Source organism: Haemaphysalis longicornis, unplaced genomic scaffold (genome assembly GCF_048455015.1).
Source record: "Haemaphysalis longicornis isolate Haplotype H1 unplaced genomic scaffold, Haemaphysalis longicornis Haplotype H1 scaffold_6, whole genome shotgun sequence".
NCBI lineage: Eukaryota > Metazoa > Arthropoda > Arachnida > Ixodida > Ixodidae > Haemaphysalis > Haemaphysalis longicornis.
In genome coordinates, this window is record NW_027526407.1 from 140,222,801 (window position 1) to 140,294,889 (window position 72,089).

General features: G+C 45.9%; 1 protein-coding gene across 1 annotated transcript; it reads right to left on the reverse strand.

The window, feature by feature from the left end:
• Positions 1-4,370: 4,370 nt before the first annotated feature.
• On the reverse strand, positions 4,371-23,522 carry LOC144143270 (uncharacterized). Its single transcript, XM_077675046.1, has 5 exons — positions 23,308-23,522; positions 18,517-18,883; positions 9,196-9,352; positions 7,782-7,868; positions 4,371-4,649 (listed from the first exon to the last, which is right to left on the reverse strand). Exons 1-5 carry the CDS (start codon positions 23,520-23,522, stop codon positions 4,480-4,482), a joined length of 996 nt encoding a protein of 331 aa, XP_077531172.1. The 3' UTR covers positions 4,371-4,479.
• Positions 23,523-72,089: the final 48,567 nt, after the last annotated feature.

A 72,089-nucleotide genomic window follows, 5' to 3' on the forward strand; every position in this document is an offset into this window, starting at 1 on the left:
TCTTCACTTCGCATTGCAAGCCCTGCCCACGTCCATTTCTTCTTCTTAATTTCAATTAATATGTCCTTAACACGCATTTGTTTCCTGACCCATTCCGCTCTCTTCTTGCCCCTAATATTACACCTCTCACGATTCGTTCCATTATTCGCTGAGTAGTCCACAATTTAATTTGAACCCTCTTTGTGAGCCTCCACGTATTTAGACAAATTGAAAGCCGTCGCCACGCGCGTAACACGGACAACGTGTCTTATTGCAAAAACATTACTTTCACGGCGTCCGCAAAATGTAGTTTCCCATGCGCTACAGCGTCCACCCACAGGTTTCACTTTGAACTAAGTAAGAAACCAAGCGAACATAAACATACTTCACGAGCAAACGACGCTGTAATGCGTCCCACGCAGTGCGCGTAATACTCATTCAAAAAACTTATTCTCTTCGTGAACGTCCCCTGGGGCTAACTAAATGAAGCAGAAAAAAGAGGGTTACATCCTTTATAAACTGGAAACAATCATGCTGATGCATGTGTCCCAACGTTAATAAATAAATAACTAGACTCTTCCTGTAACAAATTTTACGACAAAGTCCTCTCGTACCGCCCTGGGATTCTCGGCTTCTCGAGCTCGAGTGTCTAAATAGACATGGTTCCACGTTGTCCTCGTGACGCCATGCTGCACTTAACACGAGCTGGTTACTTGCATCAGTACAAAACGGTCAGCTTTGCTTGCGCGCACTTGAATTGTTTCGAATTAATCGGCGATTCCAATGATGGTTGCGCTCTTTAAGAGATCGCCCGACTGATGTACGGCGTAGTCTACTTGAAGGAGGCATTCGCAATTCATTCCTATAGAACACGCCACGTGCGAAACTTTCCTTGCTCTATGCGCAAGACGAGATCGTTTTTTAATATTCTTAAACGGATTCTTACTCCGCAGAAAAACTGGCGTTCCAAGACATACCGAATCGAAAAAAATTGCGGACGGATGGCCGACAAAGCGGCAAAAGGCCAAAGACCAGCAACCAGCCTAACGACTGCACGGAGTGAGGCCGAGTTTCTCGTAAAAGCTCCAGTTAACAAACGAGTTTAAAAAACGATCGCATAAATTTCCCTCTTCGTGGTATGCAAAAAAGGATCTTTGGGATATACAATTAGCGTAAATGTCAAGTACCCCAACATTTAGACGAGTGCTGCTGAATAAAAGTGGAATAAGCGAAGGCGTTGTGGCTTCCACCCCAAACAGTGTCTTACAGGCTTTTACTGAAGCCCACATAAACGATTTTATGTTAAATTGCCACAGTATGAAGTAGCGACACCTGAAGTGGTGCTTGTAATAATGTCCTTTTTCAATTGCGATGCAAAACGTGTCTTCATGCTGCAGCACAGCAAGCAACATTTAGAAAGCGACGCAAAGGAAAAAAAAAAAGATAATTGAGGGCTAGTGAGCTTATTGCGACTTTCGGCAGAATACTTGCACCGGAGACATGGGTAGATGCCTGTATGAATCATTTGAGCGCACTAATTTCGGAAATAACTTTTTGGGTAGCAGACAAGTATGTTACCTCAAATATGTCTCTCGGGCTGACCATACGAACGCGGGCATATGCCGAGTCATTGTGACTGAAAGAAGAAGATGGCGCAGAGGCACAGAAGGCTCATAACAATCAGTGCACGCGCTTAGCAATTGGACGCTCATGGTTACAAGATTTCATGGGAACAGAATATTTTCGCGCATAGACTCCGAGCGTGAACAGCGCACAAAAAAGTGGGCATTCTAGGCAAGGCTGACATTTTATTCCTTTCACACCGGAGTACTAGCAGGACCTAGGCAATCTTTTAAAAAAAACTTTGCACACTTGAGCACTGAAAGATACACATCCTTCTGTCCGCATCCATAATACCGTCTTCCGCTTAACTCTTAAAAGTGCTTACTCCACTTAGGCCCGCTGGTATGTATTTGGCTAAAAAGAATTCCGAGTTAGCGGAGTTCTTAACAACCCTATGTGATATCGATAAAAACTTCGAGCGATTAGCCCACATGCCGAACCAAATTTCATTTGACTTTTCCAGATAAAGGGCAGCCATAGATACTCGACAAAACTTCATAATTAACCTGAGCTCTTAAAATAAATGGGAGAAGCTTGCATGATGTCGGGCAAGGCTTGAAGCATACAGAAAGTGCAGGACTTCTTTCTACGCGAGCACGTGAGAACAAAACATATGTGGTTGGCCACACTAGGTTCAAGGCTACAGGGGCTCCCCGCCAAGATCTTTCAAACCGTAGTGTAACTGAAGTGCCCTTTATACTTAGATGTCATCTTGGTGCATAGCTCTGCTGATCTGCAAAACATACTAATCAAACGACGTCGTTGTTTACTTATACTTGGCTACACCATGTGGAAATTGAGCTATGTCAGCTCACGCTGCAGGCCTGGCCTCACGTTTGCGTTCAAGACGACACACCAGCAAATTTGGTATTAGGTCTTCGTAGGACCCACATGTTTCGTGAAGTTTGTTTAAAACTTCTTGGTTCGTTGAACTACCCATACTATTTTCACGTATACCTTGTGTCGGTATATATTACTACTTTTCGTCTCCACCCAACAGCATGCTCTTTGTTTGCGGCGACTTTAAACAGTGGATCGTGAACAACAAATAACATGAGGGCGACAAAAACCTATGTTGACGCCGATATGAAGTATATGGGGGCAGAATCTTCTTGTTTAATGAGGCTGTGGGGAGAAGCTACTTCTGGCGCACCATTTACCAGGTAATCCCCAAGCCACGACGTGGACAGCTACATATTCTCCTCCGGTTTTTAAAGGGAATGAACAAAGTGTTTTTTTGGGGTTGGGCATGAAGTTCTTGGCGTCTTTTAACGTGGTATGCATTGGAGGGCCGACCACTTTAAAATGTATTACTTTAAAGTCATCCCCATCAGCGTGCATCTCGGGGTCTCGGTGACGACGAGGGCGGAGGATACTATGCTCTAACCTGGCAGTAGTGGCAGAAGATTCTAGTGCGCCGGAGCAGTAGGGGAGGGTCGGGGGTGGTGCCTAGTTTTTCTACCTTGTTCGAACGCCCGGGACGAGGTGTCGCAGGCAACGACATAAGGGACATTCTCCCATCTACTTGAAGAGTGGCCGGGGTTACTATAAGTTTGAGGTAGGAAATATTCTGGTCATTCTCGAGATGGTTGAGAGCGGAGTGAGATGCGACCTATCTGAAAGTTGAGGCATGCTCGCTGTGAGGCTTTATGAATGGTCACGCAGCTCGTAAAGAGTATAGTGGTTGCGAGGGAAACGACGTTCCCTTCGTCAGTGGCTATGAGAACGCCGGACACGTTTTGACTGTGTTGTATACAGCCAGTACATATGCAAATTGATGTTAATGGGGTGACGTCCGTGTAGCGCGTGCCCCTTTGTAATGGTATATTGACTTCAGTACCATACCCAGGCTTGTCGCCTTTAGTTGTGGCTGCTGCACTTATGTTTGGGGATAGGCGAGCCAGGTATGCGATTAGAAATATCCCAAGGAATGTGCATGAGACATTCTTGTGCGGTTGGTGCGTAAGGTCTAGTTTAGTTAGTTGGGACAGAACGAAATGTTCGGGTAACAGAGAGATGGGTAATTGTGTTACTTTGTGGTGCTTGGATAACATTGTGGACGCTCCTAAGCAGTCTAAGCTGTAGAATGCAGACTGTAGGAGCAAAACATGGAAAGCAAAGCGCATTTCTATGGTTTCTAGATGCCTGCATCTAGTCTGGAGCGTGGTTCAGTCTTTAGGGAAACATAGGAAGCCGTGCGTGATTCGTCTGGGGGTGAGTCGGGTGTGAGTACCAGTCGGAACGTGTTTTAGTCTTTGAGGCCGTGATCTTGAATGCAAACTCTTCAAATGAAAAGCATGAGCTGTGTGACAAAAGCGTTTAGATTGGTGCGAAAGGTGCACACCAATCCCTCTAAATAGGACCCCAATGAATTATTCGATGTAAAATTACACAGTCAAACCTACCAGCAACGCTACATCAACTGCTCTGTTTTTTTAATACACACCGTTTATTCTCATAGTGGAAACTGTTGTTTCGGGTGATTTAGCCATAAGGAACCTGCTTCTTTTTTGAAAAAATCGTTTATCTTTTACCACAGAAAACTCGTTGTGGTTGCGGTATTTGAGTTGCAGGCATTTGTTCTAATTGTCAAGTCTGATTGCTTCAAGGAAATGTGTCTCACCCCTTCATCCCTTTTGCGAATTTGTGAGTATGTGGAAGTGAAAAGGTTCCGATACAACCGATTGTGGAATGCCGAGGTGTGGGACTTGTGGGCTGTAATATATCCAGTCCTAAAAATACCAAAAAAGACTTTGTCACAACATGAAGAAATTTTTCGAATTACTTTTATTTCGTAGTGCCAATGGCAAAATCTAGGCAGAGGAACCTTCCAGTCCTCGATGCAGATGACTCTTAAATAGTCTTTTTTGGGCCGTTTTATTTTAATGGCTTGCTGGCATGTATCACGACCCTCTGTGAGTCCGCAATTAATTTTCCATCGTTCCTCTTTCTTATGTCTTCAATAAATTCACAGGTGAATTTCTTCAATTCTTCTTTTTCATGGTCTGGAAGTAGTCTGTAGACTGGGTTTGAACTTACGCAGTAACCTGAACATTTGGAACCCACAGAGATTGTATTTATTAGTAAAATTCTGCTGTTCATTTTTAAGTGTCCATGCACTGTTGACACATAAAGTCACTTGTTTTGGTAAAACAAAGGATTGGGCAAGTTGGTATACGCCGGACAAGAGTGAACAGTGCAAAAACAACCAAACTCAAGAAAGAGAATACAGAGACACCGTTTTGTATACGACGCAAGAACTGAAGACAAAGAACTGTCGATGTCCAAAGCGGTTTAAACAAGCCATCTACTTTTAACAGCTTAATCTTGCCGGGTTAAGGTGCATTCTTTTATTTTTTTATTTATTTCAAAAAAACTCTAAAGGCCCTCTGGGGAGGGTATTACATAGGGTAGCGGGGTTACAAAGGTGTCAAATAAACTAGAACATGAACAAAATAAACACAAGAACTAAAAAATGGTAGAAATAATTAACATTGCTAGAGGGAAAACAAATACAAAAATTAGGTAGAATAATAAGAACAGCTATTGGTACAGTAACTAGAACAAACTACACCGATTATAACCACATGGTATATTACAACATGTCATTTGACAACGCAAGAACTGAATGAAATGAGGCAGTCAAATGATACATATTATACATTGATATTTTTGCTCAAAGCATTAGTAAATTTCGTGGTATTAGGTTCAGTAACAATGTTTGATGGTAGATTATTCCAGTCTATTGTGGTACGAGGAGCAAATGATTCGGCAAAAGCAACGGTAGGACATGTGATGCGTTTGATTTTGCATGAATGATCTCGACGCGAAAAAATGGCGGTGGGTTCACACATAAATTCGTTATGAAGGCATGCATGGTAGTACAGTTTATGAAATAAAGTTAAGCGAGATATGTCGCGACGATGCGATAAGGTTTCAAGTTCAGCACGATTTTTTAATTCGGTTACGCTGGTATAGGGTGAGTAATCAGAAAAGATGAAGCGGACAGCACGGTTTTGTAAAGCTTCTAAGTCATTATTAGACATAACTGATGAGGGTCCCAAATGGCTGCCGCGTACTCTAGTTTAGGGCGTATTAGTGTAATATATTCTAACTTTCGCAAACGCGCGGGTGCATGTCTGAGGTTACGTTTAAGGAAACCAAGCGAACGGTTAGCAGACGCGATGATATGGTTAATGTGGTTATTCCATTTCAAGTTACTGGTTAGATGTACACCAAGGTATTTATAGGTGGAAGTTCTGTCCACGAGGCTGTCGTTTAATATATAGGATGCTGAATTTTGGGAGGCGTGATTAGTAAAGGACTCTAGTTTTGTTTTAGCAAGGTTTGGAGGCATTAGCCAGGTTGAGCACCATGTGTTTATAGCATTAAGGTCAGATTGTAGAATATCGTGGTCATGGTTAGATTGAATTTTACGGTATAATACGCAGTCATCCGCAAAACACCTTATGTTGGATTAAACGCAGTCTGGTAGATAAGAACGGAGAATAATGCTGCATTTACAGCAAACAGTTCCACAAATCCCGAAGAATCTTTAAATCCGCGAGTATGAGCTTTTGCACTTGACAATGTTGAAATCTTCGTTGCGCGGTCTGATTTAGTAGGTTTTCGCGTATTTGTGGATACTTTACTTTAGAGCTTATATGTATATCTAGGCAGTGAACAAAGGGCTTTTATTGATATCAGTTGGGCTCAGAGTTTTCACAATGATTTGCTGTAAAACAATCCTGAATATCTCCTTTTAGCCAATATAAGCTGCCCGTAAAATGGTAGATATTTGCTTTATTTTCTAAGCCATTTGCTGCATAATGCCATACCAAATAAACTTAAAAAATGTTGCGGGTAAACAAACCTAAATGCTAGCGTATTTGTGGAAACCACAGAAGCATTAGCAGAAATAAGCTCGCCATAGTCAATCAGGCTCCGATTCTCATCTTGCTCCCCTTATTTCTAGCTATCTGAATAATTTTTTTTCAGTATCAACAAGACGTACTGCGTTGAGTTTTCAACCAAATATTCGCTCTAATTCAGTCCAAACGACATAATCCTCTAAGGGGCTGTATTTGAGGTTATAATTTTAAAGGTCTCATGGCGTGAAGCAAATGAATAAGTGAAAGTCATTGCTTATAACAGGTATCCTTTAACTTCCTAAGCAGTACACATTATTGACATGGCAAACTATAGTTATTCGACCAGATTTAGGGGAAATCCCCAAGGTGGAGTAAGTCTCTGCGAATGAAAGTTTGACATACACCCAAATACAGCCATACGGCTACAAAGGAAAGCTATACTGCTTTCTCAGAAACTTCGCAGTTGACGAAAAATTCGTCCTGGTCCAGGATGACTCTTCGTTATCCTGGACAAGCATCTTTTTCGTCAACTGCGAAGTTTCTGAGAAAGCTGTATAGCTTTCCTTTGTAGCTGTACGGCTGCATTTAGGTGGATGTCAAACTTTCATTCGCAGAAATTTCTTACTCCACCTTGGGGACTTCCCCTAAGTCTGGTCAATTAACACCTGTCCTTTACTTCGAGTTGTTGATCAATTCGCTCTTGCGCTACAAACGACTAACCTCCTGGTTAGCTCAGTTGGCAGAGCGACTGGTCCGGTTAAGCGGTGGTCCCGGGTTCGAATCCTGGACCAGGACGAATTTTTCGTCAACTGCGAAGTTTCTGAGAGAGCTGTATAGCTTTCCTTTGTAGCCGTATGGCTGCATTTAGGTGGATGTCAAACTTTCATTCGTGGCAAATTATAGTCCACGATAATTATATCGAGCTCTCACAAAAGATCAGAGCGCAACACTAGTAGGCAACATAGACTTTTTTAAACGCCCCTTCTGATCTGAATACTGGAACTGCCATAGGTGCAATATGGTAACGAAATAACTCCGAAATATTCAAGTTTACCTGGTTCAAGCGATTAGTGGTGGGTTTGGGCACTTTTCTTTGTTAGAAGTACTCATGGGGAACTTTACTAGCAAGAGACGGACGGAAAATCAGACCTCCTGCAACAACAACCCTTAAGCAATTGCCCAAGAAAAATATGGCGGCATTTTTTAGATGAATTTGATCTCTCTCGCGCCGGCGCTTCGGAACCCTTTAAAAGAGTTCTGGCATTTTCTTGCTTTCAATACTTCTGATTTATTTACCAAAGAGCTCACCGTTTGCCGAACTCCGTCTTGGCGAAGTTACTTCAACTGACGCGATGTTTGGGTAAGAAAATAAACTTTCCATTCCCGGGAGGTGAACTGTTGATAATTAAGAATAATTAAGAAGGGTAATACAAAGACCTTGCAAACATTCTGAGCCCTAAATGTTTGCTATTAGGTTTCATTTTTGAAGTTTTCGTTAAAATGTACCTTATACTAATGTTATTCAGTTCAGTTGCGGCACATGAAAAGGCCCTTGCTTTGTTCTTTATACTAATCACGGCATGCCTTTTGTTGAATTATCTGGTTCACAATTCCTTTCTGCCTAAATTTAAGATACTTCTACACATACGCATGCAAGTCCAGCAAATCTTATTTTACTATATATACCTCCGTTGCTGTCAGACTAGGCCAGTTCAGTGAAGATTGCAGGCAACGTTTTACTGTTCTGCTCAATACATGCAAGTCAGTTCAGCACAGCTCTCATTCCCATATTGAATATTTTGAAATTTTGAAATAAAGAAATTCCCTTCCAATTTTGCACTCATCCTTATATATATCTTATATCTATTTTGCAACGAAGCAAATATTGGCGTAGGGCCAGAAGAGTGCCCGAAAGAAAGCGTTGCGCAGGTACTATCGTGATAGAAGGAAATACGAACACCGGGTTGCGTCGCTTTCAATGCGTGTCACCCACCATTGCGGCAAGCCGTCTATGCGCAGTACAAGATACGACATTTCGCGTCCCCACCTTGCTAGGGAAAGATTATCGTTCGGGGTGTGAACATTTTGGTTTGTATTTCCGCTGCGCTCGGCCCCAGCTCACTCGAGCGTTATGTATCGTCGTCGCTGCGATTTGTGATAACTTCGCAACGCAGCCATATCACTTTATTATTTTATTCGTTGCGAGCGCCCAACAAACGATGGAAAGAAGATGATCCTTCCACACCGAAGTTTATGACCGAATATATTAAGTTGTTCCTACTGCACAAACTCGGACCATCAGTGGGATGGGAGACACGTAGCGAATGCCGCGCACTCCACAGTTCAAACTTCAGTGTATCACTATAGCACTTTAGGTTACCCACAATTTATAACTTATAACTGAAATTATGGGTAATATTCTACCGGCTATATGCAGTAATCGTTATACATGTGCTGGAAGGCCTTTCGACTACTGAATTTTTTAAGTGGGTTATTGTAGGCAATGCACATAGTTGCCACAAAAGCGTTGTTATGTATTTTGTGGTTTGTAGTAAAGCATTTCTTTTCAGACAAATAATAAAATCCTGAAAATTGGTTACCAATCATCCTTCAAAATCTCACAGAACAACGCGTTGCTTATGACTTCTTGAAGGCCATTCTAACGTAAAAATAAGCGCACAGGCAAATAATAGAAATCTTGCTGTTCGCGCATTACACCTACCTGCAATTTCCTCTCCACATGTTGTCAGATCGACAAAAGAAGGAAACACTTCCGTGGTCAGGGGGACTAATTTAGCTGTGCTCACAAGACTGTTGGCATATGAGCGAAGCGTCGTCACGTCCATTCCATGTGTAACAGGCACAAGTTTCTTTAGGTGCTGCGGATTAAAAAGCATCTATGTAGAAACGGTACTGCTGTGCCTCCCACTTTTAAATTTGTCAGCACAAAACCATGCAAATAAAAGTGCAGTACTATTTGTGAACTTTGGCAATGTGTGAGCCTCTCCTCCATCTACCTCGTCAACTGTGGGTCCAGCGTGATGCGTACGCCACGTTTTGTTTTGCAACGTCCGCAAGGTGGTGTTCTTTTCCCCTCTCTTTTTCATAGTACCAACCGTCCTCAGCGCTTTAAGCGCGTCTGTGGGCACGTCTCTTGCTTCACAAGCGGCACTGGGGACTGTCGCTTTTTACGCTTCCCGCCAGTATCGGTATTTCGTCAACGTCATTCCAAAACCTTGCTCGCCTGCCTTCTGCGCTGGCTGCAGGATAGATTTTACGTCTGCAAGTGTTGACTGGGTCACAACATTTATTTTATTGTACCAGATCTAGGCGTGGAATCGCTCGCCGAATTGTTGCCTCCACTCTGATGTGAACAGAGTACCATAGGTTGGCTCTACCCTTTTCAAGGCAAATATCTTCACGCGCTGTCTCCGTTCTGTCGTTATCTGCTCTTTTACAGAACCCGTTTTTTCCAGATCGAATAGAAACTGACTACAGAAATATGCCAACTTTGCTGGAACACCAAATTTGTTGCCCATTTGAAGCCGTGACATACTGGCTTTGCTTCATTGAAAGTCAGACAATATTGATGCAAACAGTTACCAGGGCAGTTCAAGAAATACTATATTTGTAGGTGGGCAGTGTATCCCTGTTGCGTATATTGATATATATCCATTTTGCAAAGTGTATATCCCTTTCCCAGCAAACGTGCATGTGCGGAATAAAGTAAAACATGATACCACGAAACGCATTATATCTGAGCAGTGACGGAGCAGCCAAAGTCAATATGTCTTTGCCCAACCTGAATTCGGAATATCGCTCTGTTATTCTCCAAGTCAATCAGGACGTGGCGGCATCTTCCAAGCATCAACTCCTTGGGCGAGGTTTGTGCAGTCCGGAGCACAAGGCTGTTGCTAATGCAATAAATTCGGGTTGCAAATTACTTAATTCGGTACGGTGAATGCCCCGGCTTAGCATTGATTGTCCTATTTTTTTGTAAACATGCACTTCAACTACCTAAACAAGCACCCAATTTTGTTTGTCAAAATACTGTTTGGCTCGTTTAATTGTTTTTTCCTGTCAACAATCTGTAAATATAATTTTTTTAATACAAAAAATGTTTTTCAGACGGTCCACAAGGGTCCATATTCCCTTTACTTGCCCCATTTTTTTAAAACCTATATTGGGGAGGAGAATATAAAGTGGCGCCCCTAGCGGCTCCAACGACAAACTGAATAGAGGGGAAACAAAGCAGGCGATACAGGCTTTTTCACATGGCTGAAGACATACCCTTTATTTCTGGAGAACAATATTTAGCCATTTATTCAATTCTATGGAGCACTTTTGAGTATATGTTAAACATAAAGAATTACTCCAACTGTACACATTTCCCGAGAAGATTTTCCTCGCTGTTTTACAGCGTTTTGTCCGAACTAAAACCCCACTTACCTAACATTCACTCGTCCCTCTACGAGAGCTGCCGCACTGAGTTATACCATGGCGACGAGAATCCGTACAGATGTTGCACGAGAAAAGTTACTAAAAGAAGAAACAAAGGAGCGAAGTCTCCGACGTTGTTTAGTTCTCGGCGTTAGAATGAAATTCCAGTTTGGTAAGAAACTGCATTCGCGTCGGTGTACTGGTCCCCCGACAGGTGCAAAGTTTTGTCTCCACCACTGAACATAGGCCCACCCAGTAGACGCTGAAGGCGGCAGAGTTACAGTAGCTTCAGAGTCTCTCGCTCTCTATACACGTGCAAACACGTGCGACACTTATCCGGTTATATCGGCATGAAAAGCTCCGCTAAGTTTGCTAATCGCGCGAGGATGTAAGAGCCACCGTACTGCCCTAACGGCTGCCGCGCGCTTTATTCTCGTGCTGTCGTTTAGGAGAGGGGAACAAAAAGAGCAGTGACCTCCCGCATTTTTGTGTGTTTGCATTGATTCCAACCACCCAATAAGCACAGAGTACTGGGGAAAGAACCGAGTAGGGCGGTAGAGGCGCCGGCCAGATTCCCACTCCGTATCGTTCCCTGCCTCAACGTCAACTTGTCTTTCTTTGTAGGCATTTATTTGCAGACCGCCACGGGTCGCGTGATTGTTTAGACAAATGAGTGTTGGTGTCGCGGCGGCATCTTCTGTTTCAAACGCACTGGTTTGCTCGACGTGCTAAGGCTGCGCGAGAAATGTGTGCTTATCGCTCGTTGAGTTAGCGTGTCTGTGTCGGTGTGCAGTGTGACCCATAGAATTATGAAACTCTATGGTGTGTACATCTCGTGGTTTGCCTTCAATTACAAGTGCTTGTTCCATCACTGCGCGTCAGCTCTCCCATATGCGCTGCCGGCTCGCCGTGCGACGACGTCTAATGACTATTGGATACCGACTCACACAACAAAGTGCGTGGTACGTGTGGCCCCACGCAACACAGGACTGTTCGGCCTAAAACAGGCCGGTGTACTTTGGCCGGTGATTTTCTGTCCGGCCGTGTTCCAGCACCCTGTTCGGCCCATGTCCAAATGTGGGCCTTTTGGCCGTATATGGCCGTACTTCCATGGCTGTCCAACGGCCAGTGTCCGTCGGCCAGTCGACCGGCTTACGGCCATACGGCCAGATTCCAGCCGTAGGGCTCCGGCCATTCCAAAGCCACCCGTGTACGGCCGAAGTATGGCCGCCGGAGGACAGCCGAGATACGGTCGTCGGACTCCAGCCGGACTAAAGCTGCCAGAAATACGGCCGTACTACGGGCATTGGAGTTCAGCCACAGTACGTTAACCGTACTGAGGCCGGTCACTGCATGTCGCGCAAGCAGATGACTCATTCGTGCAGTGCAGAAGCAGCACAAACCCAGCATTTTGGGTCCAATGCAGCCACATCAAAGTACGCTCGCGCGCAACCACCAGCCGTCAAGCTTTCAGCGCAGCCTTGCTTAATTACCAGCCTCAGTTGACAGCAAAATTCGTTTATTAAACAGTGCTCACAAATTGTCGTTCCTTTAATTGCTGTGCCTCTTTTACTGCCGAACACAGAAAATATTCAGTTCTTTGTAGAGCTTGAATAAATGTATTGTCCAGGTCCTGATATCCTCTGTGGGGCGGCTTACCTGTAATAAATGGGGAAAGGAAGTGGAGGGGGGGGGGGCGGGGGGCGCACACTTCAGTGGGTTGAATTTCAGAGAGATAAATTGCGCCGCTTTTAGCCAATTTCTTTTAGGGCAATATTCCGGAACACTTTCATGCTATGACTACATAAACTATTTTATCACAGTTGCTTGACCAATTTTGATGTATATAAAACCGGTGTGAATGCCTTTACGAAGCGTTTTGCTTCCCAACAAAACACTCAGGAGCATTTAATATAACCCCTTCACAAAAAAGTATCTCCATTTTTTGCCCATTTTTCTTGCAAAGACATTTTCTACTCGATCAACTTTTCTGATGATCTTGTGCAGGGCTGATTCTAAGAAGGAGCAAACAGGTGCTTTCATTTTCAATCTATTTTATTGTTGTTTTCATGAGTTACGTCCAGACCACCTAATAGTACAAAATAACTTAATTTTCTTCTAATGTCATACTACGTTCCAAAATTTCTAGACGCGTTGCGAATGACGCCCTGCTTCAGGCGGCTGCAGTTGTATCCCTCTGTGTTCACGCGAGGAAAGGCGTAAAATTAGAGTTACATAATTGGTTTCAAACCAATAGCATAGCAATGGTAGCATGCATATAGGTAACCTTGCATACTGCAACAAATAGGGCAATAAATATTTTATTGGTCAAGGTTGAATGCGTAGGGTTCTCAACCTATCGGAGGCCGACTTGCGCCTCTGGAAGTTTATTTATTTATTTTTTATTTTTTTATTCATTTACTTCTTTTTATTCATTGTTTTTTTATTTATTTATTTATTTATTTATTTATTTATTTATTTATTTATTTATTTATTTATTTGATGCCTGCTTGTCTTTGCATGCATTACAGAAGGGAGATACATAACACTAAGCATTAAATATGAGACAAAATAACAAAATAATTCTACAAAGCGCGCTGAAAATCGTCAATATAAACAGTTAATGCAATCATACGTGGAAGATAATTACACTGCAGTATTGATGTAAAATAAAATGAATCGCGCAAGGTGTCACCGTTACAGGAAAGTTAATAATTTGCTTTAAGCTAGCGGTCCCACTTTGCGATATGTAGAATGGCGCTTTGACATACTTATCCCTTTCTACCCCAGTTTTCGAATGATAGATATTACGAAAAAAGTTCAATCTGTGGTTTCGTCTGTGATCTTCCACGTCCTGCCATTTCAGTTTACTTTTACTTTCTCTCATGCTAAGTTGAGCGTTCCAGTTATCTAATACGAATCGCACTGACATATTCTGTATGTTTTCGAGCGTATCAACCAGCTCTTTGGTGTAGGGATCCACGAAAACATAGCGTACTCCAAGATTGAGCGCACATGAGTGAAATACGGTTGTTCTCTTCAGTTAGATGGAGGTTCACTGAAATTTCGTTTCAGAAAGCCAAAAACATATGCAGCCGTAACTTTTATGGTGTGAACCTGCCTATTTACCCTCTAACCACTCCCTAAATAAACTCCTAGGTATATATATTCCTCGGCCGTTGTCACAGCAGCATAATTTACGATATACTTATTCAATTGGAATGAAGGTTTTCTTGTAAAGGTGCCGTTAACACAGTTTAACACCCAAAAACTTTTCTGAATCAGCACACCAGGATATTATTAAATTCGAATAAAGCTGCAGGTATACGGAATCACGTTCATTCGCTATAGTCCGGTAAACTACACAGTACTTTTGAACAAAGCTATAGGGCCAATAGTAATAACAATGCAAAAACCGATTCCTTCAGTTCATAGGATGAAATGTACTACGCAGAAGGTGATATGGAACACCATCTGTCACCCGGTTCCTTAAATTAGGGTGCACTGTCGGATGATATGGGGAGTCGACTCCAGTGAGCCAACAAACCCCACCGAATCCACAGGGCACAGGTGACAAAGGGGGTGGCCGTCTGATGTGCGCCTTTCGCCGACCAGAGCGGCAAGAATGAGAGAGAGCCCTGAACGAAAAATAGCACAAAGACTTATAATTAGACAGGCAAGTTACAAACACAAGCCCGAGGTAACGGATCGATAATGAAAGACAACTTAGATGGAATTGAAATACAAGAAACAGTCCAATTAGACAAAATGATACAAATAGGAGCGCTAACAAATGAATATTACGAAGCGTAGCAGTTAACAAAAAAAGAAAACGAACAGTTCGATGCTTATGAGAGACAGAGTCCCAGCATATTCACCGACCTAGCCGGACGACGCACCGCTGTCGGAGGCGATTCGGCTACCTGGGAAGCACGGCTTCGTTGTAGGCCAGGCCGTCCGGGACGATCACGGTGATTCGATGCCCGGGAGTACGTTATAGTCCTATAGGGTGCGGGTCGCCGATGGTGTGATGCACAAACTGACAGGTGCCGTTGTCACATCGCGACTGCCAAACGTAGCTGGTTTGCTTAGGCGCGGCTTCTCTTTTTATAACCGTGCCGGCGCGGAGATGGAGACCACAACACACAACGCGCCCGCCGCCGTCAGCGAATAACTTCACTCTTCTCCCTTATAGAATCATCGACGCTCTTTAGCACTGGCAAGGCCACGCTCACCTCCTCGAAAGTACTGGAAGCTTCGACGAAACCGGAGCGGCGGAGGTTTTATTTTTGTTGTTTTCTCGCCGGCGAGCCGGCGAGTGATCGTGTTACCGTCTCTTCGTTCGAGAAAGCTCCATATTGTCTCGGGGCGAATGGAACCGAACTGAATGAATCGAACGACTGCAAGAAGAATTAGGCGCTGTACAAATGAAATGAAAAATTTATAAGGTACTTTTAGACGTCGTACGCTCGAGTTTGTGACACCATCATTTGCTTTTTTGCAGTCCAAGAATATACAGTCAACCAATTTAAGCTTATCTATTGCAAGAGCCAAATCGTACGTGAACTCAAAAATCTTCGTTGAGCTAGAAAATCCTGACAAAATCCATGTTTCCTAGGTTGCTGGCGATTATGTTTAATCAAATGAGTCATATCCCAAGAGTAGCTGAGCTCACCTTCAAACATCGGAACTAAATTAACAGCTAGGCTTCGTCAGTGACAAGGCTCAGTTGTTATAGCAAATTTAAAGTAATTTTTTTTTCTAAATAGGCAGTCGTAAAATCCCATCAAGTTACATAGTGCAGGGCATGAAGTTGACCCTACCAATGCACGAGCGAGTCTCTTCTACGTTTATCACCAACAACATTGTGCAACATTGCTTGTCGCAGTTTAATTGTAAGCAGAATAACTCGCGCTTTTGCTCACACTTGCCTTTCTTTGGTGGGGAGTCCTTGACATGGAGGCGGTTTACCTCCTGCGTGGTGGCCGCTTGCTCGACGCCCTTGAAGGCCAGTTATTTTGGTGAACCATCTCCATCTCGGATAGGACATCTCTACCGGGTCAATATCTCCAATGCTCTCCATTTCTTGAGGGGGCCAATAGCCTCGAGCTGATGCGTCGACGAAGCCGGCGGCAGAGGCGTGGTAGCGGCGATGACTGGCGAGGCTTAGCTCACCCGTCGGTGTGGCACAGTCTTCTTGTGGCAATAAATGACATTTTCGTTCATTTAAAACGTAGAAACACGGAGCGGATAAAAAACGCGTCCCCGTCGTTCGGCTCACTAACGGCTTTTTCAACCCCCAGGAAAAAACCGGTCGGTCTCCTTTGTGCATGAATTCTCGGCGCCCAGGCGCGTGCCGTTGTTCGGCTGTATGGCGTTTGCCGAAAAAATGACGTATAACCAGATACCTTACGGAGGCCGGTCTCCTCTTGAACACCAGTTGCCAAATATTCTCTGGCCATTCGCTTGCCGTAATTCGGCCGAGGACAGCTAACCGAATGAAAAACGTTTATTCTGGGGCCGTACGTCGGCTGGTATCCTTCATAACACTGGTTGCCGGATATTCTACCGCCGGACGCGCGGTTCACCGTTGAAACAACGAATGCACGGCAGCCGCGCTCCGGCTGGTCTCCTTTCGAACACCAACTGCCGCAAGAATACGCATATTCTGTGGCCGGTCGCTTGCCGTGCTTCGGCCGATTACCGCTTCCCGAAGAAAAAACGGATGCCCTAAGGCCGTACTTCGGCCGTTCTCTTTCTCAACATCGGCACCCGTAAGAGAACTGAATATCTGGCAGCCGGTTAGCTGCCGTTGTGCGTCCGGACACGGGCGGACGGAAAAATACCGAAGCGCTGGTTGCCGAATGTTGGCCGTTCAACGCATGATCAGTGGCTGCCAAAACCTGGATGCTGGCCGGACATGCCAGAAAGCGGCCATAAACAGGCCGGTCTTCGGGCACACTTTCTGTGCCGCCTTGGGCGTTGCCTATTTTGTGCGGATTACGGGTCGGCTGTGCTAGCAGCTTGTTTTTCGTTGCTGCCTGTATGTACCGCGGTCCTGACTGTTGCGCAACAGGTGCGAAATCAAAAAGAAATGGTTTTGTGTTATTGTGGTATGGTCTTTTTTTTTTGTTCGCTCCCGTAGCCGTTTCCTGGCATTTCTTCATCAGCGCTTTCATCTTGGAAACATCAGCTTGTTTTAACGGTGGCCTGCGGCATGAGCGTTGCAGGTTATCGGCGCTGATGTTACTTGTACGCGTTTTTAATAACAAGAACGCGTTTTTATACCACTCTCGTGGGCGTTGTTTTGAAGTGAAGGTTGCCAGCCAAAAATGCTTTCTGAGCAACTTTCATTTCTGCGTAGCGTGGACTGTGGGGTATGAATTGTCTCCGCATACGGGGACTTATAAATTGCCGCACTGACTCGCGACTCACTTCGCAGGTATAGAACTTACTACGTACACCGAGTCTTCATCAAAAGTGACCTAGAGCCAAACGTCTTTTGTGGCCGGTCAGGCGGAACGTTCAATGGGAATTCTCGAAAAAATTGCAACTTTCGGCGCCTTGTCGTGTTCACCACGGGTAAATTGCCCAACGGAAGAGCTGTTCTTTTAAAAAAAGTCAGTCATTTCGCCGCCGCAAATGATTGTAAAGCCTTATGGGTCGGCCTTTCGTGTATATGGCGATTTCTGCGCTGTTATCATTTCCGTTTGAGATGTGCCTGAAACACTCGGCGCTGAAGTGTACTACAGACCATGTCTAACGTTCTTTCAAAATTTTAGCTTCGATATCCAGAGCTTGCGTTGGGCTTCCGGCCGCGGAAAGCAATGCAGCTAATGCCTAATGTGTATTTCGTTGATTACCACTGTCCCACTGCGCATACTTTCTCCGTACATTAAAGAAATCTTGTTTGACCCATGTATTTTTGTCTTTTTTGTCGTTTGTTTCCTCCTCTATTGACATTCGACCATGGCGCCCCCTAACTTAAGCGGCACCACCTATAGGACAATCTCCTGGTCAATATATTGCATGTTAGTGGTGGTTTGGTGTTCTGAAGTAGATAGTTGTTTAGAACTAGTTCGTATTCGCGCAAATTTTGGAAATATAGTCACGGCCGCCGCAATCATGCAGCGGAGAATCGCCCTTTAAGTGGGCGGCGCGCTTCAACATGTGATTTTCGTTCCGCGAATCTAGTTAGTTTGCATCGTGCTGTTTTTGTGTAAGCCCCTTCATAAATAGGTTCTAAGCATTACGGTATCCTTTTTTATTTTCTGCTGCGTGCGGCAGAAGAAAGACTTCAGGGTTAAAACTAGGCTCATTAGTAATGGGTAATTGAATGATAGTAATTGATTTAACTGTTAGTACTTATCTGGAATACTTGCAAAAGAAGGTTTCTGTTGTTGAGAGCGCTTCACACGTGTTCACAAGTTTCAGCATTTATAGCGCCTGACTAATAATAAATGCTTTGTAAGAGCCTGTTTGGTTACAGTTTGAACATAGAGACAGTTACCATATTAAAACATACCGTTTTGCGAGAAAAGATACACTACGTCAAGCAATGAAGTGCAAATGTTACTACTTAAAAAGTATTTTGCTCTCTTACTTCAGAGTACTTCGTCCACCGTGACGACTCCATCATTGCTACGTAAATGTCAATCAGCATCATCGTCCCAGGGAAGGTAACAAAGCATTCTCCACCCGGGGCCATGAGTGTCGCAATGTTTCGCATTGCCTTTTGCTGATCGCGGATCCAGTGCAGTGCTCCTAAGGAATAAACCAGCGGAAACTGGCCGCTCTTTACGATGAAGGTAGCGACGTCAGCATCCACCGTGATGTCCAGGCATTTGTACTCAATATTCGGGTGTGCATATTTTTCTCTGGCGAGTTGCAGCATAGCCTGGGAGTTGTCCACAGCCACAAGCTTCTCGCACCATGCCGGCACGCGGGGCAGGAGGTGCTCCAGAGTAAAACTGCGACGAATTTAATAGAGGGCAAAGAGAGCATAACAAATAAACTACATGACATTGTCAAAAATATTTGTTGTTTCAAGATTACAATTACGTCTTTCACATTGGAACTTTAAGAACAATTTGCTTCAGAAAACTGTTTCATGAAAAGGTCAATGCGTTCATTCGTCAGGGCTCTGACGTCAACAGTTTTCCAGTAGCTGCTGAAAAGTAGGTACCGCTCCTCTGCTAAGTATGGTACCACGCTGCTTGATTGGAGACCCTCGATATGCTCATACCTGACAAAAGCCGGGAATGCGCGTTTGGTTCCTTGCGCTGTTTTCGTCGTGGATTCTTACTAACTCGCTCATATTTTTACTCTTGTGCAGCAGGGTTGCATCAACACCGAAACGATAGCCAGCCGTTAGCAAAGCTTGTCGTGTAGAAAGGAAGTAGATGGCGCGTCATCGCAAAATGTTAACGTTTGTTGCTAGGAGGCAACGATAGGGATAAAAACTTGTTGGCTGTGTTGGACCCGAAACCAAGACCCCTTTTACGCTTCGCTAAACAGACGTGTCTTAACGCATGAGCTACCGCTTTAAATTTGCCTTCTTCGAGGTCAGCTTCCGAGTTTCACCGTCTGTTGTGTACCTGCATACATACATGCATGCGTACATGCTTGTTTGTATATGTGCATGTACATGGACGTATACATGCATGAAAACGTGCACGAATTCACACATACCTACGTACGCGCATGCATATTCCGTGATACATACATACACACATACTTATGTCCGTATATGAAATGCATGCACACATGCGCACACATACATGGATGCATATACACATACATATGCACATACATACATACATACATATATACATGCAGGCATGCATCCATCCATCCATCCATCCATACATACATACATACATACATACACACATGCATACATACATAAATACATACATACATACACATAAATACATGTATACACGCATGCATACATACATACATGCATACATAAATACATACATGCGTACATACACGCACGCATAAATGCTTACAAACATACATAAATTCGTATTTGTGTGCGCAATTACATAGGCAATACCCCAGTACAATCCTGCATAAGTACAATGAGCCTTTGTCGTCAATTGATTTTGTTTTCATTGATTGCGTGGGAATAGCATCCCTAATTAACATGATGGCCTCACCACAAGAAACTGATGGGATTCCACCTCAAGTTTGAAGCTGCACTGAAAGTTCTTCATCCATGGCCTTGTCTTATATCTTCACACAATCTTTATAATGCTGAACTCTATGCAATGATTGGAAGGTGGGTAAAGTGGTCCCAGTGCCCCAGCAAAGTAGCGCTTCCGACTTGTTGAACTACATATCCATTACATTATAAAAGCTCCGTGTATATCAACATACTATATAAACATAGCGATAGTATATAACCTATTTTTCCGAAAAAACGTTGTGACTGAACAACTTGAACTTTGAAAACAGTATTCTTTCGAAACGCGGCTACTACTATGTACCAACGATCTGCGCTCTACATTTGATCAGGTTATCCGTCACTGACTGTATCTTTCTTGACTACAGAAAAACATTTGATTCCACGTCAAACATCCTTAATTGTCATAAACTACCCGACCTTAGCCTAGACTGTAGCCAACTAAAATTGACCGAGGCTTCTTTTCCAGATCTACAGCAGAAGGTATCAGCGAATTACTGCAGTGCACATAAACGCCATCTAACATATGGTGTTCTCTTGGTCTTGGGACCCTTGATTTTTCTCATATACACTAGTGACATTGCTGACCACGTCTCTTCTTAAATTCGGCTTTGTGCAGATGAACGTGGAATGGATTGTAAAAAATTCGACTGTGTTTAGTGCTCCGTACTGCAGTGTGACCTAAATAACTCGCCATCATTGAGTGACAACTCGGTCGTGAACCTTCCCCAAAATAAGCAGAAATTAACAGCATTTCGCACTTTAATTGCCACATCCTGCTTGAATACTTTCGTATTCCAACTGAGTAGACTTGGTTCGTTCCTACCAATACGTCGGGGTTGGCACTAGCAACAATCTCTCGTGGCAAAAGCATACTCACTATACAACTAACAACGCTAATCGAATGCTTCTCAAGTCAGAATGTTTTGCTCGCTCCAGTGTCCTTAACACTACTTCTGTATAAAACGCTCTATATAACTAAGCTGGCGTATGTTCCAGTGATTTTCGACCTTAACCACCTATCTCTTTTTTTAGTATAGCTAAACGAGAACTGCTCAGATTGTTTAATTGTTTTTAACTGCTCCTGCACGCAATAGTATCTACTAGTAAATGAGACCTTGGGCTTAATAACTTATCAGACGAACTGTGTCTCGCACCTTTTTTCCCAAAACGTTTTTTCCCGAATCCTGATATTGAACACGACTACCTGCTTAGATTCCAAAACGCATTATTACACATTTAAGGTTAGCTTGCCGAGTTCTAAAAAAAATCTGTGCTTCAACATGTTTTTGCAAAAGACATTCACCTATTGGAATCAACTTTCCGACTCTGTGGCCAGCAGCCCTGACCCATCATTACTCAAGATGGCCATATCAAACGTTGTATACTTTTGTTAACTCCTCTCTACAATGCCGTTAGAGGCATTGCGAGTACCATATTATATAAATAAATTCATATTGTGTTGACATGCGCACGAGCCCTCATGGTTGGATTTTTAGGTGTGTGTTAATATTAAAATTATCAAAAAGACAAGCATTTCCCAAGTGAGAGGGAAGATGGCAAAGTGCGAATGCCCGAGTTTGCCCGAAGTTACCCGAAGTTACCCGATTTGATCCGGAGGGGCGCTATGTTAAAGTCTTTGGCATTCGCACGTTACGTACCTCTCACTTGGGAAATGCTTGGGAACGTCGCGCGAGCGCCCTCGAGCGTCGGAATGTGGAGCCGACGAGCGAGCGCCCTCACGCGGACGGAACGCGAAGCGAACCGGCGCAGCGGCGCGCCGCCCGCAGCTACGCCGAGCAGGAGACCGTTGCTACGCCGAGACCGTTGCTACGCACGCTCTCTCTCCTCCTCCGCGCCGTTGCTAGGGGATAGGGGGAGGACGGACGGCGGACGAGTGATTCAGGGTCGCTTAAAAAGTGCATTCGCACTTAATATGAGTACTTCAAGAACTTCCCTCATTAGCCGATTTTTAGTTATATAGCATTTTCTACGAACAGTGCTTCTATTGCCGAAAAGCAATAGTATAAAAATTATAAATAAATGTGTTTTGTGTTTGCATGAGCACGAGCTCTCGTGCTTGGTTTTTGCGCGTGTGTTCTAAATTGAAACGCTCAAATAGGAGTACTGCAAAAACTTCTCGGTTAAGCCGATTTCGAGTTATATATCATTTTCTAAGAACATTGCGTCGATGCCAAAATGTAATAGTAGAAAAAGTGTTCAATTTGTCATGCTGTTTTCAAGGGAGTTTATTACATGCTTCTAACAACGGGAACCTACCACGCTATTGAATTCTTTTAACCCCACATCAGCAGCATGATCATTAAACTTATTTACCCACTCTTGTAAGATTTCCCTAGCCCACGCATAATACCAGAAACCGTTCATGCAGGAAATATTCAATAAAAGGCGCCATTCCAAAATTTCAAAGTGTTAATTTTTTCCCTGCAGCTGTCTTCACTCCTGCAACAGATCTCTTGTCTTACGGCGCTGCCGTGTCGATGTTGTCATTTGGAAGCGCAATCATAGAAGCTTACAAAAACATATGGAGCATCTCTAGTGAACGAACACAGTATCATGACCACTTTTTATTAACCTATCAAGTCTCCTAGCTATCCTAGGTGTCCTAACAGGATACCTAGGAAGGTTTACCTAAGTTAACCTATGTGGACCAGTTGGTATCTTTGGCCCCTTGGTGGTTAAAGGTAATATTCAGATTATGTGCTCCAATGATTTGTGATGACATGCGACGTTGCTCAAAAACGTTTGAAGCAATTCACCAATCAATGAGCCACAAGTTATCGGAAAGCGCAAATATTTTCAATTCCGCATTGTGAAGCCCTATCAAAAAAATATCGGCCACAGGAATAAACACTCCGCCAAGTTATCGTGTATGCTCAGAGTTTCGCTGATTCTGAATGTGATTCTGTTTTATTTTCATTTAGCGCGACCAATGTTGAAATATTCATAATTGATCCCTGAAGATTGGTGGTGCTTCTCAGTTATACCGTTAATTGACAGGATTGCAGTAAACTTGATTTTTTGCATTACTTCCTATCTGTAATTTGCAGAATGGTAATTTCGGTCCCTAAGTTGTTAAGGCTCACGTGTGTTTCACATACTGCTAAGAAACGTTGAACTTGATGTGCTATCTGTCTGTGCAGCCTCATAACGCGTACAGAATGTGTGCTTCGCGTACAGTACCTGCCTGGACCACAGCCGATGTCGATACACTGGCGAGGTGGGGGTTCATTGCCGTCAGCGTCAACAATGGGTTGAAAAGCTGCCATGAAGAAGTCGAGCGTGACGCTTTTATCATTCTTAATCGCTTGCGTCCACCGATCGAAGGCCTCAACGCCTTTTGTAGTTCTGACCCAGTCACCTCCGAGACTCGTGTCGTTGCTTTGTGGGGAACTCATTTCGTCTGCAATACTAGTACAACAAAGCGAGGCAGAAATCTTATTTTCCATAGAGTTCCCAAGGGGCATCACAAATATAGTGCGTTTTATTTGACGTAATCAATGATTGTTGATGCAAGAAGCACAAGCATTGGCACTACAAATATAAATGCAATTTCTCATGTAGAAGTACTGCATTCTGGTTGCTAAGACACATGGGTACTTCTGCACAGACGTTATAGTACTAATATAGGCTAGAAAATGAGTGATATTTTTAAATGTAAGAAGAGCGGACAAAAGTACAAATGACGTTCTCAATGAAGCACCTAGTATATTACAAATGAAGTGATATTTTCATTTAAATTTTCTGTGAGGAGCTGTACGAGTTTATTTTGAACACTATCGTTCCAGATAAAATTACTCAGCGGGCAAAGATAATAAAATTAAAAAAAGAAAGCTACTTTACACCACGGCGTGCACAAGGTAAATCGAACGCGCATCCCGTGCACCGCAGCGTATTTTGGCTCTGGCTAAGTAAGGGTTTACGTACTTTGTGTGTCGCTGTATCTTACTTAAAAAAGAGGTGTCGGGCCTATAAAAAGGCTGTGTTGCTGAGAGAAACGTCATTTCAACATGGTTGTTTCGGAAGTAGGAAACCATATGTACGCTAATTTAGTACATGAAAAGATCGCAAGGAAGCAGCAAAACAAAAAAATGAAAGAAGCAACAGGAAAAGCATGACAACCATGGTGTTAAGAAGACTCAAACACACATCTCAAGGGTACTCGGGATGTGATAATCACAGGCGTGGTAATCAAAAACGCAGAAAAGAACATTGATGCAAATACTCTATGCAGATGCCAAAAAAGGGTGAGCGGCCAAGCATGTGGGTCATAGCAACTGAAAAAAAAACCGACAGATATAAAAGGATCATGACCACGACAGTGAGCTCACACAATGGCACCCCTGTGAGCGAGTTGGGTGTTGATGCTGTTTATACTGGGTTAATACGGGGCTAGGAAATATTGTCACCGGCGGTTGTAAGCCTCAAGATACAACGCAAAGCGACAATGGAAGCTAGCCGCGCGGTCATCAAAAAGGCAGACGCTCTCTGCAGCTGAAGCCACCATCATCTGATGCCGCTGAAACCTTTACGAGGCGAAGATTTACACTGTAAACCTATGCCACGCAAACGCGTAGACATTAGTGAATGTAGATCACAGGCGGACTGCAAAAAACCTTAGTTTTTAAATTGCTTTTAAATGAAATAGTCACAAATGACCCGTTCATGTGTGTTTGCCAATTTATGTTTTCGATAGGCCCAAATGCTTCCTTCGGGTAGCAGTATTCTTCGTTGCTTTCACCAAGAGAATCAACAATATTAGGTTGACAGGAATGACAGAACCACGACCTCATAAGTTGTGACCTCATCTTTGTCATTTTCAAAGCCCCCTTATTTTCCGTTGGCTATTTACGAATGTGCATTGGCCTCGTCTCATCGTTTGCAACGTTTCTGTGCATCGTTTCTGTTTTGAATTTACGGCATCGTGAGTTGTTTTCGGCATCCTTTAAAGTTTGCTTCATCATGCTCGTATAAGGGGTGTACATTTGTGTCCATCAGATAATCCAGATTTTGAACCCCAAAACTCACTTTTTTTCAGGCCAGGCTCCGGCCACACGATCAAACGAGGCAGAGGTCATTAAGTGGGTCCCCACAGGAGCAGGTTAAAATTCTATTCGCTGGTATGGACAAGGGTGTCAATAAAGACGAGCGTCTTTCTTGCGCTACTTAAGCGAGTACATTTTTGTAGTCTGTAGCTTTTTCCGTCTACCCTCAAGCCTCGTCATAACGTAACGCTATATTACGAAATAATCGATATAACGAAGCAACTTAAATTTTCCTTAAACTCGCCCTAGAGAACCATGCATTTTAAACCTCGTTCTAGCGAACGAAAATTGACCTGCATATGGGTATAACGAACTATATCAGCCACTCTTCCCAACAAAAACCCTACCGCGGTGCATGAAGTACTCATTTGTATACATTGCCTGTGTATTTGTTATTGAACTATAAAGGGTATCCCATCAATAAATTAAACAATTTAAAAACTGCGGTTTACTGAGCAAACCGCAGCTTCGCTCGCGCTCACACTTCACGCGAAAATCGAGTTTTCAGGTCTTTTTTTGACACCGGGAGGAGCGACAGTACTTAACTGTGTGTTGTAAAAATCAATAAATAACGATTTTCGCCTATGGGAAAATGGCGGCCAATCTGGCAGTGCAAGCTAATCTTGGAACGAGGGTGCCACCTGTGTATGCAATACAAAACATGCAATGGCGATTGATGGTAGGAAGGAGCCTAGGCCAGCAGGCGATCAGAAAATTGCTTTTGTCAATAGTTTGTAAAGGACACAAATGCTGACATAGAAGTTAATACGAGTCACTGCTCATCGTTGTAAATACCGCTCAACTGGTTTCAGATCGTCTGTCGTCTGTTGGGCCAGGCTACGCCGTTTCCAAAATAAGGCTCGCGATACTTTTTCATGTTTGTTGCAGTCTCCTCGTTTCACTATTATTTTTCTCGGCGTGCGTGTATCCACAGAAGGTAACAAGGCTACCTTCTCGCCTGCTGTGAATGATCTCATGACGCCATGTCGCAAGCAGATACACGCACGCAGAGAAAAAAAAATTCCCCGCATTTCCCCCAGGGGAAGAATGTGAAAGTGCGAATGCACGAGTTGAATTTGCGCGGTTCGGTAATGTTCACGAAAGAGAGATCACACACACACACACACACACAACTACAAAGAAAGAAAGATGCATTTATTCACAGACACCTATTTGTGTTGTCGTTGTACTTGATTGCTAGAGCGGATCTCAGCTTTGAAATTTCGTGTCAGTACTCCTTTAAGCGGGTGCATTAGCCCTTCTCACGCCCGATTCCTGGCCAATCCCCCACGTGGGTATGTGCCATGTCAGCGGCCAGGCAACGCGCGCCCATCTCCCCCGTTGCTAAGGAAGACGAGGAGCGCTGCTTAATAGGTTCCGGACACTGACTGTTGAAACTTTTCTGAGAGCTTATAGCTCTGAGGTGAACAGGGAGCAGTTTATCTTTATTGTAGAACCAGGTGCGTTTATGGTGCACCAATGGCCCAAGTCCTCATGTCCACAAAGCACTCTGTTACAGAGCCTCCTTTCTCCGTTGGGTGTAGCAATAAATCAGGTTATTCCATATAGAGACAGGAGTTCTCCTCTTTCTATCAATTTCCAGAACATTTTCCCCAAAAATGCTAAACTTTTACCAGCCCGACTGCTCAATCGTCTTCTCGAAGGTTATTTGGCCTCCATGCAGCCAGGTGCTATAATATATACAGATGCCTCTCAACGAGAAGAAAAATCCGGTATAGGAATATTTTCCCTTTCCCTTAACTGGTCCTTTTCGGTTCGTCTGGTTGATTTTATCCCGATATTCTTCGCGGAATTCCTGGCAATTGTCCTGGCGCTACGAAAGCTGGATGTATCAATTACATCTCCAATCATAATTTCTGATTCTTTTTCTGTATGCTTAGCCCTTTCTTCCCCTAAAGACACTCCTCTTCTGCGGACGTTTCGGTCACTCCTGCCACCTCACTTCACTGAAATTAACCTTCTTTGGGTTCCTGGTCATGCGGGGATCACATTCAACGAGACAGCCGACTCTCTAGCAAGGATAGCACTTTCAGGTCCTGTAGTAGACGTCGTAGAGCCGACACCATTAATAACAGCAGCTAGGTACCGTAGGATGCTGAAACTCCGAGAACCGCAAGAATCGGTTTTACTGTCATTAAGTGAATTTAATCACCTTAAATTCTCATGGAAACCTGAATGGTGCCCTTCACGCAATTTAGAGGTGGTTATCACAGCCTTACGTTGTCGAGTACCCCAGTTAAATAGGTACTTGCACCGGTCTCGTCTCGCGCCAACAGCTCTGTGCAGCTATTGCAACGAAGACGAGTCTGTCGAACACTACCTGTTGACATGCCGACGTTTTTCCCGACTGAGACGTCAGTCCCTGGAGGTGCCGCTTTGCAGTTTGGGGATATCACTAACACGGCCGGCTATACTATCGTTCGGGGCATCCGAAACGGGGTTTTGCCGCCGGGATGTGTGCTCTGCTCTCCTGCGCTACATTGAAAATTCTAAACGATTCTCTTTATGATTGAGATTGGCCATCCTCGCTTTAATTTTCCAGTTTTTTTTTCTTTTTTTTTCTTCTCAAAACCAATTGATCTAAATTATCCTTCCTAGGCGTATCGTGAATTGATAAGAGTACCATTCATTTTTACAATCCTCTGTTGTTTGGCCGATCCCCTGATTGGGTATGTGCCATTAATTATCAGGATCAACAACAACAACAACAACCCGCAGCTGTTGCTATGCGGACTACGGCGGCGGACGATTCAGGCTCGCTTAAGAAGTGCATTCGCACTTAATAAAAGTGAAACGAGGAGACAGCAACAAATGAGCACAACATATCGCGAGCCCAATACGGGATGCGGAGTCAGCAGTGAATGATCTCATGGCGTCCAGAGTTACTTATGACGCCATGTCACAAGCAGCCGGCTGTAGGGCACGTCCGAGTGGCACGTCATGGTAAGGTTTGCTGTCGCAATCTCATTGAACTCTAACTGAGCATCACAGTAATAAGCTGCGCACCTGCTAGCCATTCCCATTTCGTCAGTTATTTGGTATCGGCATGGTAGCTCGAAATGCTTCGGTTTCTGGCTGCGATTTTTACCGTGATGGCCGAATTCATTTTTAGACCCAAGCAGAAGTGCAATATCATCTTCGTAGTCGCGTTGCCCAAAAACTGGAAAGAAGTGCATTCAGTACACTGTCTAAAATAGGGCGATGAGCACTCGGTTACGCCAGCTTCTCGAGCGTCCAAAATCTCCATCTACAAAATGAGGAAAAATCAAGCCAGGTCTACCACCCAAGCTATCGCCCATTTCACATCAGTGGTTGTAAATTCATATCTCTGGCAGAGTATTGATCTCATTCCGCAACGTAGAGACCAGTTATATGTCATAGCACTTGTGTTTTTTACGGGGAAGCCACCATCACATTGAAATCAGTTGGTACAGATGCTCACATAAAGAATACGGCTGTTTTACATGTAGCTTGTGTATGCTGTTCCAGTCACGCTTTTGCAGTCACACGAGTGGTACTCCCACTTCATAATTAACTCCCCGAAAGAGAACTCTATTGGATCATGCTGCTCAGTTCCCTCCAGTGGGATGACCTTATCAGAACAATGGAAGCAACTGGAAGCCCCTCTCTTCGCCACATTCTTAACAGAAAAGTGTTATTAGCCACTTAATCGCCCGACTTTATTGAAATGCTGCTTTTTAGCGCAAGGGTTATAAATGGAGTCATGAAAAGAATCAGGATCAAGGAATTTAGGCGTAATTGTGGCGAAAAAAAACCAATGTTTAATTCATTTTGCAAGAACTATGCACACTGGAATCCATAAATGCTGGGCTGCTAGATGATTGGATACAGATTGTCACTCACGCGGAAGCGCAAGGAGCGACGGTACTGTGGTTGGGCCATCCATGAAGAAACAGATCTACCATGCAGCTGCAAAGCAGCAGTTCAACCTTCGCCTAGTCACGTGGTGCCGCAGAGGCGAGGCTGCCAGTGAGCCAGCTGCGATGCATCTCTGAAGCAGATCACGCGGCCTGAATTCACAACTGTCACACACGCGCTCCAGTATATCAACCCTGCTGCTTCCGCTTTCGCTTGATCGTAATAGGACACATCGGTATTGCAACTTTAATATCAAGTCTCAGTTCCCACTGAACGAAAGAGGCAAATGAAAGTTATTGTTCACATTTGTTAGGGCTTTTCTATTTTACCAAGGCCTGGTAAAAAGAGCACTGCATAAGTCGGCCGTCCATTTAAAGTTTTTTGGGCCAGCTGATAGGAGGCAGAGATGAAAGATTAAACACTGAGAGAAGGCACTGATTGCAACGTATATGAAAAAAATACACCACAGAAGAAGCAACCATCACAATTTTAAAGCAAATATCCCTGATATTGTCACCACATTTCCGCGCTTTTCTCGCACACAAAGAGCCGTTTCGGCCCGGCAATTTTGTTACAGTCGCAAGAAAATAGTTCCTTTTGAGACAACCCTGTGCTGGAGTTAGTGCACCCTACGTTGAGCGGTAAAGCATTTTGACTTTTCACAGTAAATTTATTCCGAACAATTTATGAAGACCACATAAATGGACGTACTGCACTCAAAAACATGCCGTCTGCTGAGATGTCACTGTTCAGAGAGCAATATACTTTATGCCAATATCAAGCTGCTTCGTTCAATGAGCCGCGTTCATTCACTGACATAAGGAATTATTTCAATATTTATAAAACGAAGCTCTTTTTTTATAACCAGTTTTCCAGCATAGTATTTTGGAGGAAATATTATATCTCCGAATTGTATTATAAGCGCTGATATTTTTTTCCGAGCAAAAAGCCCCAAAGAGCACCGCTTCTTAAAAAAAGTGTTCCCACCGGCTGCCAGCAGCTTAGCCAAAAGCTAGCATGCTCAAACTTGTAATGCAAATGTGTTACTACCGCTGGATGGATTCGCTGCATGTTAACTGCAGTTTGCCTGTACTAAGCCAATGTCACGGGGCATCTGCACCGGACACACAGGACATCCCAAATAACCATTCCTCTCGTTTGTGTTGCACTTCCATTTAGGGCCGTCCTAGGTTTTATTTAAAGCCGCGTAGGAAGCAGCTAAGTATCGTCCTTTAGTTCCTCATTGGAAGTATGCATACGGCTTTCTTTTCAGGCATAAAAGGGAGTGACTATTTTTCATTTGAACAGACACGCCGAATGCCCCAGTGCTGATAATATTTCTGTTCCAGTTTACAGTTTCGCCGTTTGGATCACCTCAGAATCGACTTAACCAAGATATATTCATTCAACCATTTTTCCAAGATTTCATTACCTACCCTAAGTTGGAGTCTTTGGGCCATCCATGGATGTAACTTTTAATATTATCCGATCGTTCTTTAATTTATATAGGTGATCTCCCACATTTAGCCCCTGTACCATTCAATGAACATATTTTCTGTATACATCGAAAAAGATTATGTCTCCAACTTCCAAGTGACTCAATGATTCTGTGTTCACTCTTGTCTCTGACATTCACTGTCGAAGAGAATATATACACCCACATCCATAGAGAAAGGCCGCAAACTTTTTTGAAGCGAAAGCATTTCGTTTCCTTTGTGCCTTCATGAACGAGACATTTCATTCTTGTGAAGGATGCGCCATGTATTTCGTGTATTTTTCATCCAAACGAATTATGCAAGCCTCACCCATTTTTTATTCCTCAATGCTTGCAATACTGCAGAGGCGTCAACAGAATCAAACGCTTCTTGTATTCCCGTACTTCAACGTACAATTTTTCAGTAACGTTCCGCAGAGTTTTCTGTTGCTTGTCATGTATTTGAAAATGTGTTGAAAAGCGTCTCCTAAATTTGGCCTACACTTACGGTTGTCGAAGTTCTAGGATTTTGCTTTTTGGGGTAAACAATACCTTGGTAACCTACGTGCTTACAAACAAGAATAGACTGGTGGGTGTGTACATAAGGTTTGCGATGTCTTTTATTCTAGATTAAAATTACCTACGGTTTTTTTCCAGAAGTGCAAGCACTTCAGAGATCTCAGGATTTCTGTGGTTGTTTTGATAACTTTACAATTCTAATCTCGCCACTATTCTTTAATAAATCGAGGTCTATACTGTGCTTTTCGGCGTTCCTGTTTATTATTATACCTTCAAACGCCTTGTCAACGTTGTCCCTGGGGAATATTGGGAGTTCGTCAAAGGAGTAATTCTTTACAGCATCACCTTCTGGGTGGACACTGCCTGCGTGTAGAACTAGGCATAAAATCTTCCCCTACATGCATAATCTCGTTCCTAGGCTGCGCGCATTTCATGTCCGAGAGCACACATTCTCTAGAAAACAAAGCTGCTTCTGATTCCTTCAAGTCATCTTTTTAAAGCGAAGTGTGTTTTGTTCCTTGCGGGGTTTCTAGACTACGTGCCGTATGCCCCACTGGGGTCCAGCTTTTATTTATTCCTTTATTTTCTTATTGATAATACCCTCATTGTACATTGAAGTGCTTTGCAGAGGGGAGAGTCAAGATGCAATACATATACACAAAAGGTACACAAGGAAGCAGAGACAAAATTAAAAAACCGTCGTCAGAAAGAGAAAAAAAAGAAGAAAGTAAGTGCATGATACATGAAACCACAAAACCAGGTTTTACAATGCATTTTCAAATAGTATTTGGTCGGGTTTGCTTGTTAGGGGGGTGGAAGAGAATTCCACTGTTTCCTGTTTCGGGGAAAGAAGGACTATTGGTACGCTGATCTGTAATAGCGAGGCACGTTGACGTTTTGGGAATGATCGCGACGGGATGATAGAAATTCCGCAGGTCCAATTCAAAGCGACCGCAAAGGAGGACTGCGATAGAATATCGCGTGGAAAAAAAGAATTGGGAATTGCTTCCAACGGGTAGCAAGCAATGGAAGATGTAACGTTGCTTTCATGACAGTTACGGTAGTTGTATTAGTATAGTTAGCCAAGATGAAACGAGCTTAATGGTTTCGTATGGCTTCGACTTAAACCAGGTAAAGCTGGCGTCCTCGCATCACACCCGCGGGGCCCGAAAGCGACTCGCGATTTCGCGCGATTTTGCCAAAGAAAGTCATAACGAAACACTCTGATCCCCCAGTAGTGTGCCCGAGAGACAAGCCGGGGAAGTGACAAACGGTACAGCGTCCTGAAGAGACCCAGTACTGCTGGCATCAACTTTGCGAATAATCTTCCGGTTTAAAACTTTCTTACCTATCTGTATGCCACCGAGTTAACCATTCCTGCAGGTCATCAGCCACCGTTGGGCATTCTTCTTGTCAACGTGCGTGTAAATACAACACTTGGTGCGTACGTTCGGAGCATACACCACTGTATCCAGTTCAGGGAGGAAATAGTTTTAATACAATACATTGCTGTCACCGGTACAGAATATAAAGCGAAAGCGCGTACACTACTCCTTATATAGCGCTGTCAGAAATTTCCCCACTGAGCATGCGAACTTTGGCGCCTATGAAACATATGTATATGCTTAAGATATGCGCCGAACATTCTAAGAACGACCAGGAAATTGTTGTGGTCGGTGGCGCTCACTGAAAGCGAAAGATGTCTTGGTGCTTCATCGTCGGGCACGCTGCGATGATCATTGGAGATATGAAGAATGTTCATTGTTGTGGTTTCATCACGTGGATGTTACTGAGGGGACTGGTTAATATACTTTTGCTGTTTTCCACGCTCTGTATATATTTTTTGCTCGATTTGAACAAAACGTAGTTGATAGTCTCCGCCTGTGACATATGTTTCTTCTTTTTTTGGGTGAGTGTGTTTCTGCGCGGTTTCTTACAATGAACCAGTACCAAATCGCTCAGTTTGTCGCTCTCTGACCCTCCTAGTTGCGTGCACGGCATTCCGTTGCAAAATCTGTACAGCGTGGGCACTTCCTCTTGAAGTAGCGCTTCCGCTATCTGAGGCCTTATGAGTGACTTTGTGGCTCTTAAAATGACACTAAAGTGAAATTAAACGTTGGTCCTGATCGATAGATTAGCTCACCAAGAACACCAATACAGCACTATCACGCGTAGCTTTTTTCATTAACGTATAAAATTGGGAAAATGGCAGACACATGTCGCCTCCACTGGCTCTACCACGCAACTTGCACCGGAAAAGCCTTAATCTTCTGGCGTACGCAACGTCTTTCCAGCGGCCGCAGGATGACGTTGCACAATCAACTCTGAAATGGCTCAGGGATGGTCAGACCTTCGTTTGAAACAGACGTGACGTGGCCTTCAGTGTCCCTTTCCCTCCTAAAGACTGGGCTGGCTTTGACCTGCTGTTTATTTTTCATTTCCGCAATTTCCTAAAAAAAATTAGTATCTTAGATCAATTCTACATGGTTCTTGAGTACATAAAGGCGGTTTGAAATTTTTGTTGACACTTTTGGGGCTATAAGGAGCCTATCGCCATGTTTACTTCGTCTTCTCAGTTGCACCGGAAGTTCCTCGCCAGCACTAAAATGAAAGCAGAATGGAGGAATGATTGCGACTAAATGATTTGCTTTTTTTTGCTGTTGGCTAAGTGTATGCTCAGCCTGCACCAGGTTAAAAGCGTTTTCGAATACATTGCAGTGAGTGTGCGCTACTTTGTTGTCTCTGAACGTATTTTGAAGAGGAAGAGCAACAATCTGTTGTTCGCCCGCTTACGCCTAATGCTTCGCTTTGAGGTCTGGACCCACCAATTCGTACAGATTAAGAGGCGCAAAATAAAGAAATCACTAGCTTTCTTAATAAGAATCAGTTGACGTCGTTAGACCTTGAAGCGCGACGCTGGGTCTAACGCGTTATTATCCTTAACATTTGGAAACAACTAATTCAGGTCTTGCTGCATGCCCAGCAACGCCATACTCTCCATGACACATGCTGCGAGTAGCGGTTGACAATGTTGGAGACACAGCGTTGGTGTAGGGCTACTTTTGCGTGGTATTATGCCCGCCTGGGCTACTTCCTCTGCTGTGCATCAGCCTATTTGCAGGTGGGATAAGGGATGTTTTACAAAACAGGCTTCACGTAGGAGGCTTCTTCATGAGTCTTTACGATACAGGTTTATAAATGCGAGCCCACTTGTATCGCGCATACGGTTTCTTCTCTCAACCTGCTTATGTGAGCTCAGATTTGGTTCATTTGAAAGTACCTAATCTCCAATTGAAGGAAGACACGAATGTAATTTCCGACTTTTGACCTGTGATTTTACGTGTAATGCCCTCACTGCCACCCCAAAAGCTACCATTCAACTTTTAAATATTGCCACTACTGCTTTGCCTTCTCTTTATTCTTTTGTTGTCAGCCGGGATGTCATTGCTTCAAACAATTTGCGTTCGAATTGAACATATCTGCGGGGGCACGTAGCTTCCTACAGTCTTGCGAAGATTGCTTTCTGGATTAGTAGTAGTTTTAGCAGACAAACATTATTATGCCCAGGAAGGTGTGGAGGGTAGAATTAGAGGGGAAAGATCCTAGTCTGTCTTCTTCACCTTTGAGTCGGAGGCCAGAAGAACCCCGCTGCCACTTTACTCAGTGCTGTAATTTCCCGGCTGTTAAAAAGTTTTCGTACAGTCCCCCGAAAACGTTCTTTGGATCCAGCGCAATGCGATCCCCACCGTGGCCTTGTGCCCTTAGGGACGCTCTAGCAGGATCCGCAGTATCCTCACACCACGAACTCTCACGAGCTACGAGCTCCGACCGCTATTACCAATTTTCCAAAGCTTTAGCTGGTTTGACTGCTTAGCTGGCAACATGATACTGTGTGCGACTTGAAGTCGCCGCCATTAGATGACAATGCCTGGAGAAAGCTTGGTGGCTCGCCTGCCTACGCGCCACGTTATAAAAGGCGACGCCGATAACATTCATTCGCCCTTTTTTGAGGGCCTATAACATGCGCTTTAGCCTCACTAGATGGTCGTTGCCATTTTTTATCTGTGAGTGCTGCATGTGTCGTGCTTTTTGATGTCGTGCGTTTTGAGGGAACAAGAAGAGAAGAAAAGAAAAGGCTCGACTATCTGCGAGCAGTACACAAGCAGCCAGCGCAGAAAGGAGTCGGACTCCCTAAAGACCTCAGAACATAAAGTGAGCGACTAAACAGCGTCGCATCCCAGATAGCGAAACCAGAAGGATAGCCACGCTTTCGGCCCAAGCGCTAAGCAGGCTCGTAACGCTGGCACGGGAACCTCGGCAGGTACTTCTTACCTGGTTTAAGCAGAGTGATGCTGCCGGGGTGACTTTAACGCATCAATCCTAAATGCTTATCGTTTGAAAGACTACCTCCTAATAATATCGAGTGTTACGCTTAAAACACGCTTTATTGATTTCCACAGTGTTCCTCGAGATCACTTTTCCTGGCGTTTACGTTTTTTCTCAGGTTGTCGTGAGAAACGTATGAAGAGAGCTACAAATTTACTACCGATTTACTTTTTCCATCTCTTTTTTTCGGTTATAACACCGGAGAATACTCTCAAACATATCGGTAGTACAACGGCATTACATAGTCGGGAAGACAAGAGAATACTAAAAGTTCGGCAAGCGCAAATGCATTAATACTAGAGAAAACACACACATGCGTTGAAAATAGAAAACCAGTCGAATTTCTCCTGCAAAGAATTATGCACATGTGGTGTAGAGCACGTTGTCGGCAGTGGGGCAAAAAGGTGTCACAAGGGGTCAGCGGTGGAACAAAAGGACCATTCAGAAAACAGTGAACTGGAAGCGTAAAAGTTGAACGGTAGTGCGCTCCGCCTTACAGCTGCTCGTGATGGTAAGTGAGTAAAACACGTTCGCGGCACCACCACAGAACCATGAGCCTACGGAAGATGCGGCGTTCTCCATTCTGCTAGGTGACGTTAATCGCGCAGGAAGACGAAGTGAAAGCGGAGAAAGATACGCATACACGACGTAGCAAAAAGCAAAGCGGTCGAAGTAATTTGTGCCAAAAGAAGGAGTTACGAAAGCGCAGAAAAAAACACCAGTACAATTTAGTAGCAATAAGTTGTTTATAAGTACCGCCAGGCTATCGCCGTCGAAACAAGCACGGGAACCGAAGTACCATGACGAATTCTGTTTTTTTTTTTTTTGTATTGTGGCGACAAAAAAATATTAATTACGGCTACATTGAATTTAACAGCCCTCGCAGAACTTCGACACCCTGGGGATATGATTACAATAAATACGACAGCCGTACTGAAACGCTCCGCATCAATGTTGCGGAATGGGCATCCCCATTCCATTCCAATTCAATTCCGAGGAATTAGAACTTGTCGTGATTCCACTCCTTTCAATTCCGAGGAATGACAGAATTTAGCCCTTTCCAACTACTGGAATGGACAGGCAGTTCAATTCCATTCCTTTAATTCCTTGACATAATAACTGCCTCGGGTGCTCTATCGAGTTATCGGGAAACGCAACATCAATCACGTTATCATACGCGTTGAAAACTGCGAAAGTATGCAAAATGTGAAACTGTGTCACTTGCCACCGATTTGGGAGGTGGTAGCAGCTTGGCTACCTATCTGATATCTCGTTGCAGGGAAGGTTCTCATTGGAACCCATTCCCATTTCATCGTTCCCGCTTGTTCCGTCCCGTTTCAACCCAACGCAAAACGACCTTCTCTTTTCGCCCTTTCCCATTTCGCCGGTTCCCATTTGAATCCGTTCCCATTTGAACCTTCTATTTGGTTCCGTGCCGCTTTAACCCGGCACAAAACGCCCTTCCCGTCACCTATTTTTCCATTCCGCCCCTTGCCAGAATAACGAACTCAGTTTCGACTCCGGTGACTACCGAGGCGTGCGAGTTTTGAAGGTAAAGCTGCGTCCGACTGTATTTTAACCACATGTTTTGAGTTGCGTCCGACTTAACCGAAAGTAAAAAATTACTTGCAACCGCCGTAACATGAAAATAAATTGAAGTTACGTCAAAAGTATTTCTTTGTAAAAAAACGTTGCGGCTGGCGGATGCAGACGCCCGCTTAACCTGCAACCTTTTTGCAATGGTCTGTTTTACGATAAGCGGCGCCAATTAAGAAACAATACGAAAGTTGCTGCGTTACGTCCGACCCGCTACAGCGTATGTGAATTACAGTTGAAACCACACCCTTCCGTCTGTTTCTTTGTTGGTCGAGTGGTATGGAACGTGTTGCTCGCATGCGTACTCCGCGGAAGCGGTGATGGTTCCAGTCCCTACGGCTGCATAGGCGAATGCCCACGCACATATATGCAACACACACAAAAAAGAAAGTGCGAGAATTAACAAATTGGAACCTTTCCGAGGTCGTAGTGTTAGTTTGTAGCGCCTGTACATCTTGCCGAAAATGGAGTTGGGTGTTCTAAGAAATGCCACTATCAATTTTTAGGGGTAGTACAGGGCCACTGTTTTATTTCTGCGCAGGAAAAAGATCTCGCGAAATATAATTACCAAATGTAGCTAACTCCTGAAAAAACGTATTTTATGATGCCGGTAACTATTATGAACCAAGCCAGTGGTACGATTCATTTTAATGTGTGGCTAACGGCCTGTTTATGTGCAAATGCCTGCAAAAAAATGTTCATTGAAATGTAAAACTGAAGTTTTTGCTTGGAGGCAATAGTTCGCACACATTTTTCATCCAGGTGTTACGAACACCCCAAGCTGTTTCCTTTTGCGTGTAATTTTTACGGATAATACATAGGCGGGCACGCAGTACGTGGAAAAGCAAAATTCAACATTTAGGTAGTTATACTCTATAATAGATAGTTTTAGCTTATTGTTACCGTGTTTGCGTCACCGTTTACCTCGTTACCGGTAGGCGGAGTTTCCGTTGGCCGCTGAAGACGGTAGGACACGTTTTGTCACACCGTTTGCGGTTTGCATATTCCGGCCGCCGCGCCGCCAGTAGCGACAACGGATGAATTAGCCTCCAAGCAAATCACGCATAATTTTGTTGGTCATATGTATTTTCTTTCGTTTAAAGTAGCTTGAATATTCCATTGTTTGGGGGAAGCGTTTACAATATTGGAGTTTTTTTAGAATACTGTCGCTATCACCTGCAGAGCTTTAAAAAGAAAACGTCTCGGTGGCGCCATCTACCGAGTGGAGTCAGAGTCAAGGTAAAATAGAATTTGCCCCCGCGCTATTTTGGCAAGAAATTAATAAAATATTTTGTAGTAATTACTCAGTAACCTACACTACCTTATCCAGCACGATTCTGGAGGCCTAAATACGCACTGCGAGCTCAGAAACTTATCTGAACTATTTTAGGCGGGCGTTTTGGGAGCGGGTTGAAACGGGAAGGGGGTTTTGGGAACGGGTTGAAACAGAAAGCGGTCAAACGGGAAGGGCGTTTTTGGAACGGGCGCACACGGGACGGTCAAAACGGGAAGGGCGTTTCGGGAATGGGTTCAAGCGAGACGGGTTCAAGCGGGAATGGGTTGTTTCGGGCTACACCCTTTCTGCAGAACCACCCCTTTAATAAAAAATCTACCATCTCTTCCTAACGAAAACAGAGAGAAGTGTGAAAGCTAAAATTGCGTCCAACTTTCACTAGAAGTGCGTCCAATCGATCTTCAAACCTTCAAAGACCCAAATCACAAGCTAAGAACGAACCCATGCTACAATTTTTGCTCACTAAGTACACGCATCTGAGAACGACTTAAATGTATATCGATACGTGGTTTATGAGATAAAGATATACTATTGTACTCCGTCTTCATGATCGACGCGTGTGCTGTCTCATTTAGAGCCGTTCCTTTTCCGCGATTTTCAAGTAGCCATTATGACACATTGGAAGTGCTGTTACAGAGAGAGAGAGAAAAAGACCACTTGTGGTACCCGGTTTCCCGCACGCACAATGCGTCCATAGAGGTTATCAGAGCTTTTCGGTCGAGCAACCGGTCTATGGGGAAATGTATGTTTTTTTGACAGAACGCCATCGGTGCTGGTCAGAAAGCTCTCGGTTTAACAAGGGGCGGTGCCCACTCCCCCTTTTCGCATAATAAGTGTGGTATTACCCAATAGCGAATACCTATATGGTATTCGCATGTTAGTTGCACGACACAAGATGAAGCAGCCATTATTTTGATGCCGGCTTTTTTTTTTCGTTCAAGTTCAGTCTTGCAGTCTGCTTTGCGTACCGTCATACCAGCGTAATTAGTATGCTGTGGATAACTCACAGGCATGTCGCACGGAGCTTTCTCACATGTACACGCATTCTAAATGCTTACTTGAATGATTTGAAATAGATTTACAGCATTGTGTACTAATGCTACTGTACCAACGTGAGGGACGGGAGGGCAGCATCGCGGAACACCGTTAACAGTTTTACATTCACCGCAGGGTAGTCGCCCCTACTTCCACACTGACCTCCATTTCGCTTGTTCATTGCCCTAGAACCACCGCAGCCCAATCCGTTCAATGAAGGACATTATTTATGACCCCCTTACCTTAAAGGTGACACAACCATATCGCAAAATAAATTAGAGTCAGGCAGTTTGTTTCCATGAACGCGCAACCAATACGCTCGAGGACCTGATATAAATCTTAAAAAAGGGCCGCACTTTCGGGTCGAAGCAAAGCACGGTGTCGCACTGCTGTGAGCCGTCAAAACGCTCGCAAAAAGGGGCGCTAACATTTGGAAACAAACGACCTGTGCAAGCTGTGTCTACTGAATTTTCGTATTTAATATCTAATGTAATCGTATATAACAGCTGCCCACTACCGTAGCAAAGCGTGGAGGAAGAAAGCTGAGTAACACATCCGAACGTCGCTTGTTACACCTTTGGCGGGGGCCGGGCACAGAGGGCTCTAACCCACAATTTTCTTTTTCCTGCCTTGGTTTTGATTTGCTTGAGCCCCGGGGCTCCACTCAGAAGACTGACAGAGAACCCACAGGTTCGTGCCGTATTCCCGGGAGATGCCTACCAGGTTGGCTTACAAGCTACAAGCTATTCATTGTGCGCCGGGCACCGAGGGTGGGTGGATAACTCCAAGCAGACTCGTTGTTTCATGTTTCATGCGCGAACTCTTTATGTTGGTAGCTCGAAGATTTCGCAGCAACAGCTTGCGGTAAAAAACACCGCGACTTCGAATGCGCGTCATTCGTCCTCACCATCCCCTGCTTCCCGATGCTATTCGCCGCCTGCTGGCGTGGGCACACGGCGCCTGCCACTGAGACGCTGGTATGCCATCGGCGCCAGGAACAGTTGTGCAGGGAAAGCTATGCCTCAATAAGCCTGCCATAGCACGGAGAGCCGACCTAACGTCGCCACAGGTTGGACGCGCTTGCGCAGCTAGAAGTTCACTTTAACACGGGCGCGGATTTCGTTACTCAAAATGCAGGGTATGCGTTCTCGTTTTCGTCGCCGGTGCTCCCTCTGAGACATACCAACGCAGTCATCGCCACAGACTAATTAAGTCACGGGAAGGCACCAGCGATGGTCATACCAACGACTAATAATCGCCATTCCATTCCCATTCCATTCCGGGCAGGAAGCACTTGATTCCATTCCCATTCCATCCCAACAAGTGCTTTCCTCATTCCATTCCCATTCCATTCCGGCAACTAGAAAAACTCGAATGATTACGGAGTGATTCCAATTCAGGAATGGCAACTCCGCAATACTGCTCCGAATACATATGTAGTAAGAGGAATATGGTGTTTATTCGGAGAAAGACCTTCGAAGGTTAGGTAAAGCAGATATTATTTCCAAAAACAGGAATCAGAACATTGCTCACAAAGCTCAGTGCAACTGTACACCTCGACACTTCAAGTAAACCATCTCAGCCTCCAGGAACCACCTCACAAATCAATGCCATTTACCCACTTGTCCTAAAACGCACAAGTACGAGTTTTAAACAATTGTATCATCATTACTAAACGCCTTTTTCTCATCTCTAAGTTACAGTTCCCGATTTTGTAATCCATAAATCTGGTAGCAGCATCAACGATGACAAATTCTGGCATGCAGCTCCAGCATTAAAAAGCGCGAAGGAAATAGATGTTTTTTCCTCACCAGTGAAACTTAAAGCCACCCACCAGCAACTGCAGGATACACCAACTGCGTCCTTTCTAACAGCACCGTCCGCTCAGTGGAAGAGTGCGGATCTCCGCATGCATAGCTAAAATTAAACCATCCGCTGACTCCCACCTGCGACAAAATTCATCCGCCTCAAAACCTCATATCACAGGATACAGTTTGTACATTTAAAAACGGCAACAGTAAAAGCACGAGCCAGTTCTTTGTTCTGAATGTGGGTCATCCTCCTTTACCGTTTTAAAGAACGCAATACACAAAAAGCACAGTTCACTTTGTATTAGTATTTTTTAACCACCGGTCCGCAGCTGTGTGCTCCATGTATTAGCAATACCTTATCTAGCAGTTAGCTTCTTTTTTTTGTCTATAAGGTTTTTTTGTGACTCTCTTTGCCCCCTTCTCATCTCAACTTCCTCTCTCCCCAAACTCTTTCCGCAGCACGGCTTACGCCATGAACCAGGTCGACGTAAATGTTTTAAACAAAAAACAACAAACAAATGGTGCACTCTTTACACAGTTGCGAATAATATACTTTGGACATTAGAAATCTCTAAGTGAGCTTTTTTTGACCACTTTAGAAATATAGCGGGACCTGTGCAGGCTTGGTGCACCAAATGAAGTTTGCCTTGCACGTATGTGGATTTGGCGGTTCAAGAAACATCATTGCTGCTTTTTTTATTTGTACATCATACTATGCACAGCGCATGACAAAGTGCATTTCCATATTTATTTGCTGCCCAAATGAACTCAAACTCAAAAGGTACATTTGTAGCGAGCTAGCGAAATGCAATACCGAACACTTCTATAGCTGCAGAACTCTTTATTTAAATCTATCTGAATACAATACATATTTCAATCCAATCACAAGCAAAAGTTACAAACAACTGGTCAGCTGCCACACGGAATGTTTTCCAGAACTGAATCAAAACTAGCGTAATAGTGCAAATGAGAATGCCAGTCGAGATGAAGTATTTACAATATATATATTATCATCAATTCGTTCTACCACGATATTTGAAAATACGCAGTCAAGGCGGGCTGCTGAGAGCTGAATAGCATTTTCGTAAATGTTTACGTCCTTTCCGGTATTCTTCTTCGGTTTAAAGAATAAGCACGGTATTTATTTATTTGTTTGTTCATATATTTTTTTAGTAATTAATTTGTTTATATATTTACTTATTTATAATATTTCTTTATTTATTTATTAGTTTATTTATTTATTTATTTATTTACAAAAAACCTTACAAGCCCCCGTAGGAGCATAGCGAAACGGGAGGAAAAAAAACACTAAAAGCACTAGAAGAGCAGCTAAACGTATTATGTACCGGGTGAGGCTAACAATGCATTTAGAACGCCATGCCCGAAAACACAAAAACACAATTTTCTGCCAGGAATTAACTATGGGTTATAAGGCGCAGTGCATACGAAATGCAACTTCACAACATAGTTCATAAAAATACGACAGACAGCAAAAAGCCATTGAACAATTTAGGAAAGCAAATGACTGGTTAGACGGTGGTGGAAGGCGACATACTTTGATATGGAAACTATGTTATCCGGCAAATTGTTCCACAGATAGATGGCACGTAGGAGCGCCTAATTATTTAAGGTAATGAAGACCGAAAATGCGCGAGTAACAGAGATTATTATGTAAACATTTTGACAGGCGCAATTTTCTTTCAAGAGGAAGGGGTGGCAGCATATCACTAAAAAGGTACTTGTGAAAGAATCACAGAAGCGCAAGGGAACATCGTGCATCAAGTGTGGTGATGTCATTATCATGTTTAATGTTGTTGACGCTATGGGAATTCTCATAATCGGAAGAAATAAAGCCGGATGCTATATTCTGCACCGCTTCAAGCATTTTGAGGTATTTTTGGTGAGAATGCCATACAGGGCTAGCAAATTCCAGTTGAGCACGGACTAACGTAACGTAGGCCAGCTTTCGTATGCTGCTAGGGGCATTTTTTAAGTTTCTTCATAAATACACCAATCATTACGAGGCCTTTGAGCAAATGGTGGTGATATGGGAAGGCCATTACAGGTTTGAAGGGAAGTGAACACCGATGTATTTATTTGAACTTGCTTCAGAGACGTGGAAGGTGTTTAAAGAATATGTGAACTTAGAATTGGTATGCTTGCGGCTGAAAGAGATAACTTTACATTGAGATTTCTTAAGATGCAGTAGCCAGGTCTTGCACAAACTTGAAACACTCACGATTGCATTTTGAAGAGGAATGTTGCCAACAGTACGGGTAATGTTACGATATAATATGATATCGCCAGCAAAAAGACGAATTGAAGATGAAATGTTTGTAGGCAGATCTTTTATGAATAGTAAACATAGCAAGGCTCCTAAAACGCTGCCTTGTTAAACATTCAAAGTAACGTAGCAAGGGAGAGAAGCTAAATTGTTTACAACTGTGAACTGTCGGCGAAGAGACAAAAAATATATCTGTCGACGCCACCGCCGAGAATCGGGTTGAAACGCGGCAGGCGATGCAGGCTGGTGTTTTTTTCTGCAAGATGCAGGCGCAGAGCTTAAGCGCAGGCACAGTGGCCACAGACATGGCGGTTTTCAGTGTTGCCAAGCGAAGAAATCGCCAGCTTTACTTTTCAGTGAATACCAACTTTAGGGATTATATATTGTAAATCAAATTTAATCTTTCGGCGCACGAGCAAGTTCGGAACCGATACTGTTTCCGCATGGGCTTTATGATTATGCAATCTATTCCTGGCGTGGATCCTGGCCCAAAACTACCGACGTCACGACTAGCGTAACGTGGCCAACGCGCTCGCTACGGTTGGCGAACGCTCTTTTGTCGTTTGTATGATGTCACGGTTTTAAAATTGACGCCATGCTGCTTGGGCGCATGGAGATGGAGGAGACCGTGGCACGACTGCACGCTCGTGGGCACGTCCACACCTGCTAGGGTGCGACAAGAACAGTGACCACACAAACGCCGTCCTTTATGGCGGCTGCCTCAATATTCGTTTGTTCAAACTACGCATCATTCAGTGGTCGACTCTTAGGAGGCTGTGCCATTTTTCATTATATTGTAACGTAGTATTTTGGTTACATACTGCCGCTACTGTAGCATGAAGATCAGAAGGAAAAAGTCGAGACGTCGAAGAAGTTTTAAGGTTAACTTGTTTACTTTACTGGTAACATTGATGAAATTTGGCACATACAAACTTGAAACAATTACACTTATTACATAGATGAAAAAGACAGTCAAAAGATTAAGAGTACTCAACGAAACATGGTTGGCGGGCGAAGGGCTCCCGGCGTCTGGCCCCGACGATCGGCAGAGTTTTTGAAGAGAGTCCTGGTGCAGGCCGCACGCCGCTCTCCGCTCGCAATTGCCAGAGGGGCCGCGTTATATTTGCTTTGGGGGGACGCACGGGGAAAAAAGCGCATCCTAGCGTGTGCGGACTACCGGGAGCAAGTCTAAGGCACACCCGCAGCCAATCAGGAAGACGCTTCTTAGCTCCAATCAGACATGTCCCCGCCAAAGTGAAAAGGAAAAGATCACACACAGAAGACACAAAGTTCAAACTCGAAGGCGTCCGTTTCTGGCAAAAGAATTACTGGGGAGAATAAAGTAAAGGTATACAAACTCGAAAAGGAGAAAAGACAGGCGGCCGTTTGGACGAGACCGGGGGTCGGAGAACATAGCGGCCCGCGTAGGTGCGCAACGGGGGTCGGAGACGCCAGTGCGCGCGGTAATACAAGACTCGCCGATGGTCCCCCTCGAGAGCCGCGTCTCCCTGGTCGGCCGACGGGCCGACACACACACTCCGTCTGCGTTTCTTAGAAAAGCTGGGCCTCGGTGGCCGAAGAGGGATGCTAAAAAATATAAAAAGCAAACGGGACGGGGGGCTTCGCGACACCTTCCCCGACGGAAAAAAGAGTGCCCTCACTCTTGCACAAAGTTTAAAACATAAGAACACATTTTCACAACCCGACAGCGATAACGAAACGGCATGGTATGCGGACTCAAGAAGACAAAACACAGACTCAAACACAGGAGTCGACAAACTATCTCCGCTGAATCAGTCACCACATACGCGTACACCTAATGGAGTTCCGTGGCACTTCACGCACGCATAGTCTGTTGTCCAACACAGGAGAAAACGTTCCATATACACGACACAACAAGAAAATAACAAGGACACCATGAATAACATCAAAATAACATGCGCATTCTAAAACTCATACACTAAAAAAGATCGAAAAATCAGCTCCGCTAGCCGGGCCGCACATTCAGTTCTCGGGAGCTTGACGCGAAACAAAATCTGTCCTTAGACAACAGGTCGCATAGACCATAACCCGAAATAAATCAAACCGCTAGCCAACTCAAAATAATCTGCAAATCAAAACCTAAGCGCAGTCTGGGCAATCGCCACTCGAGCAAAGACGGCCCTTGCATATAGATTACCACAAACGGCTTAAACGAAGACTCTAAAAGGCATTAAGACAAATGTATACAACGACCCACTTTACCGAAGTGGGATCTCACGCACAGATGAAAATCTACATACATCAGTCATCGTTGGGCACTTTACCCTTCTCTTTCTAAAATAGCCCTATGCCTCCTATATGACAAAATACATCAACAAGGTGGAAATTTGGGCTGGTTGGTACATGTTTTGATGAGCGAAAAAAACAGCGCGAAGAACGGGACAAGGAAGGACAAACGGACGAAGCGCTGACTAACAACCAAATGCTTTATTTCCGCGCACGGCTATAAAGGCATCGAAGAAAAGGGGGGGGGGCGACACAAACACACACAAGCTTGAAGATTACTAGGCGAGGGGTTCAGATAGATAACTTATTTCTTTTGATAGTAAGGCCAATGATGGGGCACTCACGCACGTATCACCGAGCTTCTGAATTCTGTGCGCCTCGCTAATCTCACGAGTTCGTTGGTCCCTGTACTTTTTTATTATTTCGCACTTTTCAAATAAGGGCTTGCACCCGCATTGTCGACAATGGTCAGAAAGATGACTGGTGGGAACGCCTTTTAACGTGTTCGCATGTTCGCGCAGGCGGTCATTAATGCATCTGCCTGTTTGGCCTACATAGCATCGACCACACGGAGAAAAAGGGATTTCGTACACAACGTTGACACAGCATTTGACAAACTTTCGGGCGTGATTCTTCGTACACGATGGCTTTTTGTTGCCTTCGGCATTTACCCGCTTACAAAGACCAGATAATTTGTTCGGAGCTGAAAAAACCACCTTCACACCCGCTTTTTTCGCTACTCTTTTTACATTGTGTGAGACTCGGTGAATGTAGGGTATAACGGCAAGTTTTTCTTTTTCTTTCTTTTCAGGCTGGTCACTATCTACATTGGGCTTCTTTTTTAGGTCACGAACCAGCCGTTCTGCAACACACATGATGAAGGCATTAGGAAACCCCGCATCAATTAGACGGTCGACTTGCCTCAAAAAACTAGACTCGACCACATGCTTACAAGAGCGCGTAAGGGCTGATTTTAAGCAGGAATTTGCTATGCCTTGTTTCACAAGTTTAGAGTGCGCCGAAGAGTAGGGTAAAAGCGCCTTCTTCGACCGCGGCTCATACGACCAGCAAACGTGATTAGGGGTGAACGAAAAATGCATGTCTAAAAACCTAATTTTGCAGTCTACCGGAAGTTCGTTAGTCAGGTTAAGTGGTTGAAGTTGAGTTTTAAAAACGTCAAATATTAGTTCCGAAAGTTTGCGCGGGTGACGTTTGTCAAGGTTAAAAATTATCAGATAATCGTCAACATATCGGAACACCTTAAGTGTTAACGTCTGGTCAAGGTTATCCATTAGGCTTCTGTCAAAGCGGGCCATTAAAAGATCGCTAAGTACCGGTGCAAGACAGGAGCCTATGCAAATTCCTTCTTTCTGAACCATTAGCCGGTTGTCGTGGGAGATAAAAGTAGACTGCAAGTAAAAGCGCAATAATTCTAAAAAATGGCTCACATTCACTCCACACGAGTTCTGGAACTTCACGGCGCCGTGGCGGTCAATGCACTCTGACACTTCTTCACAGAGGAGGTTCTTTGGCAGGGAATAGTATAAGTCCCTGACATCGACGGAAAAGGCGCTAACATTTCTTGGGCATTCACTCTCGAAGTACGACGAAACTTCATGTGGTCTCCTGATGAGGTAGGGGTCGTCTAGGCTCAGAAGTGCCAGGGATTTTTGAAGGTAGCCACCCAGAAGGCGTTGCCAAGTTCCCCGCTCAGATACGATGACGCGAAACGGGCATTCCTGCTTGTGAGTTTTTGCAGAGAAGAAGACAGACAGCGTGTTCAACTTGCTCGTCTTCACCGAAGATGCCAGCTTCGACAGACCCAGCCCCTGGCAAAGGTTTGCCGCCCTGGTTTTTTCCTTCGCGGGGTTAACATGCGGTACTTCTTTGAAATGCCCGCTAAGGGCAAGCTGGGCTTTTTCGCTATAGACACTCCTTGTGGCTATCACGAAGCCCCCCTCCTTGTCGGACTGAAGCAAATTCAATTCTGCTTCTTTCAGGGACGATACGACGTGGTCCAGTTTGCGGTGGCTCGGCCCACATTTCTTGTCATCCCGAATTAGACAGTCCACTCCGTCGTGAATTACACGCTCAGAATCTTCATCCTTCGCTCTGGCTGCTGTGCTCCTCACAAGGCTTAGAAGCTCAGTCCTGTCAAGCTGAGGAGGTACACAGAACTTGGGTCCAAGCCCAAGCATACCTTGTGCGGCAGAGGGTACAGCAGCTTCCCCGAGCACCGTGACGTTCTGGACCGCTCCCCTCGGAGGCCGTGCCTTCTTGAGTAGACCGGGTAGATGCTGTCGCCACATGAATTCGGCCGACTGGTCTACCAGGCGTAGGTCCTGAAGGGTGCGTTTTCTTGCTGTCTCTCTGGGAAACCCTTGATGGTTGATGACCTCTATGCAGTCCTTGAAAAACCTTATTTGGCGAAACGTCTCTTCTCTTACGATGCAGGTGACCTTTCGCACGTTGATTGCAGTGGGAGGTAGTCCACATGCAACCGTAGACCCGAAGAAGAGGGAGCCCACATTAGGCGGAGGAATCGACCTGTTGATGCAGTTACGTGTCGACCTGTTGTTCTGTCGAATCGACCTGTTGTTCTGTCAGTTACGTGTCCCTCCTCGCTTTTGCCTCTTGCCAAGCTCGAATATTCACCTACTGCATCAACAGGTCGATTCCTCCGCCTAATGTGGGCTCCCTCTTCTTCGGGTCTACGGTTGCATGTGGACTACCTCCCACTGCAATCAACGTGCGAAAGGTCACCTGCATCGTAAGAGAAGAGACGTTTCGCCAAATAAGGTTTTTCAAGGACTGCATAGAGGTCATCAACCATCAAGGGTTTCCCAGAGAGACAGCAAGAAAACGCACCCTTCAGGACCTACGCCTGGTAGACCAGTCGGCCGAATTCATGTGGCGACAGCATCTACCCGGTCTACTCAAGAAGGCACGGCCTCCGAGGGGAGCGGTCCAGAACGTCACGGTGCTCGGGGAAGCTGCTGTACCCTCTGCCGCACAAGGTATGCTTGGGCTTGGACCCAAGTTCTGTGTACCTCCTCAGCTTGACAGGACTGAGCTTCTAAGCCTTGTGAGGAGCACAGCAGCCAGAGCGAAGGATGAAGATTCTGAGCGTGTAATTCACGACGGAGTGGACTGTCTAATTCGGGATGACAAGAAATGTGGGCCGAGCCACCGCAAACTGGACCACGTCGTATCGTCCCTGAAAGAAGCAGAATTGAATTTGCTTCAGTCCGACAAGGAGGGGGGCTTCGTGATAGCCACAAGGAGTGTCTATAGCGAAAAAGCCCAGCTTGCCCTTAGCGGGCATTTCAAAGAAGTACCGCATGTTAACCCCGCGAAGGAAAAAACCAGGGCGGCAAACCTTTGCCAGGGGCTGGGTCTGTCGAAGCTGGCATCTTCGGTGAAGACGAGCAAGTTGAACACGCTGTCTGTCTTCTTCTCTGCAAAAACTCACAAGCAGGAATGCCCGTTTCGCGTCATCGTATCTGAGCGGGGAACTTGGCAACGCCTTCTGGGTGGCTACCTTCAAAAATCCCTGGCACTTCTGAGCCTAGACGACCCCTACCTCATCAGGAGACCACATGAAGTTTCGTCGTACTTCGAGAGTGAATGCCCAAGAAATGTTAGCGCCTTTTCCGTCGATGTCAGGGACTTATACTATTCCCTGCCAAAGAACCTCCTCTGTGAAGAAGTGTCAGAGTGCATTGACCGCCACGGCGCCGTGAAGTTCCAGAACTCGTGTGGAGTGAATGTGAGCCATTTTTTAGAATTATTGCGCTTTTACTTGCAGTCTACTTTTATCTCCCACGACAACCGGCTAATGGTTCAGAAAGAAGGAATTTGCATAGGCTCCTGTCTTGCACCGGTACTTAGCGATCTTTTAATGGCCCGCTTTGACAGAAGCCTAATGGATAACCTTGACCAGACGTTAACACTTAAGGTGTTCCGATATGTTGACGATTATCTGATAATTTTTAACCTTGACAAACGTCACCCGCGCAAACTTTCGGAACTAATATTTGACGTTTTTAAAACTCAACTTCAACCACTTAACCTGACTAACGAACTTCCGGTAGACTGCAAAATTAGGTTTTTAGACATGCATTTTTCGTTCACCCCTAATCACGTTTGCTGGTCGTATGAGCCGCGGTCGAAGAAGGCGCTTTTACCCTACTCTTCGGCGCACTCTAAACTTGTGAAACAAGGCATAGCAAATTCCTACTTAAAATCAGCCCTTACGCGCTCTTGTAAGCATGTGGTCGAGTCTAGTTTTTTGAGGCAAGTCGACCGTCTAATTGATGCGGGGTTTCCTAATGCCTTCATCATGTGTGTTGCAGAACGGCTGGTTCGTGACCTAAAAAAGAAGCCCAATGTAGATAGTGACCAGCCTGAAAAGAAAGAAAAAGAAAAACTTGCCGTTATACCCTACATTCACCGAGTCTCACACAATGTAAAAAGAGTAGCGAAAAAAGCGGGTGTGAAGGTGGTTTTTTCAGCTCCGAACAAATTATCTGGTCTTTGTAAGCGGGTAAATGCCGAAGGCAAAAAAAAAGCCATCGTGTACGAAGAATCACGCCCGAAAGTTTGTCAAATGCTGTGTCAACGTTGTGTACGAAATCCCTTTTTCTCCGTGTGGTCGATGCTATGTAGGCCAAACAGGCAGATGCATTAATGACCGCCTGCGCGAACATGCGAACACGTTAAAAGGCGTTCCCACCAGTCATCTTTCTGACCATTGTCGACAATGCGGGTGCAAGCCCTTATTTGAAAAGTGCGAAATAATAAAAAAGTACAGGGACCAACGAACTCGTGAGATTAGCGAGGCGCACAGAATTCAGAAGCTCGGTGATACGTGCGTGAGTGCCCCATCATTGGCCTTACTATCAAAAGAAATAAGTTATCTATCTGAACCCCTCGCCTAGTAATCTTCAAGCTTGTGTGTGTTTGTGTCGCCCCCCCCCCTTTTCTTCGATGCCTTTATAGCCGTGCGCGGAAATAAAGCATTTGGTTGTTAGTCAGCGCTTCGTCCGTTTGTCCTTCCTTGTCCCGTTCTTCGCGCTGTTTTTTTCGCTCGACAAAATACACACACTATAGATCCACACGTTCGTTTGAATACTCTAAACTAACACAAAGAAACAGCTAAAAACCATGTTACAACTAAACTGCAACCTACGAGGCACAAAAACTTGACGGTCGCGCGTATGAAGTATGATACAAAATAAACATTGGCGCCTGACGAAACCTTCCAGACGCTCCTAACCGCTCAATGCTGCGATACAAAGAATAAAATAAACAAAAAAAAGAACATTGATACACACTTTTTCATGAACAGGAGCGGTAGAAATGATAAAGATAACACATGATGAAATATTTGCACACAAGACTTTAAAAGTATACGTATCGGCTACCCTACATGCTAACAAAATAAGAACAGAGACTGCCGAATATCAGCAGTGGTGAGAAACCTTCGCCAACCCGACGCATTCGCAGAACTGCATACCCGCGAGCTCTCCCCGTGCGCGGCATCCCGGGCACCCCTGCTGGTGTCTTTGTTTGTACTTCGAGTAGCGTCGTGCAGCGTAAACATCTCTTCTGAACTCCTCGTTTCCCTCAGACCCCCAACCCCGAAGTGGCTGCCGTATTTGCTTCAAGACATAACCTAACTCCGGTGGAAAGGAGCCGAGGAAACGGATATCAGCAGTCTCTAATATAGCGAGATCTGCGCAAAAATCAGCCTATTCATAGGCGCGTAGGGGCTTATTCTTCGGGGCTCCTTCGCCGGGAGAGCCGAACGCCTGTGCCGTTAAGATTCTGACTACAAAGCTGTCCAACTCCCGCGCGAAGAGCCCACATACCCCACGAAAAAACGGCTGCACGCTCATAAATTGTTGCCTCAGCATCTACAGCGGCTAGTTACATAAGCAGGCTGGTGCTGATAAAGCAAATGAATCAAAGACAACCACTCAGCGGGCGCCCCGGACACGCGGAGAAGGAAAGCCTACAGGCCCACAGTCATGCGGTGCGCCGAGAGGCAAAAATCTCACCTTACTGCATGCGCGGGAAGGTCGCCGCCGCGATGGAGTTAGGCGGCCGTGGTGACGTTGGCTTCACGCCTTGGCCGGTGGCTTCTCTTCGCCGGAGCCGGGGCCCGGCATGACGAGCTTGGCGGGCGCCGGGATGATTGCATGGTGACGCCCACGAAATGAGGAGAAAGTCATTCTCACACTTGACGAGCGCCCATGACGGTGACCGGATGAAGGACGCGATCTCAGATGAAGCTTGCTCGTAGACAGAATGAAGAGGTTGACGCTGAGCAGCAGGAAGATGAACGAGGAGAGGGGGGAGCCCATGATGGCAGAGGGGGTGTTCGCTACCGCGCACCTCCACCACTTTTGTAACGTAGTATTTTGGTTACATACTGCCGCTACTGTAGCATGAAGATCAGAAGGAAAAAGTCGAGACGTCGAAGAAGTTTTAAGGTTAACTTGTTTACTTTACTGGTAACATTGATGAAATTTGGCACATACAAACTTGAAACAATTACACTTATTACATAGATGAAAAAGACAGTCAAAAGATTAAGAGTACTCAACGAAACATGGTTGGCGGGCGAAGGGCTCCCGGCGTCTGGCCCCGACGATCGGCAGAGTTTTTGAAGAGAGTCCTGGTGCAGGCCGCACGCCGCTCTCCGCTCGCAATTGCCAGAGGGGCCGCGTTATATTTGCATTGGGGGGACGCACTGGGGGGAAAAGCGCATCCTAGCGTGTGCGGACTACCGGGAGCAAGTCTAAGGCACACCCGCAGCCAATCAGGAAGACGCTTCTTAGCTCCAATCAGACATGTCCCCGCCAAAGTGAAAAGGAAAAGATCACACACAGAAGACACAAAGTTCAAACTCGAAGGCGTCCGTTTCTGGCAAAAGAATTACTGGGGAGAATAAAGTAAAGGTATACAAACTCGAAAAGGAGAAAAGACAGGCGGCCGTTCGGACGAGACCGGGGGTCGGAGAACATAGCGGCCCGCGTAGGCGCGCAACGGGGGTCGGATACGCCAGTGCGCGCGGTAATACAAGACTCGCCGATGGTCCCCCTCGAGAGCCGCGTCTCCCTGGTCGGCCGACGGGCCGACACACACACTCCGTCTGCGTTTCTTAGAAAAGCTGGGCCTCGGTGGCCGAAGAGGGATGCTAAAAAATATAAAAAGCAAACGGGACGGGGGGCTTCGCGACAATATATCGGTTTTTCTTCCGGCGAGAGTGTTGTCGCTTAAGTTCGGTTCTCGGCCGTGGCGTACGCTTTTCTGATGGAGTTCGCGCGAAAAGCGATAACGGCCGCGTGTGCGAGAGTTTGGTGCACGTTAAAAACGCCCAGGTGGTCAAAATTATTCATAAGCCCTCCACTACAGCGCGCATCATCGTCGGCGTTGCGTCGGTGTGTTTAAAAATAAAATGAAATAATTATTTACGCTGCGATCGACAGTCTACTGTGCAATTGTAAGATTACTGGTCCTGTAGTTAGCGATAGCAGCGAAAAGAAACGTCGCAGGAAAACTGCATGTCAGTACTTCCTCAAGACAAAGATGTTTGAAACGCGAAGCCCCCTCCTACGTAACCTGAGTGAAATTCGAAGAACAAACCCACAGTGCTACGACCGTTTCGAAATACCACTATCGGATAGACGTCGGCTTCATAACGTGAAGGACTATAGTTAGGTTCGCACCACGGGTTGTGTTTCCTTTTCTTTTGAGGCACCTGATGTGCCTTTGGGAACACTTATGGTCATCACTTGCACTTTCATTGTTCTGTAGTGAGTTTTTGTGCGCGGTCGCCATCTGTGGGATAACGAAGCTTCGCTTTAATAAAGGTTTATGTCGATAGTAAGCGATTATTTTCTTGTTCCTGTTTCAGTTTGCGTCTAATTTTCAATGACAACCTGCCGTAAGTAAAGCAGGTACCATAGATATACATGTAGACTAGTGCTGCCCAAAGCTCACCACACGATCTTTGCTTAATGGGAGTCCTAACGCTAGCACTGTCGCATACGCAAAGGCTAGCATATACCAGCCTCAAACAAGGACGCAACTGTCTTTCGCAACCTAGGGTTACCTTCAAGACGGTACTTGCCGTTCTATAATGCAGTCTGTAGCATCTACGTTATCGGCGGTATTATCTTGGCAGCTCCTCATTGTAGCCGCTTCTTAGGAGCCGTACTTGAAGAAAACTCCCCGATCTACAATAGCTCTCATGGCCCATGCAGTGCCATGGTGGACTAATGTGCCAATCTAGAGGTGGCAGCACAATGTCATTGATTGCAAGAACCCATTCGTAGCTCGTTACCCGCCCATGTATGTATTGTCCCCTTTTCCCAGCAGATGATGCGACATCCGAAAGCCGGGGCTGTATACGAGACAAAAATCGACAGATACGCAGCGCGCCAAATTCTTTTGCGTCAACTGCGTCCGCGCCCCTCTGCGCCACTCCGACAAGCGGCTTAAAAATGGCGGGTGCGATTGGAAGATTTGCGGTGCTGTAAACTTTCATGAGAAATGCACCAAAATAAATGCACGTCGCATGCACGATATAGAAAACTGGATGTAGAAGCCGATGCTTGCAAAGCAAAAATGTAATTTATTTTCATTCCATGCTACCCTCATCGCGTTAAAACTCTGCTACAGGTAGAGCTCCTCGTGGGACAAGTTTGGGCTTGCTGAGCTGAATGGAACAAGCCGCATTTGATGTTCGTCCTAAAGTACGATGCCCAAGGATCTGACCGAGTTTGGTAGCGGAAGCGGCGCTTTTTTATAGATCTCGGACCTTCACGGCCAGTTAGCTTGCCAGTGGAGTTTCCAGCTTGTCACGTTCTTACAGCAGGTCCCGGCAGCGTTTTAAGGGTTCACCGATAAGTCACCTGGAGAAAGAGGCTGTAGAGAAAGCCGCTCGGTAACCCAGCGCAAGCGGCTCCCGCGAGACGGGGCTTTTCCTTTCTCTCCGGTCCGCCGCAAGCTTTGACGACAGTGCGCCTTTGTGGAAGACGCGTATTGGTGACGGCGCCGCATGCTTACTGCCTAGTCATTCCCGCGCCGTCTTAAGCGGTCGCTGTCGGGGGAAGACTAACTTCTTGTCAGGCCGACTCCTGGCATTAGTCCTGTCGCCATTGCCGTCTGCTCGCTTGGGGTCCTTTTTGCTCTCTTATTTGAAAGACGCGGGGGTTCCCCTTCTTTCCCTCGTCGGGACTCAGCGTACGCACCTTTTGAAAATAAACAGTCTTGTCTTGATACTACAAACCAGCTCCACGTCTGCTTTCTCTCCTTCTTCAGCAGCCGACATTCCAGGCTGCTACAGGGCAAAAGGAGAAGAGTAATTGTAGAAGGCCTAAGGGCTGTGGGGCTCTTCCACATTTGTACTCGCCCCCCGTTCTTTAACCTACCGGCATCGAATATCGAAGCGTGCTCTCCAGTTCTCCAGGTACTCACGCAGTTGCGTCAAGCGGCAACTGCCTCAACCGCGCGGTGGATTTTCCAACGCACCAAACATAACACGCCTAAACCCGAATATTTTAACCATGCGAAAAGTCCTTCATCCGTGCCTGTGTTAGATTTCGCGTTCTTATGTGACGTTCGCCACTGTATATTTCGGAGTGCCTCAACCGTGTCGTTCTTGTTGATTTAGGTTTATGCTGTAAGAGTGCCTTTGGTAATATTACTTATCTATGCTGTTTTACAATCGCAGTGCAACGTTCCCAAATCGCAATGTAAATTATAACGCTGTTTCTCAAGTGTGTATCCACCGTTCACCTTCTCAACTGCCCCCACATTTTTAATTAAGGAACCCTATGCGTGTGATAAATATAAATTTAGCCCAATGACACTGTAACTTTGACCTAAGACATGCTTATGGTTTGACTTGGAATGCGCGATAAAAATAGCCGCGTTCTGCCTAACCAAAAGCTGTTTCGCTTATCCACGTAAACGTTTATTTTCCACGCTGTTACTTGACCGCGCTGAAACTTTGCCACAAAGGTTGCTATTTGTGCACTGCCTTTTTCTACGACGGTACAAGCAAACGGGAACCCGCTGCGGCGGCTCAGGGGCTATGGCGTTGAGCTGCTTCGCGTGTTCGATTGCCGGTCACGGTGGCCGCTATTCTGATGGAAGCGAAAGGCGTAAACGCCGGTGTGTTCGAGATTTTGGTCTACGGGAACATTCCCAGGTGGTCAAAATTAATCGGGAGCCCTCCAATACGCGCGCCTCATCGCATGTGTAGCATCGGCGCATGGTAGCGTCGTCGACCCCCACAATCAACAAACAACCGGGATGCTTCAGTGTTTTTTGCATCTTGAGTTCCGGCCTTACAAATCGCAGTTCGCTCTAAAGTTTTGCCCAGAAAAAAAAGAAATCTGGCCCAGAATACTGCTCAGATCAGCGGCTCTTGTATCGTCGCCTCTGGTATCTTGTATCACAGCATCTTTTTCTTCGAGACTGTGCATTCACGAGCCTCGCTTGCGTGACAAAGTGCCAAAAGAAGCTAAAAAAGGGCTTTGTTATTCAGTTATCTCACCTGTGGAGCGAGCTTCAAGGCATGCTATCAAAAAAGCGCTGATGTCTACAACAACTACAGGTTCTCAAGTGAACCAAAAAACTGAAACATAATATTGTCACGGGCTGCGTTCGTTACTATAAACGGTGCCAACCCAATTATAAATGGTGCCAGCGTCCAACCCCCGCTCTGCGGGTATGCGTCCTCTGGGATAAGTGAACCCATAGGCTAGAGAAGAAGATGCTCGCTGATGTTGGTGTGCGTGCAGTACCTGATACATCGCGGCTGCCTTGTCTGCCTTTTATATCGCGTCTATTTTTGGTAATTACAGTATCTGAACACATCCCCTTCGTTGCCACGTCACATCTTGTGGTGGGGGTGCTCCTTCTCATCCCCGTACCGCTCGCCGGGCCCTCTTTGAGAAAATACGGAGCTTTGAAGTGGGCGTCACGTTCACAGCTGCATGATGCCGCCCCCCGGTGAGCCTGGATCTACTCCGCCGATAGTCATCGTGTCTCACCCCCGTGATCCCGGTGATTTTACTGGCACTCATAATGTGGACGCGGATGAATGGCTCCGCATGTATGAACGCATCAGTGTTCACAACCGCTGGGACGACACAATCATGCTGGTGAATGTTGCCTACCATCTCAAGAAGACGGCCGGGACTTGGTTCCTTAACAACGAAGCGAGGCTCACAAGCTGGGACGCCGTCAAAAAGGAGCTCCTGGATTCCTTCAGTGACTCCGCTGTCCGTCAGCTACCGGCAAAGAACGATCTTTCTTCACGCACGCAGTCCTGTACTGAGTCCCATGTCGCCTACATCCAGGACGTTTTGGCTCTTTGTGCCAAAGTGGATCCCAAGATGTCGGAGTCCCAATTCATTCATTCATTCATTCATTCATTCATTCATTCATTCATTCATTCATTCTTTTATTTACTTTTTTACAGGAGGAGGCTGGACAAAAAGCTGTTTGAACAGCTTGACGGGGCCCCGACCCCCTTTTCGTTGACAGCTTAGCGGAGAGAGCTTAGGTTACACGCACAATTTCAAAAACATATTGCATACTACCGCTTCATGCAATAACACAGAAAGTGAGGTTCTTTCTCTTAAAAGAAAACCGCAACAACAACAACAACACAGAAAAAGTACAAAAATCACAACTTGTGCTCACAAAACCATCTAATGTTACGGTTTGCATTACATATAGGGTCAAAGTTTTCTTTAAATAGCTTATTTAACAGAACAGGCAATGTGTACCGTACAGATTGTTGAACATAGTAAGTGTGTGGCGTCGGCACTATCCATCTCTCCATGTGACGTGTTTGTCGAACATGGGTGTTTTGTCGCAGTTGAGCTAGCAAGGTTAGGACGTTTTCATTACACTGTACAAATCGTTTTTAGATTACCAACAGCCTATAATTATACAAAGAGTACACTGAAAGAATGTCGTACTTCAAAAAAAGGTTTTTAGTGGGATAAAAGAATTGAACGTTAGCTATGTAGCGAACAGCCCTTTTTTGTAATAGATGTAGCTTTGTCAAACTGGACACACCCGTCTTGCACCACACAAGGCTGCAGTAAGAAAACAACGAGAATACCAAGGAGTTGTACAATAAAATCTTCACTTTTACAGGACAAATAGGTCTCATTCGAGCAATAATGCCGACAGCAGATGACGCTTTTGATTGTACATACTGAATATGCTCGTTCCACGTTAAACGTTTTGAAAAAATCACTCCGAGGATTTTTACAGAATCGACCATCTCTATCGGCGTACTGCCTAAGTTTACACTTATTGGAGCTACTTGTTTTCCTTTAGGGTAATACACGACCACGTTAGTTTTTTTCGTATTTATGCGAAGGTGGTTCGCGCCCGCCCAACTCTCTAAGTCAAGCAGTATTTTCTTGCTTTTTACCTCTAACTCTTTTTCCAATTTGCCTACAGCAAAAACTGTAGTATCGTCGGCGTAAGACACAAAAGTTGCATTATTAGTACAGTTGACAATATCATTAATATAAACAGAGAACAAAAGTGGCCCTAAAATACTCCCTTGAGGTATACCAGTTGAATAGCTTGTATAGAAGATTTGAACCAGTTTACATCTACATATTGTGTTCTCTGTGCAAGATAGGTTTTAAACAAATTGTAGGCTATTCCTCTCACCCCATACATATATAATTTAGACAGAAGGATTGAGTGATTTATGAGGTCGAATGCTTTTAAAAAGTCTATATAAATGCCTATTGCTAATTGTTTACGATTAAAAGCATCAATAATGGTTTCGTTCTGCTTTAGAAGTGGAGTTTCAGTGGAACCGTGCTTTCTCAATCCATGTTGAAAATCACAAAGGACCCCGCACGGGGCACTTTGAGTATTCATGGTGACGGTGAGCAGCGACACCGCGGACCCCGAGCTCCCAACATAAGCCGTGTCCAACCGTGGCGACGTGTTTAAAGGTGAAGGGTAGAAGCCGTAAACGGTGGCCGTCGGAGCCTTGGTCAAGCTCCGGCCGATGGGCTCCCTGTCTGTCTACCAGGCAGGGAGCTCCGGGACCTCTTTGACTACCAGGGTAAGGTCAAAGGAGAAAGTACCCCCGTCTCCCTGCTTTTTTCTATGCCATATGGATAATTCAAACCCCCCCCCCCCCAAACGTGATCGGCCCCCGAAAAGGGGCCGCACCGAAGTTTCTTTTCCATCCCTACCAACCATCAACACTCCGAAACCTGACAACTATCCCCGGTTTTTGGTAATTGAATCAGTAAATAAATCGAAACCCGTCTCCTCCCAGTCTGTATTCCTTGTCTCCAAGTTCCTTGAAGGAATCATTGGCAAATCTTTCGAGGCAAAAAAACTACGAACAGGCGAAGTACTAGTTGAAGTAAAAACTCAGCAGCAGTCCGCAATCCTCCTGAAACAAACCCGCATGGCAGATCTGGAGATCAAGGTCACACCCCACCGCAGCCTCAACAGCTCTCAGGGTGTGATCTCTGAGGCAGATCTCATTTCTGAAACCGATGCCGACCTTTTGGAAGGCTTAAGGGATCAGGGCGTCACGGCTGTAAAGCGCATATTCATACGCCGCGATGACAAACAAATAGCCACTAAACACATTATCCTGACCTTCGATAGATCCATCCTTCCAGAATCTATAAATGCCGGGTATATACATTGCAATGTCCGCCCGTACATCCCGAACCCACGGCGCTGTTTCAAGTGCCAACGGTTCGGGCATGGCACAAACTCTTGCCGTGGCCGACTTACCTGCGCTAAGTGCGGTCAGCATGACCATCCCTCAGAAAATTGTGAATCCGAAACCTTCAACTGTGCCAACTGCCAGGGATCCCATGCAGCGTACTCGCGAAAATGTGAAAAGTTTAAGCAGGAGAAACAGATAATTAATGTCAAGGTAACAGAGAACATCACCTTCCCAGAGGCGCGGAAGAGGTTCGCCTCTTTCCCCGTGGGGAGGTACGCCGACGCAGCTCGCCGGGGGGCGGAGCGCCGTCTTGTTTCGGCGGGGACCAAGTACCGCGAGTCGGACTTGGTCCCGCCCCCGCCCCCCCCCCCCCCTGGGTTGCCTCTGGCAGCCCAACCCGCCACCGCACCGCCTGCTAAGTCAGCAGCGGCTGTGGTGGCATCCACGTCCGTTGGGGATGCTGCTGCACACTCTGTTTCCTCCTCTCCACCGGCCCGAAGCGCATGCGAGGGCCCAGAGGAGATGGAGCTGGAGGAAACCGCAGCAGTTCCCACCTCCGCCGCACCGCCTGTGCCACCCGGGGCGCTCCTGACGCCCTCGGCGGTCGCGGCCAAAACGAAGGGCACCGCAAAGGGTGCCAGGTCCGGGGGGTCCGGTACGCCGGGTACCCCTTCCAAATCAGATGATGACATGAATGTGGGACCCTTCCTGTCTGCTTCGCAGCGGAAGGAACGAGTCCCCCCATCTAAACCTCCAGAGGAGGTAAAGAAACCCCGTCCAAGAATCCAAGCCCCGAAAGACCCTACATAAATAGTCACACTCCAGTAGCTCTAATACATAATAATGGGAAGAGAAAATATCGTTCAATGGAACTGCAGAGGCCTTCTAAATAATCTTGACGACGTCTATGAGATTCTGCATGCTAATCAGCCAAGTGTAATGTGTGTTCAGGAAACACACCTGAATTCCAAGAACACAAATTTCTTGAATAGTTACCTGGTATACAGAAAGGACAGGGTTGGCTGCACACACTCTTCTGGCGGTGTGGCCATAATCGCCCGCAAATCCTTAGCATGCCACCCTGTCACCTTGAACACTATCCTGGAGGCTGTGGCAATTCGAACGATAATATTTAATAGGTTGATAACGGTATGCTCCATATACATTCCTCCTGATGTTTCACTTTTAAGCTATGACTTCGAGGCGCTGGTTGACCAGCTGCCCAAACCATACATCCTGACAGGCGACCTTAATGCTCACAACACTCTTTGGGGCTCTGCTCGCACGGATGCCCGAGGTCGCCTCATAGAGAAATTCCTTACATCTTCAGGAGCATGCCTTTTCAACAGTAAACAGCCTACATACCATAACATAGGACACAACACATACTCATGTCTTGACTTGGCGATTGGCTCCGCAGTTCTCTTTCCTCTTCTCGAGTGGGGTGTGGGAACTGACCCATACGGCAGTGACCACTTCCCCACCTCACTTACATACATAGATAAAGGCCCAAGCAGTTCATCTTCCCATAATAGGTTCAATGAAGCACGAGCTAACTGGAATACATTTACAGAGACATCCAAACTACACCACAAATCCATAGGACACCTACACGTCCAAGAAGCTACCCAACTCCTCACGGCGCACATCCTCGACGCCGCCGAAAAGTCCATTCCCCACGCCTCTGGAGCCCCGCGCAACCAGCGGAGGCCGTGGTGGAATGAGGACTGTAGGCGGGCGCGAGAGGCCCAGAACAAGGCGTGGGGTATCCTGCGCAGGTACCCCACGTCGGGAAACCTTTTATTGTTCAAAAGGGCTAAGGCGATGGGAAAACGTGTGCGCCGCGAGGCAAAACGAGAGAGTTGGCGCTCATTCGTAACATCCATAAACTCTTACACTGACTCTCGCAAAGTCTGGGCACGAATACGCAAACTAAAAGGACAACAGACACACAGCCTGCCCCTGGTCAGTACAACAGGGGACAAACTGGAAGACCAGGCTAACACACTCGCACAACACTTCCAACACGTGTCCAGTTCAGCACACTAAAGTAGCACTTTCATGAAACACAAACAATTGGCTGAAAAGAAGTCTTTACGTGATAATGATAAGTCAACCTCCTCTTATAACTCGGAGTTTTCACTCCATGAGCTGAGGACCGCTCTGAGCACTTGTAAACCCTCAGCTCCAGGCCCAGACAACATCACATATACAATGATACAGCACCTACACTAAGACACTCTTCTAACACTCCTCCACCTATATAACAAGATTTGGCTTTCGGGGCACATTCCTCGCTCTTGGAGGGAGGCTATCCCTCCAAGAGCGAGGAATAGTAGTGGCTATCCTAAAGGAAGGGAAGGACCCTTCCTCTCCATCCAGTTACCGGCCCATTGCTTTGACAAGCTGCCTGTGCAAGCTCCTCGAGAAGATGATAAACCGTAGGCTCGTGTACTTTCTTGAGTACAATGGTCTTCTCGAGGGCTGCCAGGCAGGCTTCCGGGCGGGGCGATGCACAAATGATCAACTGGTTTCTCTAGAGGCCCACATAAAGGATGCATTCATTCATAAGCAATACTGTATGACAGTATTTTTTGACATTGAAAAGGCATATGATACAGCATGGCGCTACGGCATTCTTAGAGACCTAAAAGCTTTTGGTATCTCGGGTAACATGCTGAACACTCTTTGTAGTTACATGTCTTCACGAACATTTCGTGTCAGGGTCGGTTCGGCACTTTCAAATGTTCACGTGCAGGAGAATGGCGTGCCTCAAGGTGGCGTATTGAGCTGCACCTTGTTTATAGCTAAGATGAACTCTCTCCGAAAGGCACTGCCGCCAACCATATCCTTTTTGATGTATGTAGATGACGTTCAAATATCTTTCAAATCATGTAACATATCCATTTGTGAACGTCAGGTCCAGCTTGGGGTAAATAAACTTTCTCGCTGGGCAGATGAAAATGGATTTAAACTTAATCCTTCTAAAAGTACCTGCGTTGTATTCTCAAAAAGGCGGGGCATCCTGCCCGATCCCGACGTAAAACTCTTTGGTGACTCGACTCCAGTAAAAAGAGAACACAAGTTTTTGGGTGTGGTGTTTGACGAGAAACTCTCATTCATACCCCACATAAAACGACTTAAACAAAAATGCCTAAAAACAATGAATATTCTAAAAGTCCTGTCTCACCAATCGTACGGTGCAGACAAACAACTCCTGCTTCGACTTTATGCCGCGTTGGTAGGGTCACGGTTGGACTACGGAAGCGTTGTGTATGGGTCAGCCACAAAAACAGCACTTAAAATGCTCGACCCAGTGCTTCACTTAGGGCTTCGCCTGTCTTGTGGGGAGTTCCGTACCAGTCCTGTCCACAGTCTTTATGCAGAGTGCGACAAATGGTGCTTAGCGTACCAGCGAACTTATGTTGACCTCCTATATGCCTCCAAAATCTCATCAATGAATAACCATCCCTTTAAACCGGTTTGTAATGATACGTCCACAACTAAACTCTTTTTAAACCGCCCATCTATTGCTGTTCCTTTCTCGCAGAGAGTGAGGGACGAGATGACTATTCATGACGTCTCCCTCTTAGACACATTCAAATCATCTCACACTGATCTTGTAGCACCATGGCATCTTCGTCCTGTGGCATGTGACTTGTCTTTCGTACAATACAACAAGAACAGGACACCAAGAAGTGGGATTTTGCAGCATTTCATGCATCTGCAGAATAAATACAGGGCTGCAGAGTTTTTCAGCGATGCATCTAAAACGTCCACTGCGGTGTCTTGTGCTGCGCATGGGCCTAATTTTGAAGCATGTAAGACAATGAATGTTAATACAAGTATTTTTACAGCAGAGGCATATGGCATATTTCTAGTTGTAAGTCACATAGTTGAACATCATATTCCTACATCCGTCATTTATACAGATTCGTTGAGCGTCGTCCGTGCATTATCATCCGGAAAGTCATCAAAAAACCATGTCATTAATCTTATCTTCAAAACGATTATGGTAGCTTATTCTTCAAACCTTGGGTTGACTGTGTGTTGGGTGCCAGGCCACTCTGGCATTGGCGGTAATGAAGTGGCGGATGAAATGGCCGCCAATGCTGCACTCCGAAACACAGTCGACATGGCAACACTACCTTACACAGACCTCAAGCCACACATTAGACAACAACTCCGTAAAACTTGGCAAGCAGACTGGAGCGAACAGACAGACAACAAACTACACGTAATAAAACCACACTTGGGACAATACATTACTGACTCACACAACAGGCACATTGAAGTTACCTTGGCTAGGTTACGGATAGGCCATACGCATGTAACGCACTCGCACCTGCTCACGGGATCTCCAAGACCCCTGTGTAGCAGGTGTGGGGAGGGCCTATCCGTAGTCCACATACTCATACAATGCAAGGCACTTGACACAACACGACACAAACACTTCAGACAACTGTACAGACAACATATTCCCCTACACCCATCCCTGTTTCTAGGTGACGATGCCATGGTTTCTGTGAAACGCGTTTTTAAATATTTGTCAGACGTCAAGTTTTTAAACCTCATTTCCTATCACGCATCATGAAATCTGGCCCTATACACCAGCCATCACCATCATCTTTATTGATCTTACTATGTCCAGTTTACACGTTTTATACCTACCTTTTGTGGTAATCACTTCTTTTCATTAAATAACTTCTCTGGCGCTCTTTGCCCTCGTCGGCCTTGCGCCATTAAACAAAAACCATCATCATCAAAATCACAAAGGAACTAATGCTTACTAAAATAAGACGTAACCCTAATATGTAATATTTTCTCTATGCCTTTTGAAAAGATTGGCAATATCAAAATAGGCCGATAATTATTAATAACGTTTCTTTCTCCAGTCTTGAACACTGGTGCTACACGTGCTGCTTGCATCGCCTTAGGGAACTCGCCAGTAAGTAATACCAAATTATATATGTGCGTAATAACTGGGCATATTAAATCTAAAACATACTTTATAGGTCTGATCTGAAATCTATTAGTGTCTATTCAGTGCGTGTTCTTTAAACTGCTGATACAGGAAACTACTTCTTCGTCAGTAGTGGGGTCAAAAAACAGGGAATGAGGAGTATTGATTTCAGGTAAGTATTTTGCAAAACTTGAGACTGCTGGGACATTACCAATGTCAGATTGTGCAATAAAGAAACTGTTAAATGCATTAGCTAAAGCCATGCCGCTCACTTTCTCACCGTTATATTCAACGATGTCAGGGACGCTGGCTCGATTACTTGGATGTAATAGGGTATTTACTTTCCTCGAAATTATATCAGATCGTCGTTGATCAACATTCCAGAAAACATTTATAAAGTACGAATTCCTAGCAGCTCGCAGGCTTGAGTTAAGTCTATTACGATACAGCCTAAATTGTTTAAGCACATTTGGATCTCTTGACTTTACAAACTTCGTGTACAATTCATTTTTATATTTATTCATGGCGAGTAGTTCGTACGTGAGCCAAGGTTTCCTCGCCTTGGGTGGTTTACTCATGTTTTTCATGGGGAAACACTCATTGCATACCTGCTCGAAGATTGCAAGAAAAGTGGAGTATGCTGCATCACTGCTGGTTGACTCGTAGGCCGCATTCCAATTTTGTAGAGCAACTAAACGACGGAACCTGTCTAAATTTGCTGGGGTAATATTCTTTACATAATTTGTTGGCATGGCATTTTTTTCAGGGTAGTTTTTTTTCCAGTAAGCAGCATTATCCCGAGGTGATCAGTAATATCAGTATATACAACATCTGCCATAAGTAAGTCGTTAGGGATATTCGTCATAAACACATCAAGTAAGGAAGGGCTATCTACTGTAATTCGTGTAGGGTTTTTTATTACATTACTTAGACCATGCTCATTTATAGCAGACTGAAAGCTTTTTGTGCACTTGTATTGGCAAGCATGTCAATATTTGTATCGCCACCTAAATAGAGGTCAACGTGCTGCTCCAATGCATAATAAAAAAATGTCAATAAAAGAGGAGAATTGGTTTAAATCCCCTGAAGGCGGCCTGTAAATAACTGAGATTATGCAGTTTTTTGAACGCACGGTGACTAACTCATAATGAGGTGTAACTAAACTGTATTCTTCCACTATGTCACAGGCGACGCAATCCTGAACAAGAAGTAAGACGCCACCACCCCGTTTACCATGTCTGTTACGAAAGAAATATTGATAGCCATCCGGACAATACACTTGTGATGCTGAAGTATACCACGTCTCTGTTGACACTATCGCGGTAAAACGCATGCCAAATGTTTCAAGTAGTGTTGTCATGTCGACTGTTTTATTCGCCAAAGAACGCACGTTCAAATGAAAAAACGACATAGCTGGTGTTCTGGTGCTTACTAACTGTTGGATTTCCGATGGTTGAATCCCCATAATACGATTCAAGCTAGGAACGCACGAAGCATGCGCACAGCATTCTTACACGATAACAGCCAGTTCATCCAGATGAGTGATGGTAGCAGTGGGTAATTTATCTTCCTTGCGCACAAGAATTTTTCCGTTCGTGACCCAGCAGTGTTTCCAATTTGCTTCCTTACTTTTTGCGTTTGCAGCACCGAATAACCGCTTCATAGCCGGACAAAGATGTTCGTCTACAAAGATTGGGAGATCCGATGCATACCCGAGGTCTTCCGACGTTATCTTTTAAGTGCGAATGCACTTATAAGCGACCCCAAACCTTCCACCGCCGGCGGCGGCGGCGGCGGCGGCGGCGGCGTCCGCAGTCCTCCTCTTTATATAAAAAAAAAACAGCATCTGGCGCCAGGTTTCGATCCGAGGACTTTGCGGCCGCAGCGCGACGCTCTACCGACTAAGCCACGGACGCAACGCTGATATCAGTGTTAGTAACGCGCCTTATATCTTTAACGCATTCAAACTACGTCGTCAGCGGCGTGCGTTGGCGACTCAGCGGCGTTATAGCGGCTTGATAACTGCGTGGTGTACACGTGATACTACAAACCCGATGGAAGAGCTGGAAGAGAAGGCGGCGAGGCGGTGGGCTGCGGGGGCCGAGCGCAAGCGCCGCAAGCGGGCCGACAACCGTGCATTCGCACTTTCACATTCTCCCCCTCGGGGAAATGCGGGGGAATTTTTTCTGTTTGGGTTCCTCGAAGAAAAGTTCACGTTTTTTCCTGCTTGCAAATTGCACTACAATGTTCGGCGCAGTAGCGTTGGCGGCAGTCATAACAAGGTGACATACTTCCACATTCTCGTTTTCGAGAGGTTCATCCAGTGCTTTGCCAGTTCTTTTGTTATGTCTAAGACAATTTCCTTAGGCTGTTTTGGCACGCCTTTTACCTCGATATTGTAGCGGCGCGTGTACAGCTCGCTTTGCATGCGCCTGATTTCCTGGTTTTTTAGTTTTGCGCGTAAGGCTTTGCATTCACCTTCCAAGGTGGCCACAGTCTGCTTTAGTTCAACATTTTCTTTTGTTACAGTGCTCACTGATCCCTTAATTTCTTAAAAAGTGTGATTGAAGAACTTCATGCTCTGCTTTATTTCCCTGATGTCCTTTCGCACATCCCTTTCCAAACTCTCTCGTAGTTCCTTGAACTCGAGCAAAATATCACGTTTCAGCTCCTTAAACAGCTCCGTAAGTTCCTTCGCCATTACGACTGAAGAGAGCGAGAAACAACAGGCTACTCTAAAACATGGCAAGGCAAGAAACATGCAAGAAAAACACAGGGCAGCAGTTAGGGCAGCGGTGAAAAATGCATGACTAAAAATTTACAACAGTTGGTTGAAGTTAAACACAAACCTGCGAGACACAAGCGAAGAAATTGGGTGGTGTGCTCCTTCCGCTGCCGCTGCTGCCAAGTGAGGCCACGAATGGCGGCCGCTGAATTTGTAGTGCTTTGTTCGCCACGTCACTATCTTCCTTGCAGCAGCAATCCTTCCCATCGCAGCAGATCAGTGATGCGTAGCGCAGCGGTACTCATCTGTTCTCAGCCAGAGCAAATTCTTCGAGCTTGATGTCGACGAAAAACCGGTGAGAAATGCTTAGGGCCCTGCGAGACACAAGCGAAGAAATTGAGTGGTGTGCTCCTTCCGCTGCCGCTGCTGCCAACTCTGTACTGAAGGAATGTCGCCGATTTGAGCAGGCAAAATGCCGCCGCATAGCGCACCAGTTCACCCGGCTGCCTCACACCGCCGCAACCTCATCGTGTGCGGATCTGACAGCTCCTCCAAGTTTACAGACGGCACCAGGCCCGATTCCACATTCGGGCACTTTGACCAAGATTGTGCGCCGCGAAATCGAGGCCTAGGCTCCGGCTCCTGTACACCGCCATGGGCACGACAATACCCTGCCCACTATATCACTTATACAGGCCGTTGTCCGTGAGGAAGTCGTTAACCTTGGCATACACCCTGTGTGCGCTATGGTTTGTCCGGACATCCGCCAGAACCTTCCACCTACATTTGCCAGGAATAGCTTCCCACGGCGTTATGACGCACCCCCTCGTTACCGCCGCCGGAACCCTGCAGAATGAAGAACTGACGACCGGCCCATCTGCTTCGAGTGCTCTCGCGTTGGTCACGTCGCGCGTTATTGCCGACAACGTTGGGCGTCCCCTGCACACTCCCGGTTTTCGCCCACCACCTACTCTTCTGACGATCGGTCTACCCAATTCCCCCTTGGTACTCAACCCAATATGTTCCCGACAGCTCCCACGGCAACCGCCCTTGCCGCTCCCCGTCCCCACAACTTCGCCAATCTGGTTCGCCGCAGCCTCGCCGCCCTTCACCACCGACTTCTTACGCACGCACCTCTCCGGGAAACTAGCCAATGCAGCTCCCGGAGGTGATGCTGCCTATCCGACCCGGCCTGAAAATCCTCTGTTTACAAAGACGACGAGACGAGATTTGCTTGACGTTGATGTTGACGGCGTACGTGTGAGCGCTCTAATAGATATCGGTGCCAGTATCTCCGTGATGAGCTCCAACCTTCGCTTCGCCGCCTCCTCCGTAAGGTCCTGACGCCTGCCGCATCTTCTGTAGTAAGGGTGGCCGACGGCCGTACGCCCACCGTCGAAGGACTGTGCACCGCTCGGGTTGGTGTTGGTGACCATTACATTCCCGTAGTGTTCACCGTATTCGGTGCATGCCCCCCCGACATCATTCTCGGGCTTGACTTTCTAACCGACAACGCAGCGCTTATTGACGGTGCCACGGGTATTCTTCGTCTGAACCTGCCGACCGGTCCTGTCGCCGACACTAAGCTCCCCAACCGCCTCTGCTCCACAGGACATGTGCGCTTGCTTCCTGACAAAATGTCCTGCGTCCCTTTGTCCCCATGTCCGCCGGTTCCGGACGGCGACAACGCCATTTCCCCTATTACCGACGTTCTCCTCCTTCACCAAGTGGCTCTTCCTTACACTGTCAACCATCGCCAACAACCAAATCAGCCTGCCTTTCCTTAATTTTGGTTCTTTGCCCCACGTTCTCCCCGAGCGGATGTCGCTGGCCACACTTTTTCCCCTGGACGAATGCCAAATATCTGCCGTGTCCACTGACCCCTGCATGGTTGCGGCGAATGGTTCCAAGGAACGTTGGACCACCCCTGGTGACATCGCGAAAATGATAGCGTCGGACCTTCCTTCGTCGCAAGCTCGCGAGTTATATCGCCTGCTTTCATCGTAAGGAGATATTTTTGATTTGGACGATCGCCCTTTGTGACAGACATCGACGATAACCCACCGCATCAACACCGTGGATGCGAGCCCCATCCATCGGCGACCATACCGTGTTTCTCGCGGTGAACGCAAAATTATTCAAGACGAAGTCGATAAAATGCTGACAAAGAATGTAATTGAACCTTTTTCCAGTCCATGGGCATCACCAGTCGTTTTGGTGAAAAAGAAGTATTGGTCCTGTTGCTTCTGCAATGATTACCGGCACTTGAACATTGAACAAAGTCACCAAAAAGGACGTTTATCCGCTTCCTCGGATTGATGACGCCCGCGATTGCCTCCATGGTGCATCGTACTTTTCTTCTATTGACCTTCGGTCTGGGTATTGGCAAATTGCTGTTGATGCCCAGGACCGGGAAAAGATTGCATTTGTGACGCCCGACGGGCTGTACCAATGCAACATGGCAGCTACCTTCGAAAGAATGATCGACTTCCTCTTACGTGGCTTCAAGTGGATGACCTGCATCTGCTACTTGGACGACTTCATCGTTTTTTCCCCGACGTTTGAAACTCATCTCCATCGTCTTGCAGACATCCTAGAAGTTTCCCGTAGCGCCGGTCTCCAGATCAATTCATCAAAATGCCGTTTCGGTGGCCGGCAACTCAAGATCCTCGGCCACGTAGTCGATGCTGCTGGTGTCCGACCTGATCCCGGCAAGGTACATGCGGTCCAAGAATTTCCGATCCCGCGTTCGGCAAAGGATGTTCGCAGCTTTGTGGGACTGTGCTATTTTCGTCGTTTTATCGAGAATTTCTCGAGGCGCTCTCGTTGACCGCCTGACTCGTTGCCCAGTTTTGGCCCGTTTCGATCCGTTGGCTCCCACAGAAGTACGCACGGACGCGAGTGGCTACGGCATAGGGGCAGTATTGGTTCAGAAACATTGTGGTCACGACCGAGTGATAGCCTACGCCAGCAGACTTCTGTCCCTCGCTGAAGGTAACTATTCCATCACGGAACGTGAATGCCTCGCACTCGTCTGGGCAGTCAGCAAGTTCCGCCCATACTTGTACGGCAAATCTTTCGAGGTCATTACCGACCATCATGCCCTATGTTGACTTTCTTCGCTAAAAGATCCATCGGGACGACTCGGCCGCTGGGCGTTAAGACTCCAGGAGTATGACTATTAGGTGGTCTACAGGTCTGCTCTCATGCACCGGGACGCCGACTGCTGGTCTCGTCATCCTGTTGATCCGCCTGATCACACGTGGAATGATGATGACCCCTGCGTATTTGCCCTGTCCGACTTGCACGACATAGCCGCCCACCAACGACGCGACCCATCGCTTCGGCAGGCTAAGCAGGTCAGAGGGCTCTGAGCTAAGACGGTCGTCTTAGGTAAGAGCCCTCCGACCCATCTCTGCACGCCTTTACACGGCGTAATGGCGTCCTATACCGCCGCAACTTCCCTGCGGATGGCCCTGACGCCCTTCTCGCCGTACCTCAGCATCTCCGTCCCGACATACTCCACCAGCTTCATGACGCGCCAACTGCAGGCTATCTGGGCGTAACTCGGACCTACGACCGTGTGCGGCGACGCTTTTACTGGCCCCGCCTTTACCGGTCTTTGTGAAGGTACGTCACGGCTTGTGACGTTTGCCAACGCCGAAAGACGCCTCGGTCACTTCCAGTAGGCACTCTTCAACCAATTGATGTTCCTCCTGAACCATTTTTCGTGTTTGGATTAGACCTTCTCGGTACTTTCCCCTTATCCCGCACTGGTAACAGGTGGATCGCCGTTGCCACCGATTACACCACGCGTTACGCCATCACCCGTGCCCTTCCTACCAGCTGTGCCACGGACGTCGCCAATTTTCTACTACACGCCGTCATTCTGCATCAGGGTGGTCCTCGCCAGCTGATCACGGACCATGGTCGGTGTTTCTTATCTCAGGTCGTCGACGACCTTCTTGGGTCCTGCCGCATTAAGCACAACCTCGCCACGGCCTATCATCTGCAGGCCAATGGGCTCGCTGAACGATTTAACCAGACGCTCACAGATATTCTCGCTATGTACGTATCCACCGACCACCGTGACTGGGACGTTCCTCTTCCTTACGTTACTTTCGCCTACAATTCGTCACGCCTCGACACTGCCGGCTTCTCTCCTTCCTTCCTCATTTACGGCCGTGACCCAGCACTGCCATTGGACACCATGTTGACTTACTCGACCACGCCACGAACTGAGTATGCACGTGATCTCATTGCCCAGGCTGATGTGGCCCGCCAGGTCACCCGCGCCAAGATTACGGCGCCGCAAGCAAGTCAGAAGCGCCGCTACGACGAGACACACCGTGATGTGTGCTTCCCACCTGGCTCCCTGGTCCTCCTTCGGACCCCTTCACGCCATGTGGGGCTATCTGAAAAACTACTCTCCGGCTTCACAGGCCCCTACCGCATCATTCGCTTGGTTACTCCTGTGACGTACGAAATTGTTCCAGTCACGCCCCTGCCGTCAACTGTGCAACCAGCGTCTGAAATTGTGCATGTGTCCCGCCTGAAGCCCTACTTTGGCTGTGAATAAGTTCAGCCCTCAACTTCTGCCGTCTTCAGCACCGAGACGTTGCTTTCACCGCCGGGGGTCATGTCAAGGGGGCTCCGTCCCTTGGCTCCTTACTATAAACGGTGCCAACCCAACGATAAACGGTGCCAGTGTCCAACCCCCGCTCTGCGGGTATGCGCCGTCTGGGATAAATGAACCCACAGGCTAGAGAAGAAGACGCTCGCTTATGTTGGTGTGCGTGCAGTACCTGGGACATCGCGGCTGCCTTGTCTGCCTTGATTATCCCGTCTATTTTTGGTAATTACAATATTTGAATACATCCCCTTCGTTCCCACGTCACAATATTTAGCTTTG

Coding starts and splice junctions, on each gene's coding strand:
- LOC144143270 (XM_077675046.1), bottom strand. CDS start 23,522: ATGAGTTCCCCACAAAGCAACGACACGAGTCTCGGAGGTGACTGGGTC. Junction 18,884..23,307: donor ATCGGCTGTGGTCCAGGCAG/GTACTGTACGCG, acceptor AATTCGTCGCAG/TTTTACTCTGGAGCACCTCC. Junction 4,650..7,781: donor AAGACGGAGTTCGGCAAACG/GTGAGCTCTTTG, acceptor CCAAATGTTCAG/GTTACTGCGTAAGTTCAAAC.